This window comes from Sorex araneus, chromosome 4 (assembly GCF_027595985.1).
Source record: "Sorex araneus isolate mSorAra2 chromosome 4, mSorAra2.pri, whole genome shotgun sequence".
NCBI lineage: Eukaryota > Metazoa > Chordata > Mammalia > Eulipotyphla > Soricidae > Sorex > Sorex araneus.
In genome coordinates, this window is record NC_073305.1 from 183001350 (window position 1) to 183073438 (window position 72089).

Here is a 72089-nt window from a genome sequence, read left to right on the forward strand (position 1 = left end):
TCTCCATTTAGAAGTCTACTAAGTTCTCTAGCCCCATATTATATCACTTCATGCAAAACTGATTTAGTATGAATTACAAAGAATAATGTATATTTAAATATGAGCAAAATACTTTTGCTACAGTCATGGAGGTGCTGAACCAGTCAATCGTATTCCTTGTCAATGTTGTCAAGGATGGCATCTTCCCACATTGCTGCAATAGTGCCAAAGAGCTCCCAGTTGGTGGTCATTCTTGGAATTCTTTTCTTAAACTTAAACTTTGCAGACCTTTCTCCCCACTCTGTGAAGTAGAATTTTGCAAGAAGGAGATGGTGGTCCAATCCCGTTTGGAATTTTGGGACAAGAGCGACATCAGTCAGGCAAAACCTTCGATTGAATATGATGTAGTCAATTTCATTGTGGAACTGTCCATCGGGGGATTCCCATGTTTAGATTTGGCCTTCTGGAACTGCGAGTTACCATGTATGGTCTTGGTCGACATGATGAACTCAGACAGTCTCTCACCCTGATCGTTCCATTCTAGGCCGTAGGTCCCAATGTGGAGTTCTTCGGGCGACCTTCTCGGTCCTATCTTGGCATTAAAATCACCAACAATGATCTTGTAGAAGGTGTGGCCTTCTTTATAGAACCTCTCCAGTTCCATATAGAACTTCTCAATTTCTTCTTCATTGTAGTTGAATGTTGGTGGACGGTCCAAAGAGTGGCCTGGAACGTGGCAATGGCTGGGTAGTGGATGTAGTGGGGGTCGGTCGGTGAGGTATTTATCTGGCTTGGGTAGGGTGGGACATCTGGGTTTGACCTCCTCCCTAAGGTGCCAGAGATTGGAGGAGGCAGACAGAGGATCTTGTTTCCAGGTCTCGTTGAGCTTAGAGTCCAAGGTTGCAAAGTTCTGCTTTAGTGGGGCTTCACTCGTGCGTGAGGTTTGGCCCAAGCGTCCGGAAAGTGGCCTGGAGTGTGGCGGTCACTGGGTAGTTGAGGACAACAGGCAGATTGGGCAATAGTTGCCGATGTCGTGGATGTCTCCCTTCTTGTACAACAGAATGGTCCTGCTGGTTTTCCATTGGTACAGAACCTTGCATACGGACAGGTAGCGTGTGAAGAGCTGAGTCAGTATATTGACAAGTATTGGTGGCAGATTCTTCAGGTGTTCGGGTCAGCATGCAAATTCCTCTGGCTCTTTTTTCATATTTTGGTTCTTTGGTTTCATTGACTCAGGAACCAGTATGGTTTGTATATTTCATTGAAATGCAAAATAAATTACTCTAAAATCGCAATTATTTATTTCCTACTCAGATCACAAAAAGACTGGGGTAGGCTTGACTGACTCAACTCCACATATGTTCTTGTCACAAAACTGTAACTGCAGAACCAATAATTCTCTGGACATGTCGTTTCTAAAGAAGAGAGAAGAAGCAAAGCCAAACTATGTGTCAACCAAGATCAACCATGTATCCCTCAGTGAGAACATACATCCAGGAAGCTGTCATGGTGAGACTGTCATAGAGCATAGTTACTCCTCCCTTCAAGGTGTAACAGACTATATCCCTGAATTATATCTATGGGGAACTCTACTCTAAAGGTTGATTTCAATGCCACTATATGCCACATGTGCAACTGAAGCCTTCTACTTCAGTTGATTTACACGCAATCCTTGTCCACTGCTTCCACTCAAAATCTCTGGACTCAAATTCAACAGTTTTCTTCTGTTTATAGTTACGAGGAAGAAGGTATCTAACAAGGCTGTTACTGTTATTTTTTTCCAAATACTAATAGCCATTTAATTTAAATAGAGAAAATATATACACTTACTCATGCTCCATTAAACCTTGCCTTTTTTTAACTTGGAAGCACTATTCCAACTGCTTTTAGATTCATGTTAAAAATTCAAGCTCACATTTCTGCATTTTCTTAAAAAGGACACATAACTTTTTCAATATTTGTCATTTTGAAAAGTACATTGCACACCCAAAATGTCATCAAAGAAAAATAGCGGTTTAGACCATGAAACCCTTGAAGTAAGATTAAATTCAACTTGCAAGTCACATTAGTCTACTAATGTAAGGAGAACATACCTAGAAATATATCTAATGTGGAAAGTGATTTGCTATTGGTGTCTGAGATATCCATTTTCTCACAAAAATATACAATGTTACTGTGATTTACTGAAGATTGTGGAACCTAATAATAATAAATTATGATGTCATAAAGCTAAAGGTCGAAATATACTGATTCATATAAGGGAGGCCCATTGCTCTCAAACTCCACACCTCTTTGATTTAAAACTAAAGAATCAATACACACTATGGAAAAAAGTCTCTGTTTCAGGGAGCTCTCAGGACCCCTCCTTATCATGTGAGTCTATTTTTCCTGGAGTTCCACGGCAGGTTGATAAATGCCATGCAAATAAATTATGGCTACTTGGTGAAAATGCTGGATTTCCCCAGTTAACAGTTTTTTGGTCTTAGATCTTCTTGGATATTAATGTTCACTGAGCATATTCATCTCGAAGAGACTTAGTTCAGAGGTTCAGTTACAAACCTGAAGTGAGTCTGCTTCGTTATATTCCTAGGACCATGTGTCTCCCTGAGAGTCCTCCAGTTCAAACCTGGAGGTTCCGAACAATGCCAGGTAATCTCAGCACAGTATGACCCATCAGCCCCACAAACCTCAGATCCTTCCATTGTACCCCTGATCTCCTTGCCTGGGAATCCTTAGTGGTGCTTCCGGGGTCTCCTCAGGACCATTTGAAGGCACTTCTAGCCATACCCAAAACAAGATGAGTGTGTATACTTTACAAATGTGTTTTATCTACGATTGCACTCATTTGTGGGATATGAAAATAAAAACAAGGTAGGAGACTAATACCTAAGGACAGTAGAAACAGGGGCCAGGAAGATTGGTCTAGCATTGGAAGCTTGCTACAAGTGGTAGAGGGAAGAGGGTAATTAGGATAGAGAAGTTCACTATGACAGTGATAGCTAGAAATGATCACTTTGGACAAGACATCAGTGCTGAAAGTTGGTAAAGGGCTAACCATGATAACCTTTCAGTACCTGTATTGCAAGCCATAATGCCCAAAAGGAAAGAGAGAGCAAGAGAAGGAGAGAGGCTGACAGATAGACTGTCATCCCGTTGCTCATCGATTTGTTTGAGCGGGCACCAGTAACATCTCTCATTGTGAGACTTATTGTTACTGTTTTTGGCATATTGAATACGGCATGGGTAGCTTGCCAGGCTCTGCCGTGCGGGCAAGATACTCTCGGTAGCTTGCCAGGCTCTCCAAGAGAGGCGGAGGAATCGTACACGGGTCAGCTGCATGAAAGGCGAACACCCTACCACTGTGCTGTGGCTGCAGCCAGATAGACAGAGAAAAAGTGCCTGTCACAGAGGTAGCTGGGGGGTTTGGGGGGTGGGTGATGAGAGGGAAACTGGTGGTGGGAAATGATACACTGGTTAATGGACAGGTGTTAGACTATTGTACGTCTGAAGCACCACCATGAACAGCCTTGTAACTGTGTATCTCACAGTGATTCAATTTTTTTTCATTTTAAATTTTATTGAATCACCATGTGGAGGGTTACATAGTTCTCAGGATTATGTCAGTTATACAATACTCAAACACCCTTCTCTTCACCAGTGCCCATCTTCCATCACCAACGCCCCCAGTATACCTGCCGCCCCCTCCCACCTCCCCAGTCCCCACCCTTGTAAGTGATAAGTTTCACTTTGTTTACGCTTTATCTCGATTACATTCCATGTTTCAACACACAACTCACTACCGTTGTTGGGGTTTCCCCCAAAAAAGAAAAAGACAGTCCTATTGCCAAGGAAGCATTTGATAGTTCTCCATTGCTAAGAATATAGAGATATTAAGTCCCGCTGTTTGTTACATAACTTTTCTTTTTCCCCCTTGCCCCGCACCACCGAGTTCATGCCTGTTTAGTAATCGCTACACTGTCTGACAAAGGGAAAAAAACGAAAAGGATGGTTATTTCCCGTCATCAGCAGGCGTGGGGCTCTGGCTTGGTTGATAGTCTAGTAGAGTGTCTGCAAGCAGTTTCTGGAACCAAAGGTCTTGCGCTGGTATCGGCTCCGGCTCGAGATTCCACCAGCGTCCCACTGTTCCATGTACATAATTTTTCCCCTTATATCCCATTCCCATGCCACCAGGTCTGTTTGCTTAATGGACATCACACTATGGTTGACGCCACGCCGCGGTTCTTCCCGAGAAAGAAGAATATTTCTTCTCAGCCGGCGTGGGGATATAGCTTAGTTCAGTCTAGAGAGATGGCTACCACTTTGATTGCCTTCAATATTTCAGCAAAAAACTTACTATTCTTGTTAGGATCTCCCACAAAATTCCGACCCATTAAAAAGGAACCATTACATATTGCTGATGCTAAGATGACATTAGGTCACGCGGTTTCTGTATAAAGTCCAGGGAAAGTACAACCAGAGATAACATCACTACAAACTTTTACCCTTTTATGGTGCTCATAAGATGGAGAAATCTAGAGAGAGGCTCGGCGTCTCCATTTTGCGCTCAAGAAAGCCGTGGACCCTGCACTGTGCTCGGGAGGAAGGGGTTGAGAGAGAGAGGTTAAAAGAATTGGGGGATGCCCAGTTTCCACTGTCTCAGCCCGCCGTGGGTTCTCCGATCCCGTGCCGGAATTAGTTCAGTGGGCTGCTTGGAGTCCAAGGGCGCTCCCTTGGGCTCTTCCATCATGCTCGCTCCGCAGCAGGGTCCAAAGGCTCACAGTGATTCAATTTTAAAAAAAGAAAAAGAAATGTATCTGATCACAGAGTGGTGTTTTTCTCAGTAACCTCAGGAAATAAAATTCTAAGAAAAGTCTTTAGAAAATGCTACACTGTTCGGTGTAGTGTTTTTCCATCGTATGATGATTTGCATGACGAGTCCTAAGTATCTTCAATGAAAAACTCCTTGACCATGTTGTTATTGCCACCGTTGACCTGTCTGCACCACCTGACAGCTGCTCCAAGGACCCCTGATGCCCCAGACCTCATCAGATGTAAAATTCTGAATTAATTGGCAGGTGTGAGTCCCAGAACATAGACATTGCATCAGAACTCCTAAGGTGATTCTAATTGAGTCTGTTATTGAAAATCCCGACAGGAAAAAAAAAAACACATATCAATTTCTTCTGCATTTGTTTCCTGTTACTGATATGGCCGACTGTTGAGTTGCTGATTTTCCCTTCCCTGGGGATTCTGTGTCTGCGTGTCAGAAGATGGCCTTTACTGCTCTCAGCCATCATGCAAACCAAACCTCTTTAAGCCATATTCGTGCCCAGAACATAACTGCTTCTCAAACTGGCTGATCATCCGGATTAACTAGGGCAGTTTTATAAGCACATACTCCCCAGTGTCAGTACCAAACATGTTGATCCGTAATTTGGTGAAAGACACTAAGAAGTCTGCATTCCCTCATTCTCCACCCCCCACCCCTTTTTTTAGGGCATAGCTGGTTGGGCCACACCCAGTGGTGCTCAGGGGTTACTTCTGGCTTTATGGGTTCAGGGCACCCTATGTATTGCTGGGTATCAAACCCAGGTCGGCCACATGCAAGGCAAGTGCCACAGCAGGTGTTCTATTTCTCTAGTCCCTTCTCCCCCCTCCCCAAGTTTACAAGGATCACCACAATCAAGTCACTTTGGGAAATTTCTCTCCATTCCCCGATTAGCAGAGAGGGTGAACAGTGAATCCTGCCAAGTTCCCAAAGGAAAGTGCTTTCGGTTTGAACCAGTCTGTGGGCCTCAGGGCGGTGCTGCTGGAGCCCTGTGGGGCCAGAGATGATCCGATGATCCCAGACACCCCTGCAATGGTCAGTAGTCTCCGGGGCCCTTCGTGAAGCCACGAAGATTGAACAGGGGCTGATCCTGTGCGTCTTAATTATCACTCCCATTCCCATAAGTGCTTCTAAAATTCTTATGATTTTTCTTCCTGAATAGCATGTGTTGAGAGTGAATATTTGTGTGTAGGGCTTTATGATGACCATGGAAGTGGAAGACCAAATATTTTACTAAACTTGAGGGGGAAAAAGAGGGAAAAAAAATAGCTGTCATTCCATTAGCATATGTAGAAACTCGCTTGATGAAAGGGAAAACACACAGGCATCATCAATTGAGGTATGGAAAGGTAAAGGCACCCCTGCAAACCTGGGAGAATTGGGTCAGTCTTTGCTTCAATATTTCCAAAAAGGAAACAAAAAGGATACCCATCTGAATCGAGGTGATTATTAGATTAGATACTTCACATAAAACGCTTTAAGCCATCCTGTCACACTCAGCACTCAATCAAAGTTAGCGGGTGTGATGTGTTCGCATGTTATTAGAATAAGTGGAGGAAATGTAAATACCGAATCCAAATATCATTTTTAAGAACGTCTACTCCAAGTCTTCAAGGGCTGATGCTATTATAAAACAAAAGAACTAGGGTGCATTTGCTAGCTCACAGGGACAAGAAGACACATGATCTGTACAGTTTTGAGAAACCTAACTCTTTCTAAACAGACTGACATGCTTGTGTGAGCATTCGGAGCTGATTCATGGCAAGGAAATGACATCCGGAGCACTTCTGACCTCTGCCTAAAGAATGCAGGTGAGTGTGAGGAGGTACACCGGGGTCTTTTCCTTACCATTTGGGGGAGTTGGGGGACTTTGGGGGAGCCAGGACTATTTGTGCCCAGGTGGCAATTATCCCCTGCTACCCAGAGCCTGACAGTCACTGCTCCTGGGTAATCCAAGCTACTTCCTGCCGCCGGCTGCTTAATGCTGCAGAGGTGATGGAACCTGAAGGGAACCAGTGAACAGGTGGTAATTATGAGTGACACAATGACGGCCTGTGCAGACACGGAACCACGGAACAAAACACTGCAGTTAGCTAACAAGAGATCGACGTGAAGGGTTTTTTTTTTTTTTTTTGCTGGCACGGTGTCTCCTGTCTGACACTTCTGAAATTGGAGGGAGGGATGTTAGGCATTGGAAGCCTGGGGACTCGGAGGCATAATAGGCCAGCTGAGCTAACAGCAGAATACTTAACATTTGTTCCTTGAGCTGTGATTCGAGCAGCCACTGTTTTCATGTTGATTGTCCCCTGCGCTCTGTGCCAGGCAATTTTGCCTTTTGAAAATGTGTCCTTCGCAGGTTTTCTTTGATGTGGGACAGCTTTCTCACACCCAGCTCTCGGAGCAATTTTCACAGTATCCATGGATCGCGGCTATTGAAGTTTATAATACACAGAAAGGGTCTTGGTAATATAGAACTCGATTTCTCCCTCTGCCTTTGGGTTTCGATGGAGAGAATTTGGCCTTTTCTGAAGACAGGGGGAAAGCGATATTTGGGTGTGTCTTTCTATTGGTACTTGGGCTGATCCTTGCAAAGTTCGTGAACTTAATCCACAGGCCAATTCACAGCAGCCTCTGGGTAGGGGAATTAGAGCAACAAAATCTGTAATATCCAATATGCACATTTTAGGCTATTTTAACAGCTCTATCCCCCATCTGGTTCTCTTTCCTAAATGTATTGATCATGGTATTCTCCTGGGCCTGTTTATCTGATCTGGCCAATATTATGCCAAAAGACTTATTGGTCTTTTAGCTGTAAGACTGAATGCCTGATTCTAGTCCCATGGTGCCTTTCACAGAACATCCACATGCTGGCTGCCAAACAAAATGATTTTTGTTTCTTGTTTACTGAGCTAGACAAAACCCTGCCCACACTAAATCCATAGTGTGCAATCCATAGGCTTGAGCGAAGGATGCATGTGTCTTTATTAACATGTCTTTATTAACATTAATAGGGCAATAGTTTATTAACCCCTTTTGCCCTTCACTGAGAATAATCCAATAAGATTGCACCTGAAATAATTATTGCTCCTTCTTTTATCATTGCAAAAGTTAAGAAGTTAAAATATAAATTAATTATCTTCAAATTCAGTCTGGAACTTTTCATAGTAGATGCATCACAATAATATATTATTGTATATTATATGCATATAATATATATTTATATATGTGATATATGTGCATTATTTATCACTGTCGCTGTATCACTGTCATCCCATTGTTCATCAATTTCCTCAGACAGGTGCCAGTAACGTCTCTATTAGTCCCTGTTGTGTGCTATTGAGAGCTCTTTCAGAATCAGAGGAATGAGGACCGTCATTGTTACTGTTTTTTTGCATATCAAGTATGCCACGGGTAGCTTGCCAGCCTATGCCATGCGGGCGAGATACTCTCAGTAGCTTGCCCAGCTCTCCAAGAAGGATGGAGGCTTTGGGGTGGCCTATAATCGCCTTTACAGGTTTTCCCAGTCTATCAGGTGTAAGCTTTTGGTCAACTGGCATGTTGTAACGATCTGCACACTGACAAACACGCACCTGCTTGCATCTCTGGGCAGCACCTGGGACATCTGCAGCCTCAGGTTGATCTCCTTGAGGTTGATGGAGTGCGCCCGGAGGTTGTTGAGCAGCTGGCAGAGCAGAACCCTTGCTCAGAGGTTCTGTGCCAGGTTGAACACGTGCACCGACTCCCAGGTCATCTGGTGGTTGCCGGACAGCACCCCACAGTGGATGAGCCACTGTGCGCACTGCCGCCACGGCTCTATGTCCGAACGTGCTGCAGGTCGGCCCCGCTGTGGCCGCCGCCACAGTTTCTCCATGCCCCGTCGATATTATTATATCGATATTATTATTAATATATTATTATATTATTTATATATACATATAAAATATGGTATGTGCCTTTGTCAAATGACAGAAATTTAAGAGGTCACACTAAATCATAAGTACTAGCAGGACATTTGCAAACCCATCTAAATTCAATTTCTTACTTTGAAGCATAAACACCAGAAACTTTTGGTTTCTGCAAACATTGCTTGAGTTATGTTTTTCGTGAGGGATAGAACTTCTCTGAGCTCCTCTGTCCTGTTTGCTCTTCCTTTTACCCACCTGCCAACCCTCAGCTTATCCTCAGCTCTTTGTTAGTTTGTTTCCTTCTTGGTACATCAATTCTAGTATCAATCTGCTATAATTAATGTAAATATAATATGTAAAATGATCTTACATTGAATACACTAATGTCCTCTCAGATAAATAATTTTCCAGAACGTTCTTCTCGATATCCTAATTCTCCAAACAGAAATTAGTTCTGTCTATTGGTGCCATATTCCTTCCAGCTGTCAACCACTGACATTGTCTTTGATTCTTTATGTTACAAGTGTCTTATTTTTAGACATTTGCTGCATCAGATATTTGTAGTTTGAGAGACACTTAGGAATTGAGACCAATCTTCCATGACTGAAAAAAAACTGTAACCCAAACAAAGTAAATTATTAAAGAATGCACCAAACTCTCTATGAGCTGAACTGACACTTATATTTCAGGTAAAAAGTATTTCTCAAATATGAACAGTATGCCAGGAACTGAAGTGAGTGTCGTGAATACAAATTCCTCATGTTTGGGCGTGGAGGTTCTAGTTCGGGAGATGAGAACAAATCAAATAACTAAGCAATAATCTGTGAAGTGTGTGATGGAGCCGGCTGGCCTCCACGCAAGGATATTTACTGAGACCGAGAGGAGAAAAGGCTAAAGCCAAGAGAGGCAGAAATTCTCTGGTCTCTCACCCCTGGCTGCTCCCCCACTTGCACTGCTACACAAATCTTTCTAACACAGCAGTGTGACAGCTCTGAAAAGGTTCGGATAAAACAGGATATCTACAAATTTAACCAGGACTTTTCAATTGTATTTTGTTTTAAGTATCTAAAACTGTATTTTACATTTTACGTAACTAACTGCATTGAATAAGCATAATCCTGTAGGATTCTAACAGAGATTGATTTTATCATATTCATTACATTTCTTTCTTGTTCTTTGCTAACTCTTGACGAATGGAAGATTGCCTCTCTTTTTTTTTTTTTTTTGGTGGGGAGAGGAGGTCACACCCGGCAATGCACAGGGGTTACTCCTGACTCATGCACTCAGGAATTAGTCCTGGCGGTGCTAGAAGGACCATATGGGATACTGGGAATCGAACTCGGGTCAGCTGTGTGCAAGGCTTTGTCCTAATTGCTGTGCCATTGCTTCAGCCCCAGATTGTTCCTTTAAGGTTAAATTATTCCTTCCAGAGGCTGCCTGGGGTAGACACTGTCAGAGGACATGATTATCTCCTTCATTTGGGCCCTTGCCTTGTCGGAAGACAAGTCCCCTGCCTCTTAGTGTGTTTTGGCCTCTCTCTTCCTGCCAAGTCCAGTGTAACCTTCTTTTCACTATTTCCCAGTTTCCCACTCACCCCGCAAGGTGGACCCCTTGGCATGAAAAAAAACATTTATTTTTATATTGCTTGTTACAACAACATGGAAAATGAAATCATAAAAAAATAACTTAGTACAAGAAAATTTGTAAATTGTTTTATTCCACAATAGAGTTATTAAAGTCATTGAGTATTTACTGAGCTGTTTGTTGCTAGTTGAGCCTTCTGTGTTATTTGTTTGTTTGTTTAGCTTAGTTGGCTCTATGCTACTTTCGTCCAGTTTGCTGTGCTCCCTCTGGGCTGTAGGTATTGTGGAATTTGGAAGTATCATGCAGCCACATATGCAGCCGTATACTTCAGGGTCCCCAGGATCTGTAGAACTGGGACAATTCTCACTTGGCCCATTTCCGGAGGGGTCCCCAGTGTTTTCAGCCTAAAGACTGGTATACCCTTGAGTTTCATCTTTTCTGAGATTAGTCATGAACCTGTAAAATGGGGCTGCTGTTCACATGGTGGTAGCTGTGGGATGTGGGTGTGGCTGCCTGAACTACTGACATTAGCGGGGGAACCAAGTGAGGAGTTGCCGGCCAGTCCAATCAGAGAAGACCCCAAAGTTTTCATCCTGAAAACCAACATGCCTGGGAGTTTTATCTGCTTGGTGTCTCTGCAGAGATGAGATATGCAGCAGTGAAGCTGGACCTTTTGGGTGTAGCCATGGGGCTTTGGCAGGGTGGGGAGGCTTCTCTAATAAAGTTTTATTTATTTTTTAAAATAAATAAAAGTTCACGGGGAATAATTACAGTCCCCAGAGAGCCTCTTGCCCGCACGCCTGGCTGTCTTCCCCGGGGCCCCTAGAGGGGATGGGCTCCAGCTTCCCTCCCCACCCTGAGCAGAGCTCCCGTCCCCACGGCCGAAGACCACCAGAACCTAGCTACAGCCATGCTCGAGGCCCCTCTGTACACGTTTGGACAGGCCTCACACATGAAGGTACCGGCAGAGGAACCAGGTGTGTGTAATCCCATCAATGGCCAACATCCAGAGACTTAAAAGCAAGCTCCCAGAAGTGATATCTTGTAGACTACTTCTCCCTCTGGGAGAAACTGGCAATCTTCTGAGAGTTTCCTGCCCACATGGGACAGCCTTGCAAGCTTCCCATGGTGAATTCATATGCAAAATCCAGTAACAAGCTGGATCTCATCCCCCTGACCCTGAAAGAGCCTCCAGTGTGACATTGTTGGGAGGGCCGAGTTGAGAGAGACTTCTAAGATCTCAGGGAAAGGACGAATGGAGAGGTCACTGAGCCCGCTCGAGAATTCGATGATTAACGGGATTTTGTGATTTCATGATTTTGTGAAATAAAAGTTAAAAAAAAACTATTTAAAAATGTTTTATTTATTTTTTAAAAATTTACTGATTCCCCCTCCCCTCTTCTTTTGATGCTGAAATGATCAGATATCACACTCCTTAATGGCTCTCGCACATGTGTTGACTAGAATCACACGTTAGTGCTGGTCCTTAGTGCATTAAGGTAACAGTACTCACTGGGGCTGAGTACTCACACATGCTTCGCTATGGTGCACTGGATTTCCAATCACACACTTGTCACCGTAGCAAGGATTCCAAATTCCAGTACAGGTGAATAGCACTGGCCTTCAAACTCATGTGCTCAACCTGTGAGGCAGGTTTTTGGCACTGAGCTATCCCCAGGCCCCCTTAATCACAAGATTCTATGGTAAATTTCCCAAGTGTCCATACTGGTAACTTTCTAAATTCCTATGTACCTGTCAGGTCCTCAACTTCATAGCAAAGACTATTAATATTGTTAAATAATGTATTAAATGCTTTCTTCAAATCAGTGGTCACCATTAAGTTCACACTGGAGATGTGAACTTAAATAAGACTTTTATTGGATATTTCAGACCTAAGCTCGAAAAAGTGTTTATAAGAAAGTTTTTCAGGGCTCAAAATTTCAGCAGTGTCGAGATTCTAAAGCATAGTTAAAGTCTTGACAACAAGAATAGACAGCTAATTGATGCAATTAGATAGTTTTATTAGGTAAATAACACAATTACTATTAAAGGAAAAAAATTAAGGACAGATCAATGAGAGACCTAAGTCCCCATTTTCCCCTTAATGATTTTTGAGTAAGTGAAAAATTAGACCAGAAAGATGAATATCATTTAAATAAGGAACTATAGGTATAATTCTTAGCTTCAGATATACTTCTTTTAAACCTTAAACCACTAAGGAGAAGGGAATTAGTTGAAATAAATTAAAAAATTAAGTTCTGAGATTGAAGATAGGTATATAGGTAGACAAAGAGATATAATACATTACATGAAAAAACTGCAATAGACAGAGGTGCATATTTCAATTCGGGATTACTATAATAATTCTATGTAAATACATGGAACATTCTTGTAACCCAGGAGTATTTTCCTTCCCACCGGAATTTAAATTATAATGGCTTGTCCTTGCCCCCTTCACCAAGCTGTGGTTTCCATGACACCCCCTGCTCTCTCTCACCCTATGTTCCCATCTAAGACATGGCACTTCAAAGTGCCTTAAAGAATTTTGAAGTGTACATGTCAGAGTTAGAAGAGTTTCCCTTGTATCAAATGGACATTTCTTTCAACTCGGAGAATCATGTCCAAGTGATAACCCAAAGAAAGTTCCCTTTACTTCTTTTCTTTTTGAGGGAAGAGTTCCTTAGCAATGCTTCAGAAGACCACCCTCCTCCCCCCTCCCCGCCGCCCCAGGATGACTACCACAATTCTTGGCCAAGGGGCCAGTGGTCCAATATGTGGTCCTGAGGATATAGTGCTACTCAGACTCTACAGTGCTGGGGATAACATGGAGCAGCCCACTGGGGCTTGGGGGCTTTCAGGATTATACCTGGCAGTGCTCAGGGAGCAACCGGTGCTGAGGATCAAACCACATGCAATATATGGGCCTTTGCCCCTGAACTAACCTCTGTGGCCAAGGAGCTGCCCTTAAAAATGGAAACATTGCATGAAGAAATCAGTGACCTGTTTAACTCATCTTGTTTGGGTGGGGGTTGGGGGTGTATTCCCAGCTCCTGCATGCTGAGTCACCTTTCTCTCCTCACTTCCCTCCCATCCAACCTTATTGGAAATTGTATAAAATAATTGACCGTATATATTTATCTTATTAGTAATGAAATTTGTGTTTATATTTTGTCAAAAGTGAGGAAATAGCATTCTGTGAAGCAAGTAGTTAGTGGTGTTATCTCCACAGTTCTAGTGGAGGGAATATTTGAATTACAGGGAAATCACGACAAACCGGGCACAGAGAGGGCAGTAGGAGAAGTCTTGGAATGAGTTGCTTCATCTGCCACTTATTTATCTTCAGTTGAATCTGCCGAGAGTATGATGGCTAACCACTTTCATCTTCCTTAATTTCATCTACTCTAAGTAAAACAGCAACAATATCTATTGGCTGAGTTATATGAATTAAATATAATGATCTGGTTGTAACTCTGCCCTATCTATAGAGTTGTTTTATTTGGATTAGAATTCTTTTTTTTTTCTTTGCCAGATGTCTTATTCTCTTTGGAATGTTGCAACAAAATGCCTTAAACTGAGTGGCTTGCAAACCACACACATGGGTGTCTCAGATTTTGGTAATTCAAAGTTCAAGGTGTGGGGCATCAGGGTGGGGATATTCTAGGGGAGTTGTCAGCTGGGGCTGGAGACTGCCGACTTTCATTGTATGTTCACTTGGGAGAAGGGGCTAAGCATTCTTAGAAGCAAGTATTAATTCTAAATACTCACCAAATAACCTGCGTTTTCTAATGCCACCATGCTGTGTGTTTGGGATTTTAACACAGTGATTTTGAGTAGAGCCAAATTCCTATGTTAGCACCAAAAAAAAAAAAAAAATGATGGATGTAACTCTTAGCTCTATATCTGCCTAACCCAATGACTTTCAACCCCACGTTAGAATTGTCGGAGGGTGATTTATTTTGAGGGGAAGGACTGGGGACACACCTGGTGGGGCCCCGGGCTTACTCCTGGCTCTGTGTGCAGGGCTCACTCCTGGTGGTGCTCAGTGGATCACTGCCCAGAGCCTGGAAGTAAACCAGCGTTTATCACAGGCAAAATAAGAACCTTACATGCTGCAATATCTATCCTACCCCTGGGGCAAATTTCTTAAATATAATTTTTACATCTTCATTGACTTATCATTTGTTTACAATAATATGTAATGTTAGGGTTTTAAGGCTGGAGCGATAGCACAGTGGGTAGGGCATTTGCCTTGCATGTGGCTGACCCGGATTCGATTTCTCCACCCATTTCGGAGAGCCGAGCAAGCTACCAAGAGTATCTCACCTTCATGGCAGAGCCTGGCAAACTACCTGTGGCATATTCGATATGGCAAAGAGAGTAACAAGTCTCACAGTGGAGATGTTACTGGTGCCCGCTTGAGCAAATCGATGAGCGATGGGATAACAGGGGGGTAGGATCACAGTTCTGTGTTTATGTAATTCGAAATTTCCACTACCAAAGTTCTAGTACATCTGACAACCATGGCCATTCCTCTTTGGGATACCTGAATAGTGTTCTCGTCCTGTTTTCGTAGGGCCCAGGTTTCTGAGGCATATGTTAGTGCAGGAAGAACAGTGGAGTCGAAAAGATGTGCCCGGAGCTGGAGGCTCTTTTTCCTCTTAACAACTTCTTTGATGCTCTTGAAGGTGTTGCACGCTGCTTTCTTCCTCCTGTGCAGTTCAGATGCCAGGTCATTTGTCATGTTGAGTTCTCAACCTAGGTACACATAACTGCTGCATTCAAGATGTTCATTCCGTTGAGGGCAAATGGAACACTAGGAACTAGTCCATTTCTCATGAACATTGTCTTCATGAGATTCAGCTGCAGTCCCACCTTTCCACACTCACAGTCGAAGTCGGCTAGCATTCGTGCCTCTTGGCTGATATTTGGTGTTATGAGAAGGATGTCACCAGTGAAGCAAATGTGGTGTAGTTGCCAACCATCTATCTTCACTCCCATTCCTTCCCATTCCAGTTGTCGCATGATGTTCTCGAGGGTGGCACTGAAGAGTTTCAGTGAAATGGTGTCACCCTGCTGAACCCCTCTCTTTATGTCGATGATCACTTCTTTGTAGAATGATGAGATCCTGGTGGTAAATTTGTAATACAGCTCATGGAAGATCCTGATGTACTGAGTTTGGACACCATGTTTGGCTAAGGCTTCAATGACCACTTCAGTTTCAACAGGCCTTCTTTAAATCAATGAACGTTAGACAGAGTGGCATCTTGAACTCTTGCAAAACCTCAATGTGCTTTTTTATGGTCGATTGTGCTGGATCCTTTTCTGAACCCGGCTTGCTTGCATGGTTGTCCTTCGTCTAGTGTTCTGCCAATCCTATTCAGGATGACCTGAGTGAATAACTAGTAGACGATAGACAACAGGCAGATCGGGCAATAGTTGCTGACATCGTAGATGTTTCCCTTCTAGTACAACAGAACTGTCCTGCTGGTTTTCCATTGGGACGGAACCTTGCATTCAGACATGTAGCATGTGAAGAGCTGAGCTAGTGTATTGATGAGTACTGGCAGCAGATTCTTCAGGTGTTCAGGTCTGACCTTGTCTGGATGAGTGCTGTACGTTTCTTTACCAATGAAATGATATACCAGATTTCAGAAAGGGAGAATGCTGGGAACGACATATCCATCCTGTGAAATTTGGTATGTGGGCAGGTGGACGTGGCTATCAAAGAGATCCGAGTAGAAGTCGTGATAACCTTTTCCATTGCCCTTCTGGAAGGTGTGATTGATTCATCAGGACATGGAGGGCATTCATCTTGGTCTTATAGTTGGCGAAGGACAGGCGGGTGTTGCGAATACATTTCCCGGCTTCTGCCACATTGGCCAACACTGCTGCTCTTCTCTCTTTGAGGTCTTCCTTTATCACTTCTGTGCACAGCTTTTTGAGCTCGGACGTTAGCTTGTGATTGCCTGAGGCTCGCACCAGACCATGTTGGTGAATGAGAGTTTCCGAAGACAGGCGACTTTTTGTGGCTTTTTTTGTGGCTTATATGAAAATTATTTTAATTAATTGCTGTGTTGTTAAGTCCTTGTCTAAGAATTTACTAAGCTGTGTATTGTTAATTGAGCCTTCTGTGTTGCCGTTTTTGTTTGTTGAGTTTAGTTGGCTTCCATGTTTCTTTTCTGTTTCTTTACTATTTAATTTGCTGTGCTCCTACTGGAATTTGAATACTGAAGACTTAGGCGTGTTGCATGGCTGAGTATTTGACTGACCAATAGGGGGATTTCAGGATCTGTGGTCTGGGTCAGTGAGTTCCAATGCTGGCAGCTAGGGGTGGTGGGCCTGGCCCCTAGCTGCCAGGCTTCCCAAAGTATGGGGGACATAGAGGGAGGCTGCCTGCCCCACTTGGAGAAGACACCAGACTTCTTCACCTGGGCATCACAGGTACCTGAGATTATTCACAGTTTGGCATCTCTGCAGAGAATATTAGTTAAGTGGTGGGGTTGAGTCCTTGGTGTGTCCCCAGCGGCGGGGTGTGGCTGTAGCTGCCGGAGCTTTGGCAGGGTGGGGACTTGGCCAGCCCGCCTTTGAGAACTTCCAGAGTTTTCAGCCTCGGGGACCAGAACCAGTCTGTCCATGAATTTGGGCTGCTTGGCTTGAATCTTCCAAGATTCAGTCATGAATCGGTAAAGGAGAGTTGGTAGGGGAATCAACGTGGCCAGAATTTGTGTTTTGATATCCTGAGATAGGTGCTTGAGTGGGTTTTCTTTGGTGAATATTGCTGCAGACACCTGACCTCACACCGACTAAATGAGATTTTCCTGAAAGTGGGCCCCAAACACTGGTATGCTTGATAGGTTTCTCCAAGTGAGTCTGATACACAGAATCATCACCGACAATCTAAGCCCTTCCTTTGTAGTACAGTATATTACTCTTCACTTTCTAACACCGTAACCAATAACTACCTGTGGCTGTTCACGCTTGAAATAAGACTAGACTAAAGTGAGATGTGCCTGTAATATAGTAGGTAAATAATAACCAAACTCCAAAGGCTTGATGTGAAAGATAATATTTATAAAATATCAATAATTTTTCCATGGATTATGTTGAAACAAAAGTATTTTGAATATTTTGATTATATAAGATATTTACTTTAGTTACTATCAACGTTCCTATTATTTTATATGATTGCTGAGTAAAGACTCACATATTCCAAGAATATTTTAAATTACCTATGTGGCTCACATCATGTATCTATTAGACAGCAGATTAGACGGCCTATATTCAGTGGTCCCTAAAGTAGGATTCCTAAATTTGAGGTACCAAGGTCAGCTGGTAGCTTATTATAAAAGCAAATTGCTAGGCCATCCCAGACCTGTTTCACCTGATCCTCTCGTGGGTTCCAACCATCTGCTTTAATAAACTCATCAGGTAGTTCTGATAGGTGCTAAATTTGAGAGCCACTGCTCTAGATGAGGGTCAAAAACACATAAAACTTTTCACCAGCACCTCTCTGCTCTCTTCTAACTTATCTAAAATTTGTTTGGAAACAAAATGCCAAGTCATTCCCTTTAGGGAAGTTTTGAGAAACATTAAAGACAAGAGGTTTTTGAACAAAGAGATGAGGCTTCTTTTATGAGTAGAGGGGAAATTCATTGAACTAAAAAAAAAAAGTACAATTATATTTTGAATGTATATTACGATCCAAAAACCTTTTATCTTTTCATATTTTTATATTACCTTTCTAAACTTTGTTTTGAGTCTGTAAAGTATGAGTAACTTTGATGCAGAATACCACTTAAAAATGCATGCCGTGACATTTGCCTGGCACCAGGTACAATCATCAAAAAAGGTGGAGACTATTCTGTCCTGGAGATGGTGCCAGAGATGATGTCTTTGACATATTTATTTGCTCCTTGATCTGTATATTTATGCTGGTAAGCTCTCTTTGGTTTCACCGGAGCGTGTAAAATTTCATCTGTCAGCCCCTTTGTCAACTCTTCCTTCGAAAAGGAAAAAGAACATGATTCAAGGTCAAGCTGCTTCCTCGTCACATGCAGTTTAACCTAATTTGTCTACAGGATAGTTGAATTCTGGAAAAGAAGCCTACATTGGAAGCTAGTAAATTAAGCAGAGTCTGTGAAAAAGCTAGAGTAGTATCCTTGAGTCCAAAGACAAGGTGTTTCCGGCATCTGCTGGAGTTCTCCAGGGTAATGGGTAGTTATTGCAGTAAGTACTCTGTGTAAGTACTCTGTGTAAGTACTCTGTGTGCTGCTAAACCCAACCTGTGGTGGCGTACCTTTCCAGGGCTATGACAGTAGAAATAAAAAAAGTCGAAGCATTTGACTCTGATGGGGGTGGAGGTCATGGCATATTCAGTGAAAGTTCTCTAGAAGGGAGATCAAATTAAACTCACTACTTTTCATCTAAATTTGTGGAAATGCAATATTACACCAATATTAATAAAAATTAACAATCTGAAAACTCTTGATCACATTTTTATTTTTTGATTCTAGCCATATCAGACATAAACATAATAAAAACAGCCTAATGAGAGATTAAAAACCATTAAAAACCATTGCAGTTGTGAGTGGCCCTGGGTTCTATGCTGATTTATCAAAATCTAAAGGAGTTGTAAGTACAAAAGCACAGGCAGTGAAACCTCAGTCACATAAGAGCAAGCAAACATTACCCTAGTAAGATAAAGTTTAGAATAGCGTCTACGGTAAGTATCACAAGTCATTAACATTGCTTTATCTCTTTTAAATATAATTGTAGAATATCAGTGAAGCACTACTAAGTCAAATCCTCTATCTGGGATCTGAGACTGAGATTGAGATCTGCAATAGGGATAATCATGAAGTTAAATTCTCCAAAACTCAATTTTTGCTCTTCTAGGTAGAAAAATGATCTTGATGCCTTGTAGCCCAGGGACATGTTGAAAGGATTAAAAGTTATCATAGACTTTAGAGGCCAGAGTAGTAGCACAGAGGGTAGGGCATTTACCTTGCATGCCACCGATCCGGGTTTAATCACTGGCACCCTATATGGTTACCCTGTCCCACTAGCAGTTATCCTTGAACACAGGGCCTGCAGTAATCTCTGAGAATCACCAGGTGTGGCCCCCAAACAGACAAACAAAAATCGATGATAAATTTTAACTGCTTAATCTAGTACCCAGCATATAGGCGAGACCCAATAAGTGGTAAATTTTATTTTGATGACTCTTGCCATCAATATGATCCCTATTCTCATTTCCAAATAAAAAGGCTCACACATATCAAAGAGAAAACCAACATTCTAAAAATGTCAACTGTGAGTACTATACATATTACTCTGTCCTTTCAATATACCCAAAAGGTAGTTATTACCCTTTTCCTTTGACTATTGGGAAGAGAAGATGCTAAGATATTAAGCAACTTGCTAACAGCAGAGGTAGAAAAGGGTCCTGAATTATATACAAAGCAACTTGGTTCTAAATTCTCTTTCCACTGTGCCAGTCAGTCTGCTTGGAATTCTTATTAGTGAGGAAAAAAATTAAAACCATACAATAGCTTTTAGTAGGAAGGTGAAGCCTATATTTTATTTCTATGAATAGAAAATTGAATTTTAACCCACATTATTAGCAGGAATTAGTGGAGTTTTTTTCCAAAATTTTATTTAGGTACTGTGAGATTTATGGTCCTTAAACTCTTGGCTAATATTGGATTCTAGCCAATGCCAACAGGAAAACTGGTTCTCAAGAGATCTGATATATCAGAACAGATGCCCAGTTGCATATATGTTTAATTTTAACAAATAGTTTTCATAACTATAGGATTTTCTATATTTATTAAAAAAATCTGGCACATGAGAAAATATCAAATTGTGCTATTCCACCTCCATATGTGCCAGTTATCTATAAATATAGAAACGCAATAATTATCGCTAAAACTGTTACTTGTTAAATTTCTGAAAACAGATAAATTATGAATATGAATTTGAAAATTTTGTTGGAGGAGTTAAGAGGCAGATAAAGATCTCGAATCACTGGCCCTCTGTAAGAGGACCCTGAGACTACCTAGGCCAATCCTAATGGGAGGTGTTTGAATTTGTGTTACCAAGAGGTTCGTAAACATCTACTTAAAACAGCAGGATGACATCAGACTCCTGACCTGGAAAGGCTCTCATTTCCTGCGGGTCCCCCAGTTTGTTCATTCCTTGTGTCTCCACAGTCTGTTAATACTAACTGTATCCTGGATTAAAATCCTGGTCTGGATCAGGCATTTTATGAGTGCACTACAGAATCTTTAGCACCCACCTTCGGAGTCACTGGTATAGCCATGTTAAGACTCAATTCTTCATCAAGGCAACAAACTGGTACAGTTAACATGCAATCCAGTTCCCAGGTGTGGACCTGTGCACACTCCCCACTACATATCAGGGCTTTCAGAAGTCAGCCACCAAGTGTTGTTGGTACTAATCGGGTTACAAGGGTAACACAGGGCAAGTTCAGTCCTGCTACCACAGAATGTCTCCTCAACCACACAACTGACACTTGTCATGACTCAATATATATCCTCTCCTGTAGGTCTGTCTATCTGGCCCTTCATCATATTCTCTACATCCCCAATACTTTTGTTCTTCCCATGCCTGGGAACTCCACTTTGGACACATTCCAACTTGCCAATGTTCCTTTTCCGGCACCATAAGCAAATCCAGATATGAATGAAGAATGAACTGAAGCTGAAGAATAAACGTCCCTCAGGTCCTCACTCTGGACTCTAGTCCCAGATGCAACAGAATTCTGACCTTTATGATGACTCTGTACTACCATCAGTGCCTACCAACTCAGAGTAAACAAAATGCCCAGGAATTTCTTGTTTTAGACCCTCTCCTTAATACCCATTCTAGAAACATGCTAGAAACATTTTCTGTAGGATGAACATTTTGCAGCTTCCTTAACTATATAGAGCACATTACCAGGAGGATTTCTTGACAGAAAAATCAGAGTGAATCTTTCCCAGGATATTTTAGAGGTCTTCCGAACAGTGCTCATGAAGTCCGGGAGATGCTCCCTGGATTCTTAGTCAATCTCTCCTGACAGGCTAGTCAGGTCACAGCGAGGGGTCCAGCAGTGATGTTTTGTTTCTAGGGCAACATCACCAGGGCTATAGCCGTGGGTAGTGATGGTTGAGGCTTCGGTTTCTGGGATCAACTTAGATACTTTTCTCTCTATAAGATATGCACTTCTCACTCTGAAACTATCTTTCCAACCTGTGGGAGATTTTTAAAAACTAAATCCAGTTAATTATATCATTTCCTCTGGCCAAACTAGAAACACACATTTTGAATTATTGGATGCCAGAGGTTTTCCCCTGTAGAGAATATACAAGGAAAATAAGAAAGAAGACACATTGATACGTTACATACAGAAGTCAACTTCTGAAGGTCTCATAGCTCCATTTTAAGAATCAAAAATCTCCTTCTTTGATGTCCAAGACATAAAGTCTATGTCTCTGTAACTTACAATTACAGGAGTACTCATCAATTCATGGGTACTCTATCTCTGCTTGAAGAACTCATTGCCTTTTGGGGTTCAAGTGCTGACCCTGACACATCCAGTTAATATGATATTCAGACCTAAGCAATACTGTCGGGTCCCAAGTTTCTCATTCTTTCTTATAATTTTTAGCGTCTGTAAATTGATCATTTAGTTGGCATATATCTCATTTAAGTAATTGACAGAAATGGCAGGCACTGGCAACCAAACACAATCTCTCTTCTCTAGGATGAAGCATTTACATCATTGAAGAAACTTCCAGAATTGCAGAGAGTCATGGAAAGAAATGAACAAACATGACTTACTACTGTCAAATATTGAATGGTTATCGGAAAGAAGAAATTCAAGGCTTGGAGGAGGCTAGTTTTCATTTTGTAGATGGGAATACTGAGGTCAAAGGACTTGGCTATTGCCATTTAGTTAGCTAAGTGGTATATTTTTCTTTTCTCTTAAGTGACGAATGTGAAGAATTAAAATGCTTTTAAGCATCTATTGAAATAATAATATGATTTTCTTGATTCAGCTGTTAGCTTTTCGCATAAAAGTTCTTCAAGCTCATACCAATTTAGATAGTAGAGTACCTGGAAATAATGAAAGTAGAAAGGGGTACTGACAAGGGTACTGAAAGTGGAAAGAGGGTAACAGTAGTCACCCCCCCTTTTTCTTACTTTTGTCTTTTAATAATATAATATTCTGTTTATTTACTCATGTTGCTATAGTTTTCCTTCTATTATTATTATTATTAATGTGCTTAGACTGGAGCAATAGTATAGTGGGTAGGGCGTTTGCCTTGCATGTGGCTAACCCAGGTTCAATTCCTCCGTTCCTCTCGGAGAGCCCGGCAACCTACTGAGAGTATCCCGCCTACACAGCAGAGCCTGGCAAGCTACTCATGACGTATTTGAGAAGCCAAAAACAGTAACAAGTCTCACAATGGAGATGTAACTGGTGCCCACTCGAGCAAATCGATGAACAATGGGATGACAGTGCTACAGTGCTATTATTAATGATTCAAAAATATTGCATCGGGGCTGGAGTGATAGCACAGCAGGTAGGGCATTTGCCTTGCATGCGGGCGACCTGGGTTCGATTCCCAGCATTCCATATGGTTCCCTGAGCACTACCAGGAGTGATTCCTGAGTTCAAAGCCAGGAGTAACCCCTGAGCATCGCCGGGTGTGACCCAAAAAGAAAAAAATCAAAAATATTGCATCATATTTGAATATTTCCTCAAAATATTGTTTTATATATTTATATATTTAATTAAGAGATACACAGTTACAGAGCTGCTCAGATTAGGTTTCAGTCATACAATGCTCCAACACCCATCCCCCCAACAGTGTACATTTTCCATCACCAATATTCCCACCACCTCCCATTCCCAGCCTACCTCTATGGCAGGCGCTTTTCTTCTGTCTGTCTGTCTGTCTGTCTGTCTCTCACTCTCTCTCTCCCTGTCTCTCTCTTTCTCTCTCTCTGTCTCGGGCATTATGGTTTGCAATACATATACTGAGAGGTTATCCTGTTTGTTCCTTTATCAACTTTCATCGTGCAGTTCTTATCCAAAGGGATAGAGTGATTTCCAACTATCATTGCCATAGTGGTCCCTTCTCTAGCCCAACTGCCCTCTCCCTCAGTACCTGAGACAGGCTTCCAGCTGTAGACCAATCCACCTGGCCCATGTTTCTACAGCCCTTGGGCATTAGTCTCATACTATTTTTTTTTTATGTCCCACAAATGAGTGTGATCATTCTATGTCAGCCTCTATCTTTCTGGATAGTCATCCACCTTTATTCACAGTTTTGTTTCCTGCAATTTTAGCTATCCAAGTCATCTCTGGTCTGAAAATATTAGACATAGTTTAGATAAGGAAGGCTACATTGATAGAACTTTTATTGTAGTGCACAGTTGTACTTATATTATTTTATTATTAGTCAGTGTTGATAATCTCTTCCACTTCTAACTTATAAATTAACTTTATCACATGTACATATGTATGTGAAGAAACATAGTGTATGTAGGGTTCAGTACAATACGAGGTTTCAGGCAACTTCTGAAAGTCTTAGACTTTGTCACATGGAGATAAGGGAGGAATAACCAAGCATAAGCTCCACAAAATTCAAAAATTATAGGATTAGATCTCTGAGCTTTGCCTCCATACACAGCAAAGCAGACTAAGCTTAGAAAGCTTGGGGCATGGTCTGCTAGTACAAATTACTATACTTGCCTTATCCAAATGTGGATGTGATGGTAATTTCTCATTAAAATGCTTGTTTCTTTCCTTCATTTCTTCTCCTAATAATATATAAAAAACGTATTTTAAATCTGCCTTTATTTGGGAGAAAAAAATTTAAGTATATATGATAAATGTGCAGAGTCTCTTGCCCGAAAGCCTGGCTGTCTTCCCCAAGGCCCCTCAGAGGGGATGGGCTCTAGCTTCCCTCCCCACCCCGAGCAGAGCTCTCTGGTGGCCGAAGACCACGGGAACCTAGCCACAGCCATGCTCAAGGCCCCTCTCCACACGTTTGGACAAGCCTCACGCATGAAGGTATTAGCAGAGAAACCGAGGTGTGTGTAATCCCATCAACGGCCAACATCCAGAGACTTAAAAGCAAGCTCCCAGAAGATATCTTATAACCTACTTCTTCCTTTGGGAGAAACTAGCAAGCTACTGAGAGCTTCCTGCCCACATGGGACAGCCTCACAAGCTTCCCATGGTGTATCCATGTGCCAAAGCTAGTAACCAGCTGAATCTCATTCCCCTGACCCTGAAAGAGTCTCCAATGCGGCGTCATTGGGAAGGCGGAGAAGAGACAGGCTTCTAAAGTCTCAGGGATAGGACGAATGCAGAGGTTACTGAGACCGCTCAAGCAACTCGACAATCAACGGGATTTCGTGATCGTGATCGTGATGATAAATGTGTAAAACAAATGTTGTATATAAATATAATGAAATAGTGTTCAATATTAAAAATGAAGGAAATTTTGTCATATATTACAACATAAATAAACTTTGAAGACATTTGGTTCAGTTAAATAAGCAAGTCACACTAGATGAATACTTTATGATTCTACTAACGTGGGCGGACTGGAGTGATTGCACAGTGGGGAGGGCATTTGCCTTGCACGTGGCTGACCTGGGTTTGATTCCTCTGTCCCTCTCGGAGAGCCTGGCAAGCTACCAAGAGTATCCCGCCCACACAGCAGAGTCTTAACAAGTTACCCGTGGCATATTTTAGATGCCAAAAACAGTAACAACAAGTCTCACAATGAGAGATTACTGGTGCCCGCTCGAGAAAAACTGATGAACAATGGAATGACAGTGCTACAGTGCTACTAATGTGGGCACTGAGAGTAGCAAATTCATAAAAATAGGGTATAGAAGAGTGGTTACCAGGAGCTGATAAAATGGGGGGGCAGAAGCTGAGGTGAAGAATCTTGAAGAATCTGTGGGCATAGAACTTCAGTTTGAGAAGACAAAAGATTTTTGAGATGAATGGGGGTGATGTCTGTGCAGCCTTTCAAATGCAATTTATATTGTTAAACACTTAACAATGACAAAAAGGTGACTTCTGTGTTATCTATTTTCTATAACAATTTAAAACAAAACCACATTGAAAACATGTAAAATTTGTGGGATATTTTTAAAGTGTTGTCAATTTTAAAATGCAACCTGAAAATTTGCAATAATATCCCCCCAATAATATCAGTTTAGGTTCCAGCAGGAAGTTCTCTGGGCTGGGAACAAAGTAGAGGATGGACATTGCAAATTCACCCTTGAGGCAGGGTGAATTCAGTCAAGGAAGGAACCTGTGATTTCTCACAGCTCACACCGCCACTACTACTCTGAGTTCAGGGGTGCTGGTCCTTGAGGTTCTCAAAGCTTTTATTCCTTCTTCAGCCCTAACCCTGAGACTGACAGTGAAGGAGCAAGTTTGATTTTTTTTGTATTTTCTCCTTAAACTCACTTTAATATCACATGTGAACCATGATTGTTAAAACCATGTCAACTTACCATTTTAATATTAAGCAAAAATCTGACTAAACTGTTGTGTCTTGCAGCTGCTTTTGAATTTTGTGCTTAGTTTCTGAATTATTCAGTTGATCCTCAGTTCTTTGCGACATCCTTTTAGTTGCCTTTTATTTATCAGCACATCAGACTGGATGAATTTACTAATAAAATTTGACATCATTATTGACTTGGAGTTTATTACACATCCCTTGGCTATAGAAGAAAAATTTGTGTAGATTTTTTTCTTTTATTATGTAGCATATTTTTTGCGCATTTTTCTCCTTAAGTCTGCCTGATCTATATGGCATGTGAGGATGGATTTATTGAGCTATATAATTAATATGTATGCACTTAATTGAGTCTACATGCCACTTTTTATGGTTAATTGTTTGCATGATTACTACCTTTTAAGTTCTGGGTACTTTAGTAGCCTCTGTCTTTCACCTATCAGATACTCCATTTATGATGCAAAGTTCTATCATTAATGACACCCTCCTCCACAGTGGGTTTGGAGGGTTTATTAAAAAAAAAAAATCCAGGAATCCAAATTGCTTATACAAATGCTTTAAAGGCCATCTGCAGCTCTAAGGAATGACACATCTTTGATGGTCATGGTTCTGGGTTAGAGAGAAAAGCCACGAGCTCTTAAGAAGCAGCATCAGTGGGCAAGTATTTCCCTGATGTAAGCAAAGTTGAAAGGAGAATTTGGATCAGGAGAGGCTCTTCCCAGCAAACTGGAAGGACACTCTGTTCTGCACCACACATTGCCTTTGAATCTTTAAAGCGTTGGGCATCAAGTCAGGGGACAAGGCCCAAATTTTCTCTTATAAGAGAATTCTGCAGCCAAATTTAGTTGAGCATAAATTTGTTACAGGAATTCTGGGTCTCTGACCAGCAGGGGCTGAATGGTCTCCATCTCCTTAATTGAATGAGAAAATATCTGTAAATCTGAAATACTGCAGCAGTGCCTCCAAAAGTGGCTCCTCACTTAAAATTAGTCTTTATGGATTGCTCAGTGCCAATTCCAAGGCCTGACTAGATATGACCAGAACAATAAGAGCCGAGGGCAGAGTATTTGGTGATATTACTGACGCACTAGACTTTCTCATCTGCATCAATAGTCACTGTTAGATAAAAGCATTGAGTTGAAAAGATCCTTAAACATACAGACTGAAATGTCACAGGATCACTGAACAAGAAGCCATGTATCCCATTAATGCCTTTTCCTTGCGAGTAAAGCTGTGTCTCACTCCCATCTGTACATACTCTTTCCCCTCTCTGCTCTCTTTACTCAGCCCCTAGGAAGCAGCATTAGTATCCTCTGTATATGCATTTGTTTAACCAGAGATTTCCTTAAACACACCTGCGTAGTTAGGGCCAGATAAAAATGTTAAACACATTTGGGAATTGTGTTACCAACGATCATATATCTTATCTTCGTTTGACTTGCCTTCCCATTTAGGGGGTGGGGGCTGAGTTGAGGGTATTCTCTGTCTTTCTAGGAGGACTAAAACATCTCTTGCCACTCATAGATAAACTTCCCTTGGGTGGGAATACAAACAAACCCTTCCAATGCAAACCCTTGGGAGTCTCATGCTAACATGATCTGTGTGTATTTTGTCCTTATTAAATCTAATGCTACACAAAACAAAACAAAAAAAAACGGGAGGTGGGAATTCTTTAAAACATTTCACTATAATATCCCTCCTACAAAATGAAGTAAAGTATTGCTCCCAAGTTGAGCGTTGAACTCTATTCTCTAATTCTCTCTTAACTCTCTATGCCACCACAGCAGGAAACGGTCAGAAATATCGGTGCCACTTTGCTGACCCTAAGAAATAGTACAATACGGTTGGTTTGATTTTGTGTCCTCAAATGTATCCTGTTCTTGACTTTTATTTTTATTGGCCCAAGACTCCCAGACTTTTGTATCATTCTACCCCACAAAGAACTTATAAAATGATCCAAGTGGGATCAATTAATCATTGTTTATAGTTATTCCTACTCTAAATGGGTACTAATAGTTTGAGATGTTAGTTCCATTATGGGGTTATTTTGAATTTTAAAGGAGATTATAGAGAATGTTCATAGCTTCCACTTCTAACCCAAACGCTTTTCTATTGCTGAGCTCTCTCTAGATGAGGTATTCAGGAGAAAAAACAGGTATCCAATGAGACAATAACACCACTTGCAAACAGTATCCCTCTCTGAAATGTTGGGTGGAGGTTGAATTGTTAGTCTCTACAGAAAATAGAAAATAAATAAAACTGGACCAAAAACAACTTGAATAGAAAATGTCGGACCAAGAGATTCACAGAACTCAGCCCTTGACACATGCTGGGGTCCATCTGCAATAGATGCACAGCAGAATTTCAGAGCTAAAATTCCTGTAGTGTGCTTATTATCTCTTTGCAGGGAAATAACAAGAATAAACTGAAGCACATGAAGATAGCACTGGATCATGCAGCAATTCTGTTCCGACTTTGAAATCAGACAAGTTCAAGGCCTCTGGTCCTACCACAAACCTGACCAACACTGTTTATATAAGGTTTGAATTCATTACTTTGTCTTCTCTGCTTTCTGTAATTACAGAATGTGTGGAGTTTCAGAACATAAGTCAGGAGGGGAATTGCCAATTTGAATCTGCCTGATTTTGAACTCTCCAAGGGAAAAGAAGATTGCATATGTGATGGGCATGGTAACTTTATCTTTTGACCTGCCAGAAACGCTTCTTTTTGCTTTCAGCAAGACTGTCACATGCCAAGCTCCATACCTGATTCTGGGGATAATGAGTTCAGTTTTTGACAGCTTGCATTTGATATATCAGAAAGCAACTAGAGTGACCAGAGGGGTGTAGAGACAGGAAGTCAGGATTGGAAAAGCTATTATTTTAAAGTCACCCATGGAGAAGACATAGTTGAAAACACAGGAGTGGATAAAACTATCTAGAGAGACACTCAAATGAAAAGAGAATTAGATGAAGGTGGTACCAAGGGGAGAATTGACATTTAAGCCAAGCATAAAAGGAAAGGAACCGAGTGAGGATAAGATGAGTATCAAAGAAGCAGGAAGAAAATCAGGAGAAGAGCTTCAAGGAGGAAAAGTAGACACAGGTATCAGGCTACAGAGAGGCCAAATAAAAGGAAGATGAAAGCAAGGTGAATTGATTTGATTTCACAATTAGGAGTTGATCATTGTTGACCTTTCTTAGAGCAGTTGCTATGGAAAAAGCTTGGGGGTAGAGGCAATGCAGAACTGAGCTGTGTTGATGAGTCAAATGTAGGTCAAAAAATAGAGGCATTTGTTTTAAAGGGTGTGTGAAGAGGGTAATAGTTGAGGGAGACACAGAAGTTTTTGTAGGATATGTTTTTCTCCTAAGATAAAGGAGATCTAAGTATGTTTGTAGCCAGAGGCAGAAGAAGCAGGAAGGAGCTGGTGTAGAGAGAGAATAATTGAAGATTTAAGAAAAAGAGGAAATAATTGATGTAGCAGAGACTTTGGGGAAACAGAACGGGAAAGGATTAAGAGTCCACAAGTGCTAGGGCTCGCTTACAAAAATGGGGTAGGAAGGAACAAAAATAGAAACCCAAGCTTGAAAAATCATGTGCAAGAAGCTGGGGCAACTGCTTCCTATGGTCTTAGGATGGTAGGGAAGAGCAGTAAAGAAAGACCTGCTCTATTGCTCACACCTTCCTTGAACTCCTAGCTGGAATGAAAACCTGGAGTAAGGGAGGATTTCAGAGAGAAAGTCTGAATTTTGAGAGGATGGGTCTGGCATACACCAGAACTTCCACCAATCCTCTGGGGAGCCCAAAGTCATGATGGACAATGAATAAGGAGGAAATAAATGGTTTGCGGTTGAGTTAAAAAGAAAGTAGGAAAGTAGGAAATTTATTGGACATTACTAGATGACATTACTAGGAAGCTTTGTGGCCACTCGCCATCTCGTAGCCTAGTTCTGCCTCTAGAAGAACCTTGCAAGCTACTGAGCGTTTCCTGCCCACAAGGGAGAGCCTCGAAAACTCCCCATGGCGTATTCATATGCCAAAACCAGTAACAATGATGGGTCTCATTCCCCTGACCCTGAAAGAGCCTCCAATGCAGCACCATTGGAAAAGATGAGTAAAGAGAGGCTTCTAAAATCTCAGGGCTAGGATGAATGGAGATGTTACTGAGACTACTTGAGAAATTCAATGATCAACGGGGTGATGATGATGATGATGATGATGATGATGATGATGATGATGATGATGATGATGATGATTACTAGATGGATGCACATGATCTACTTCTGTTTGTCCAACCTGAGGATGAACAGTGATGTTGATTTAGTGAGAGTCTAGATTAAATGTCATAGTCTCAGAACACCGGTGAGCTCTCCCATGAAGTCACTGCATGTTACTTGTACTTCCTGGACAGTGCTGTCGAGACACTTCACCATTTCTGGATATGTATTTGAAGATTTATGTGAATTTCTGTCCTCTTCTATTTTTTATTCCATTTTAATATTTTTCCCTTAAGAATGTTTTAGTGTAACTTTATCAACTTTAAAAGCCATAAACTCTAGGTCAGTGGTTGAAAATTAGCAGACTTAGGATTTTTAAAAGAGAAAAAGAGAATAAGGGGAAAGTCTTTTAGTCTAGGTGTTGCTTCTTGGTGCCACATTATCTCTTGACACTTTTTCCCTACTGGTGGTCCTAACACACCAGGATTGAGGGAAGCAGTCAGTAAGGGTTTTATGGAAAACTGTTTCCCCCACTCATTCTTTCTCATCATCTGTTTTCCCCACTCATCATCCTCCATATTAGGAGATATGAACTCTCTTTAGGGAAATGAAAGTTAAAAAAAAAGGAAGTGATTACAGTGAGTTTATGGATAAACCCTTCTACTTACTATCTTAATTGCCACTAGGATTAAGGACACTGGCACTGGCTTGTAAAATACGAATCGCCACCATTTCTTCAAGTCAACATGAATCAGCTGAATTGGTTAACCTACCCCCAAGGTCTTACCAATGTGGAAGGATCAACTTGGGCATGGCAGATGCATCCTGCTCAGCGTTGGAGCTGCTCAGACAGAGACTGACGTCATATCTCTTCCTGGTCTGCACATTTTCTTCTGTAGGGTTGTCAATTTAGGTCTCTTGTGACAACTAAATTTACTGGGGAAAAAAAAATCAAAATTCTTTCGGCAGCAGCCAGCTTCTGAAATTTTCCAAATGTGCTTTTTTAGTTCTCTATTTCCCTTAAGCCATATGATGTCATTTGCTTCTCGATGCCTGGGTGCCAAAAAAACTCTACTTTCCTATCTTTGAAACTTGCCAAACTATAAAAAAAATAAATAAATAAACCTCATATCTCAGTTTGTTTTTTTTAAAATTCCCTCACCAAAAAAGACAAAAATTACTTTCTACACTTTTCAAAGTAAGAGTATCAATCACACATAAATAAAAACCAACAAAAATCTCAGTTCGTTCCCAAATTGATTCAATCTTGACCATGTTTCCCCTTATTTCTTTCAATGGGCTGTCCTCATTTTATTCAGAATTTTCATTCCAGTAGCTTGTCAGATGCAGTTTCAGGATACAAGGGAGAGTCTTAACGTTCTGGGATTGACAGGTAACCAAGAACATGATTTCTACAGGAAGTACATTGCTTGCGGATCTATTCATTAGTGATTTTTGAAGTAACATATTTTAACTAGTTTGGAACTTTTGTACATTCTTGTTATATATTTACAGAAGCTTTTTAGTTCACCTGAGAGACGGGGAAAGCCTTCATTCTGTTTCCCTTTCTAATTACAGCGCCATTTCCTTAGCAAGGCCTTGAAAAAAGAACTGCCCACGTCTCTAATCATCTCTCTAGTCATAATCTTCATAATTGTGTCCCTTCCAGGTTCCTTCCTGGCATACACAGCCCAGAGACTGATTTGCTCCATGTGGTTAAAAACCTTTCATTTTATGCCAGTTAGGACTTGTTTTCACGGCTTGCCTTCTTGAGCATTAATGCTACATTGGATTAGATTGATCACTGCAGGCTCCTGTTCATCCCCAATAGTGACTGTAGTCCTTGTTCCATTATCTTATTTCAGGGGCAGTATAGATTCTGTCTGAAAGGATTAGAACTCTGGGGTTCCACTACATTTCCACCTGCATTGGGTTTCCTTTTTCACCCTTTTAGTTGATCAGAGCAATAGAAATACATTATAAAGAGAAATATTCTGAGGCTATACCAAAATTAAAATAAGCCGGGTTTGATGAAGTCAGTCTTATTGCCCTGGAGAGTTTTTATTATGACAACAAGAAGGGGAGGTGTTTCTACTGACCTCTGGTGGGTAGAGAGCAGGGATAGTACTTGACATATTGAAATTATCAGAACATCCAGCAACAATAAAAAAAAAATCATCTGGGGGTTAGAGATTGTTTTGAATGTGGAAAACCTGGGTTTCATCCTTGGCATCACGTGATCCTTTGAGCCCTACGTGGTCTCTTGAGTACCTCCAGGTGTGACCCAAAAACACAAAGGCCAAAGAAAGCAAATCAAAGAATTGGGAATTAACCACATATTAATAAGGAGAAAGTGGAACCAGAACCCACCCAGTACAACGAACTCATTCAATTGTTTCTTAATAGTTCTGTATTCACATTTCTATGAAGTAGAATAATTGTTTGCTAGTGAGCCTGCTTAAAGAATTATTTTTCATAGGCATTCTAATATTAGTATTTTTGAATAATTAGTACTCTTCAATGTTACAGTCTAACCAGAACTATTCTCACTGAAGTTAGACCCGTTCTTCTTTTTTCTGCTCTTATTAATGAGGAAGTACATATTTTACCCGCTTCTGTAGAATATATTCTAAGCCTTGACACCCACCATTTGAATCCTAGTATATAGAGTCTGGCCATGGTAGGGTGGGAGGTTCTTATTTTTCTAGAGAATCTTAATTCAGTTGGTGTAGTATGTCTAGATACTTTGGGACTACATGGAAAAAGACATTTGTTAAGAGGGAGTACTGACTATTCACAATAACCAGAATCTGGAAACAACCCAATTGTCTGAGAACAGATGATTGGACAAAGAAACTATGGTACATGTGCACAATGGAATACTATGCAACTATCAGAAAGAAATGAAATCATGAAATTTGTTTATTCATGGATGGACATGGAAAGTATCATGCTGAGAGAAATGATTCAGAGGAAAAGGGACAGACATAGAATGATTTTGCTCCTTTGTGGGATGTACAAAATATAGTATGATAATAATGCCCAGAGAAAATGGAAAAATAATACCCAAAGGAAATGAGAAAAAGGGGTAGGAAGGGGGTCCATGGTAGGAAGCTTGCTACAAGGAGAAAGGGGGGTTAGTTAGGACATAGAGGAGACCACCATGACAATGAGAGCAATGATCACGCTGAATGAGAGCTGAGTGCTGAGAGGAGGTAAAGGGATATACACAATAACCTTTCAGTACCTGGATTGCAAATCATAATGCCCAAATGAGAGAGAGACAGAGACAGAGATAGTGACAGAGAGACAGAGACAGACAGAACTGTCTAACATACAGGAGACTGGCAAAGGCAGGACAGGGACATAGGAGAAGGGAAACTAGGAACACTTGTGGCAGGAAATATACATGTGTAAAGGGGATGGGTGTATGGGTGTTGGAGCATTGTATGACTGAAATGCAATCATGAGCCACTTTGTATCTCATGGTGATTCAATAAAAATAAAAGAGGATGGCAGAGTGTTGTATGTATCCTAAATGCCGAGAAGGGTTCACAGAAGGCAAAAACATCCTTAGCTTCGAAAAACAGGAACATTATTATGGACAAAGGCCTAGACTGACAGCTCCCTGGAAGACCCTGCTCAGCCAGGCCCTGGGATATATAAACTAAAAAAAAAGGCTTTGACACTGGAAGCATGAGCTGAAGGGCAAGAGTGACAGGAAAAGCCAACAACAAACAGAATTGGTGATAACTGGAGTCAGGCTATGAGTGGCAAATTGGGCAAACCAGAATGAGGTGCAGGTGTGGGACAGAAGCCAAAGGCAGAGTCTTGGTAGAGGACAGAGGGGGTTGCACTTGGAGCCTTTCACAGCCTGCTAAAGTTTTGGATTCCAAACAACACCAGGAGTGCTCTCAGGAAGCAGGCTGGGGCCCAATGCCCAGGGAACACTGCTCTTGAATGACTATCCTTCTATTCTGACACTCCTGTGTCACGAAATATGTAGGCTGGAGAGTACAATGGGCAAGGTGCTTGCTTTGCATGCATCTGTCCTGAGTTTGATCCCTGGCATCCCTTATGGTTCCCAAAGATCCACCAGGAATAATCACTGAGTGAAGAGCCAGGGGGAAGCCCTGAGCACCACCAAAGGTAGTCCCAAAAGCTGAAAAAAATTATGAAACTATTTATTACCTAAAATTTAAGGACTTAAATTTATTTTGAGGCCTATGATTGCTAAACTTGTCATTTTTCTCCTCTTTGACCCACTTATTATTTCTTATCTCCCCTAAGACTTAAGGCTGAGAGCTATAGTTTCTCATCTTAGCAGTAGATTACATATATGTCTTTTATTATATATGTATGTATGTATGCTGAACATGGGTTGTGTACCAAACAGTTTAGCAGAACAGAAGCTAGATAACTTGGTTAGTCCATTTGGGTGCCGTATTCTTTTATAAACACTGCTCACATCCTAAAGAAGTGTAATAAATATGTATCATGAAACAGACTAATGGTAAACTTCTAAACAGACTAATGCGGCTTCTCTCTACTTCTGTTGCAACAATTCATCTGGAGTGAATTCATATTTATATTGCTGATCTTTGTAGCAGATTTCATTGTGGGTTGAGGAATTTGGAGAAATTTTATGTTCTTGGTCTCAGACTCTTCTCTCTCCTTCTTTACCTTTTCTCTCTAACTTTTCCCCTCCCTTCCTCCTGTTCTATCAAACTGCCTTTAATTCCAGCCTGAAACTCTGGTGATCACTATTTTCTGCCTCCCTCTCACCCCACCTGCTACTTTTTACAAGGTCATTTGCAGGCTCTTAACCTGTGGTGATAGTGGGATAATCTTGGTTCCAACTTTGTCAAGTCAAATTAATGAGGCAGCTGATGACACTTCTGGGGCAGAAAGTGATGCCTTTGTCTGTTTCATCCCTACTTCTGGCACATGGGTCCTAGTAGGTCTTAGTCTGAACAGGTACCATTGTCGAATCTACCAATGAGGCAGGAAAACTGGGAAGGAGTGGTACTGTCCTAGGGTTTCAGGAGCACGTTTCAATGTTATTTCTCACAGAAATGGAACTTGTAACTACCAGTCCCCTCTTCTGGCTACCGGAGTCACGGGCCAACTCCACTTAGCATCTTAAATTACTAATATCTTTTAAACCTAATTTTATTTCCTATGTTCCATTAAATAAAGGTATATATGTATACATTTATACATTTATATGTGTGTATCCCCCAATTTTTATGTTTTATAATATTTATTTATTTGTTTGTGAGGGACTCTACCTAGTGGTAGTCAAGACTTACAGTTGGCTTTGTACTCAGGAGTCACTCCTGGCAGGGCTCAGGGGACCATATGGGGTGCTGGAGATGATAACAGGGTCAGCTGATTGCAAGACAGATGCCTTACCCACTATACCATCACCTCAGCCCCAATGTTTTATATTTCTAAAGTGTTGAAAAAAAGCTTAACCTTCAAAAAACTATGTATTTTCTGTTTATGTATTTTCAGATGGATGTGTATGTGTGTGTTTTCAGATTAATAAACAATTATTACTTTAATCTTACTAAACATATGTAAATTTTCTATGCCCACCCCTCTTCACCATGATCTCACCATGGTTTCACTTTCTCGTGGTAAAATGAATTTGTAAATATTATGGAAAATAAGATAATTTTTAAAAGAACATGAATTTACATAACTTCATTGCAGTATAGTGTTACAATTACTCTCCTTTATTATTAGTTGTTGGGAATATCTTACTGGCCTAAATTATAAATTAAACTTTATCAAAGGTTTGGAGGCTGGAGCAAAAGCACAGCGGGTAAGGCATTTGCCTTGTACGCGGCCAACTCAGGTTCGATTCTCAGCATCCTATATGGTCCCCTGAACACCGCCAGGAGTAATCCTGAGTGCATGAGCCAGGAGTAACCCCTGTGCATCACTGGGTATGACCCAAAAAGCAAAAAAAAAAAAAAAAAAAAACACCAAAAAACTTTATCATAGGTTTGTATGTATAAGAAAAGTCTTAGAAAGTCTGGTGCTAGGAATGACAAGATACAACAGGTGGGGTACTTAAAAGTAAGTACCATGTAGTAAGCCTGGGGTCTCTTTCCAGCACCACATATGGTCCCCCAAGTTCTGCCAGAAGTGATCTCTGAGCACAGAACCAAGAGTAAACCCAGAACACTGCTTGGTGTGGCCCCAAATCCTCCACCTTCCCGCCAAAAGTCTGGCATTATTCGGTGTTGGGTATCTATTTTATCCTTTAAAATGATACCTTACTGATAAAGTTGGACTGGAGTAAAAGCACAGTGGGTAGGGTATTTGCTTGCATGCTGTTGATCTGGCTTCAATTCCTCCGTCCCTCCCGGAGAGCCCAGCAAGCTGCAGAGAGTATCCCGCCCGCACGGCAGAGCCTGGCAAGCTACCTGTGTCGTATTTGATATGCCATAAACAGTAACAACAAGTCTCACAATGAAGACCTTACTAGTGCCCCCTGGAGCAAATCAATGAACAATGGAGCGACAGTGCTACAATGCTACTGATAAAGTTGGTTTAACAGTTGTATTTTTCTTAAAGGAATCTTAAAATATTCTGTTAAAAGCTTCCAGAGAAAACAGACTGGTTCTAAAGTTTTTTTATTGATATATTTATTCAAGGTGACTCTGAAAAGATCATTTTCATAATTAATTGAAACCAATATCAAAATCAAAGCACTTTTATGGTTAGATGGTTTGGTCTTAATCTATTTTGTTAGATAATACTTCTGGCTCTATACTTTCTTTTGTTGCTTCCCAGACAACTATTTGACATGTGTTAAACTTTTACATTTTTTGTTGGTTCTTTATGGAGAAATTATTCTTCTAAGCAAGTTATAGTGAAACATTTTTCCTTTGATTCTTGTTCCCTATTTATTGTCATATGTAATACATGTGAACTTAATTTTAGCATTTTTATCCTTTTTATATTATGTTCCTTGTAGATTTTTATGTTGCTCAGTTTTATTTTTGCTGCTTACATAACACATGACACTTTGCTGCCTTTTTCCTCTTTCATAATTTGATAAATACATATTTCAAGTATGATTCTATTAATGGTTCGATTTATGTTTTCAAAAACACAGTTTGGGATTGGGTTGAGTTACCTGAAATAGAAAAGCATCTAGTCTGGGACTTGCTGTTCTCACACAACAGGAAGTCAGAAATTAGGGGTGCATGGCTGTACAGCTGTTCCCCCAGAGTCTTCCAGGCACCTCCCTACTCTGCTGTGTCGTCCCAAGCATAAAGCTGTCATCCCACAGGGACCTCAGTGACCCAGATGATGTCCCTGTCTTTGGCCCTTCATCCCTGGCCCAAACAGAAAGGACAAAAAAGGAAGGAGTGTTGGTGGAGAGGGGGAGGAGGAAGAACCAAGATGTCTCTTAACTCTACAAGAAACTGAGAAGAGAGTAGGATGCAGATTCACAGAGGTGACGGGAAGGTTGTGAAGACAGAGAAACAGTTTAGAAGGATGCAGCTACAGTGAGCTGTGAAAGGATGAGGAACAGAAGAGGAGGAGGAGATAATGAGAAGGTGAGGAAGAGGAGGAGCGGGAGAGAAAGAAAATAGGTAAAGAGGAAGAAAGGAAAGAAGAAGCAGTTACTAAGAACTGTAGTGGGGGCTGGAGTGATAGCACAGTGAGTAGGGCATTTGCCTTGCATGCTGCTGACCCAGGTTCGATTCCCAGCATCCCACATGGTCCCCCAAGTCCAGCCAGGAGTAATTCCTGAGTGCAGAGCCAGGAGTAACCTCTGAGCATCGCTGGGTGTTACCCAAAAAGCTAAAAACAAAAAACAAAAAAAAAAGAAAGAAAGAATTAGAGTGAAACTCAACCCAGAACCTCCGAACACCTAAAACTTACGCCACCCAGGCAAGGATTACATTTCCTGGCTACCTTTACCTATAAGAAAACAAATTTTTTCTGCATAGGTTGCCACTCCAAGCAAAACTGGGTTTTTCTTTTTCTTGTAAGGAAGAAGGGAGAATATATTTTAGAAAAACAATTAGAAATTGCTTACCCATTGTTTCTAAGGTTGTCAAAGTCAGTCAGAAGTGAAACAGTGTTTTATCTACCTGTTCCGCTTGCCCCCGGCCCCCACCCACAGCCGAACCGGGGCGCAGCCTGTTTCTACTTTGGGGATTCATAAATTTAAACATATATTTTAACTCATTTTTCCCCAACCAAATGATAATCCTACATTACATAATTTCTGTTTCAAAAGTTTCAAAATCACTCGGACATTTTTAAACATTTTCAGACAGAGATCCTTAAATTTAGAATTATTGAGTTCAACTCATTTTTTTACAATACGGCATGCCCTTCTTGTTACAGGTTAGACTTTGGTGTTTTTCTCAAACCATCTAAATATGTGTACAACTTGAAAATGTGTATTTATGAGCGGTATAGTCTCTGCACTAGTGTCAAAGGGGAATTATCTTCCAAACTCAAACCATCAGTGTTCAACTTGGGCATCAACATTTTAAGAACAGTAGTTGTAGAAGTGACCTGCACTCAGTAGGATACTGAGAATTTTTAACCACGGAGTGAGTCACTTACTCTTTCTTAAGACCAACCTCATTATTCTTTTTTAATTCCAAAAATGAAACAAGACGGAAGTGTAATCCTGAAAGCTTGGAAGAGCCACAGGAAACATAACTGAAAGTTTCTTGTAACATGGAGCCAGGAGCCACATTGCCCACCATCAGGAAGACATCTAAAAATGTAGTTTCTCCCTATATATATATTTTGCTTTCCTTAAAACGTTACCCTTTATTGCAGGTCATAACTCATTTCATCTTTGATCCTCTAGCACGTGCTTGCTATATCCTCCAAATTCTGGTCATACACCATTCATTTTGTATTAGCTATTTTGAGTATGCATTTTATGGATTTCTAACAATGTATAGTGATTTTCTGTAACCGTCATAAAATTTTACCCGAATAGTAAAAAGAAAATCTTTCTCCCGGATTTCCTTTCCTAGAGAAATCATTGACCTGTTGAGTTTATCAATTTGTTTTTTCAATATCATATACATGGAATCATATGCTAAGTAGAAATTTAACTTGGATTTTTAAGTATCACAATACACTTCAGATCCATCTACAACTTTGTGTAAAACAGTTCCTGGGGGGGCGGGGGGGGGCTAGAGCAATAGTACAGGGGTAGGGTGTTTGCCTTGAATGTGCCAGCCGGGACTCAATCCCTAGCATCCCATGTGGTCCCCCAAGCACAGCCAGGACTAACTCCAGAATGCAGAGCCAGGGGTAACCCCTGAGCATCACTGGGTGTGACCCAAAAAGAAGAAGAAAAAAAGAACAGTTCTTTGTTCTTTTTGCCTTATGAGGAGCATTTCTTTGGATAGATATTAACAACCAATTGCTAATAGACCTTAGAAACATATAGACAGCAACACAATAGTAGTAAAAGACTTTAACAAAAATCTATCATTTCTGTAGATAACCTAAAAACACTCAGGCAGGAGACATTGGCTTGAAGAAAGAAACTAAAGTCTTAAGAGACATATATAGGACTGTTCATCCCCAGATATTAAGTACATATTCTTTTCTATAGGACCACATATGGATTACAAAACAGCTCAATAGTATCAAGGAAATAGAATTCACATAACTGCCTTCTTTGGTCATAATTTTTTCAAAATAGAAATTAATTACAAAGAGAGGTGGTGAAAAAACCCTAAAAATGTTTGGAAATTAATCAATACACTACTGAACAACAAAAGAGGAAATAATAAAAGAAATAAAAAGACTAGAAACAAATGAGAATGAGGAGATGAGCTACAAGAACTGATGGGACACAGCATAAGTTTTGTTAAGAGGAAAATTCATAGCAATGCAAGCACTTAATGAGAGGCATGATAGAGACCACATAAATAATCTGGAAGGTTCCACCTTTATAGTTCCACAACAATATGGAGAAACAGTGAAAATCCCCACTACAAGGAAAGGATGAAGAAAAGATTCCAGAAGCCCCAACAGGGATTACCCACAAATACAATCTCTCAGATAAAGGATTCAGAGATGAAATGTTTAAGATGTTCAACAAACTCAAAGGCTACAAACAGAAATGACACGAATAGGGGCTGGAGCGATAGCACAGCGGGTAGGGCGTTTGCCTTGCATGCAGCTGGCCTGGGTTTGATCCCCAGCATCCCAAATGGTCCCCTGAGCACTGCCAGGAGTAATTCCTGAGTGCAGAGAGAGCCAGGAATAACCCCTGTGCATCGCCGGGTAAGACCCAAAAAGAAAAAAAAAAAAAAGATGTGGCACGAATAAAGGAACTGGTAGATGAAATAAAAAACTCAGTAGGTGCCCTAAACAGTAGGATGGCTACAGACGAAGACAGAATCAGTGAGCTTGAAGATGAACTCCAGGAAGCATACAGGCAACAAACAATGGCAAAAAGACCTCAAAACAGCTCTTAGGGCGAATCAGAGTCCTAGGGGATGACCTCAAGTGGAACAACATAAGAATCATCAGAGTACCAGAAGGACAGGGAGGTAGCCCCAATGAAAAAACACAGTTAAAGACATCTCTGCTATGAAGGTCCCAGAGCTGGAGAATGCAGCATCCAGATCCACAGAGCCCAAAGGGTGCCAGCTAAAAGAGACGCTAATAAAAAGTCTCCAAAACATATCATAGTCAGAATGATGAATGCCACATCTCCGTCGGGCGGGGTGGGGCTGGGAGAGTCCCACACACCTGTTTGGGGAAGCGGTAGAGCTAAGGCCTAATACCTTTTTCTTGCCTAACCGCTATTGAAAGTTCTCAGAGAACCTGGCAAGGTACCGAGAGCATCCTGCCTGCATGGCAGAGCCTGGCAAGCTCTCCATGGCATATTCGCTATGCCAAATACAGTAACAATGATGGGTCTCATTCCCCTTACCTTGTAAAAGCCTTCAATGCGGCACTGCTGGGAAGAACGAGTAAAGAGAGGCTGCTTAAATCTCAGGGCTAGGATGAATGGAGATGTTACTAGTGTCCGCTCGAGCAAATTGATGATCAACGGGATGACAGTGATACAGTGATATATACAATGTAATATTGGTTTAACATATGCAAGTGAAACAATACAGTACACCATATCAACACAATGAAAAAGAAAAAGCATGTGATCATATCAATAGACTCACAAACAGCCTTGACAAATTCTAATACCCATTCACTATAAAAATGCTCAATAAGATAGGGTTTGAAGGATCTTTCTTGAACATAGTTAAAACCATTTATCACATGCCCACAGAAAACATCACTCTCAACATGAAAAACTGAAACCTTTCTCTCTTAGATCAGGTATAAGAGAAAGTTTCCCACTCTCTCAACTACTATTCAATAAAACACTAGACATTCTTGGCATAGAAATCAAGCAAGAAAGAAATACTAAGGGCATCCAGATCAGAAAAGAAGTCAAATTCTCACAATTCACAGATGACATACTATAGCCAGAAAACCCTGGAGACTCTACAAAGAAACTTCTAGAAACAATAGACCTGTATAGTAAAGAGGCACCCTATAAAATCAATGCACATGAATCCATGGCTCTTTTATGTGTAAATAATGAAATAGAAGAGAGAGTGAGAGAAAAAGCAAACAGCTCATTCACAATTGTGGCTCAGAAAATCAAGTACCCAGAAAAAAACTTTACCAAAAGAGGTAAAAAAAATTGTACAAAGAAAAGAATTAAAAATTCTAAAGTAAAAAAGGGCATAAGAAACAGAAACATATATCCTATAAAAGGAATGAAAAGATTAATATTGTCAAAATGACAGTCCTGCCCAAAGCATTATATAAATTCAATACAGTCTCATGACATTTTTCAAAGACCTAAGCCAAACATTGTTATAATTTATATGGGGTAATAAACCCCTGAAAATCCTCCAGGCTTTCTCAGAACTGGAATGGACTACCTTCCCCCACTTCCCTACACTCCCGAGCCTTGGCAGTCACCCCCATGAACCAACTCCTGCACCATCATGCAAGCTCTTTTACCGATCTTGCTTCAAAGACCCATAAATAAATTTTGCAAAGAGATTAAAAGCCACAGTGAATCTGAGACACCCGCAATGCTGAACTACCCAGAGCATATCAGAGGGAGTGGGCTAGCCTTGTGCCTGCCCAAACAGAACCCCCAGCAGCTGCTGGCTCTCACACTCTAAAATTGCCACCATGCTCAGGTTCAGATTCCACCATCCCAGGACGGATCTCACCAAGATATTAATCTGCTGAAAATTCAGATATGTAGGTTTTGTGACTGAAATCTCCCAGCTTTCTTGAGATTGGGATGAGCTACCTTTTCCCGCATCCCTGTACTTCCAAAAGCCCTGGCAGTCACATCCACACCCCAAACCCACCACACAGTTAAAAAAAGAGAACAAAACTACCTTCAGCTTTACCTTTCCAGTAAAAATGCTGAACACCCTGAACAAACATAGTGACTTCTTAGTACCTATATTGCAAACCATAATACACAAAAGGAGAGAGAGAGAGAAGAAAGGTACTGCCATAGAAGCAGGAGGGGGTGAGAGGCGAGAGGGGGTGGGAGATAAACTGGGGACATTGGTGGTGAGAAATGTACACTGGTGAAGGGATGGGTGTTGGAACATTGTATGACTGAGTCCCAATCATGAGTAACTTTGCAATGGTCTATCTCACAGTGATTCAATAAAAAAGTAAAAATATAAATAAATTTTAAAACATCCCAAAGAAAAAGTCAAATCAATCCTTGGAAAAAAATAATAGGTGGCCCTTTTACTACCCAATTTCAAACTATGCTATAAATCTATAGTTATCAAAACAGTATGGTACTTGAAGAGGATAAGCTATCAGACCAATCAAATAAAACAGAGGCCAGAGACATGGAGAATTAGTCTTTTACAAAGGAAGGAAAAGTATGAAATGGAGTAAATAAAGTACTTCAACAATAGTACAGGGAAAGCTGTTTGCTCATATGCAAAAAAGTGAACCAAAATCCTGTCCTAATACCATGCACACAGAATCAATTTTTTTGAGCATTTTTTAAAACATTTTTTTTGAACCATCATGAGAACAGTTACAAAGCTCTCAGGTTTAAGTCTCAGTCATACAATGATCAAACACCCATCCCTTCACCAGTGTACATGTTCCACCACCAAGAACCCCAGTATACCCCCCCATCCCACACCTCACCCTGCCTGTGTGGCAGATGATTTTCACTTTTTTATCTTTTTTTAAAAATTAATTAATTTATTTTTATTGAATCGCCATGTGGAAATTTACAAAGCTTTTAGGCTTAATTCTCAGTTACACAATGCTCGAACACCCATCCCTTCACCAGTGCACATATTCCACCACCAAGAACCACAGTAAACCTCCCCCTCATCCCCCCACCCTGCCTGTGTGTGTAGCTGATAAATTTAACTTCGCTTTCTCTTTACTTTGATTACTTTACTCTCTCTTTACTTTGATTACATTCAATGTTTTGACAGGAAATCCACTATTATTATTATTATTAGGAATTTTCCCCCAACAATCGGACCTGCCGAAAAGGCATCATTTAATAATTTGTTTTCTATTGCTGATAATGAAGAGCTTATGATTTCGAATTTCTGATATTTTATTAGTTAAGTCCAGAGTGATTTCTGCCAGAAGTCGCTGGATTCCGAAATTGGTTTGTGTGCCTCTGGGATCATGGCCATTCAGGAGCCGGGGAGCCTTTTGTGGGCAGCCGCTTGGGGTCTTGTTGGGCAGGGGACAGCGCTGGTACTGCCCCCCATCCAATATTTCCTGCACACCCTGTCACTGCAAACTCATACCTCCGTCCAGTAGGCTCTGAATGATGGTGGTCGCCATGCCTCCGCCACCAGAAGGAAAGGCCAAGGGACAAAAACCTTTCCCTCCCCGGGCGGCACGGGGCCATAGCTTAGTTCACAGTCTAGAATCATTTCTGCAAGAAGGCGCTGGGCTCCAAAATTGGTTTGTGTGCCTCTGGGGCTCTCTCCATAGTTTTGGGCATTAGATTTTTCTTGGATATTCAACACCACCATTAGAGCCTGCCTTCTAGGGGCAGATGCTAGATCACCTATTTTCCATGCTCAGTTTGTATATCAAGAAAAGTTGCGTGGCCACATAAGTGGCCATGTGGCTTGTAGAAGCTCATGGTCACCAGGATTCCATCTGGAGAAGGTGGGGAGTCTCCACCTCCTCCATCTGGGGCACCCTGGTGATATCAGCTCGGTTTGGGGCCCGGAGCATTCTCCGATGTTGCGTTCCCTGCCAGCCACGAATCTCCACTGATAAGTGCCACAAACAATCAATTTAAAACAGATTTAAGCCCAGATATCAGACCTGAATTCACACATTATATTGATAAAAACATGGCAGAACACTTTTTGATATTCATCTAGAAGTATCTTCAATGATTCAATGCCATTGACCAAATAAACAGAAGCAGAAATAAAGAGATGGTACAATCTAACCAAGAAAGTTCTACACTTCAAAAGAAACAATGACCAGAATAAAAAGACACCCACAAACTCTGATAGGATATTTGTGCAATAATCATCAGATAAAGGCTTAATAACCAAGATACGTAAGTACTTCACAAGAAAAAAGCAACCAGCCCCATAAAAAAGTATGGGGGAGAGATGAAAAAAAAAAAGCTATATATCACTTATTAGAGAAATGCAAATTAAAACAATAATGATATATTATTAACACACATCACAAAGAACAAAATCAACTACATCAGTGTGCATGTGGGGGAAAATGCAGGCTCATTCCCTGCTGATGGGAATGTTGACTGGACCAACTTTTTTAAGAAAACAAGATGGATACTTCCAAAAAACTAAATATTGAACCTCCTTATGAACCAGCAATCCATCTCTTGGCACATACCTCAAAGGCGCCAAAAACTTACTCACAAGGGACACTGGCACCGATACCTCAATAGCAATACTCTTCACAACAGGCAAAATATAGGAGCAAACAATGTCCAAAAATAGATAACTGGATAAAGAAACTATGTATATATGTACATTGGAATAATACTCAGCTATAAGAAAAGATGAAATCATGCAATTTGAGCTGCTTGGATGGAGTTGAAGAACATCATGCCGAGGGAAGTTAGCCAAAAGGAGAAGAGTAGACACTAAATCATCTTCTCGTGTTTGGGATATAAAGAAACTTGTTAAGAGGAAAACAGACATGCAAGGGAAACAGAAGTTGATAACTTGTTTACAGTAGCAACCTCACCACAGGAGCTAAGGTCAGGGAGCACAGGTAACACTGAGACATGGTAAAGGGAGGTAAACACTCTGGTGAAGAGTATCCTGCTGGAGTTTTTATGTATGAAACCATTACAGTAACATTTTTGAAAATCGCGTGGCTTAAAATGTAAAAATACAATCTTATCATATTTAATATCAATAGGCAATTATTATAAATTTGTATTTTTAATCATATCCCTCTGTTCCTGATTTTTGATCATTTACACTTTCATTTCTTTTTCCTGTCTGGCAGGGGGTTTATTGTTACTTTTTTCTCAAAGTTTCATTCAGTTTTCCATTTATTATTCTATTTTCTTTATTATGCTTTATTGTTCTTTTATTATAGTCAATTTGCTCTTTTACTTTTTTAGTTTATAAAAGTGGTTTCTTGGATTATTTATTTTAGATCTTTTTCTTTCTCTCTCCCTCTTTCTTCTTTCCCTCCTTCTTTCTTTCTTTCTTTCTCTTTCCTTCTTTCCTTCGTTCTCTCTCTTTCTTTCTTTCTCTTTCCTTCTTTCTTTCCTTCCCTCTCTTTCTCTCTTTCTTTCTCTCTCTCTTTCTTTCCCTCTTTCTTTCTTTCTTTCTTTCTTTCTTTCTTTCTTTCTTTCTTTCTTTCTTTCTTCCTTTCTTCCTTCCTTTCTTCCTTCTTTCTCTTTCTTTCTTTCTTTCTTTCTTTCTTTCTTTCTTTCTTTCTTTCTTTCTTTCTTTCTTTCTTTCTTTCTTTCTTTCTTTCTTTCTTTCTTTCTTTCTTTCTTTCTCTCTCTCTTTCTTTCTTTCTTTCTCTCTTTCTTCCTTTCTTTCTTTCTTCTTTTCTTTCTTTCTCTTTCTTTCTTTCTTTCTTTCTTTCTTTCTTTCTTTCTTTCTTTCTTTCTTTCTTTCTTTCTTTCTTTCTTTCTTTCTTTCTCTCTTTCTTTCTTCTTTTCTTTCTTTCTCTCTTTCTTTCTTGTTTATTGTTTTTCAAGCCACACCTGGTGATATCTAGGGCCTAGTCTTGGCTTGGTGCTGGGGGCTATTCATGAGTTTTAGGGAGCACATGGTGTACTGGGAGTGAAACCCAGGGCTTCTCCATGCAAAACCTGCACTCTATCTCTCCACTAAACGTGGTTTTTAATTTCTTTCCTTTTCTTCTGGTGCTTTTTTTTTGGGGGGGGGGCACACCCAGTGATATTCAAAACTTACTCCTTGCTCTGCATTCAGAAATTACTCCTGACAATGTTTGGGGGACCATATGGGATACTGGGGATGGAACCCCGGTTGGTCACATGCATGGCAAACTTCTTATCAGCTTCACAATATCTCCAGCACCTGTTTTTAAATTTTTAATATAAATATTTAATAATAAACACTTATTAAGAATTTTGCTTTAAGTTTTACTTTAACACATCTCACAAATTTTGATATGCTGTTTCTCCATTTTGATTTAGTTTGACATATTTCTTAATTTCTCTTAAGTTTCTTTCTTCAAAGTAGGGGACCCTCACTACCCTGTAAGTTGTAATGAGAGATTGTAAGCTGTTATATTATTTGCAAGCATCTTAGACTATGCCAGTTATTCTTATCTCATTAGTATCTATTTTTAATTGCTTTATCAGTGGAGAATACCTTCACTTGCTCTTACTTTAACAGATTCTAAGGTTTATTTATCATAACATGGTCTATGTTGATAAATGTTTCAGACATATTGAAGAAATTTTTATTATGTGATTAGGAAGTTACTTTAGGAATTTATCAATTTGGTAACTTCCTTTTGTTAGCTTTTATTTTTTGTTGATTGCATATCTATCTGTTTTTCAATTACTAAAAGGAAACTTTCAAAAGGTTTTCACTATAAATATGGATTTGCCACATTATCAGTTTTTGTTTCATATATATTAAACTTTCTTGCTAAATATGCACACGTTTAGAATTACTAAGTCATTTTGATAAAATATTCCTTTTTATTATTGCATAATTTTTATCATTATTTTAAGTAAGTAATGATGTAAGTACTTTTTTGCTTTAAGTCCACATAATCCAATATTAATTAATCCATATACCCCCTGTTCCTTCTATTAGTTTCTCAATGACATAAAAATATTGTACCTTTTAAACTGCTAAATATCTTTTAAGATTACACATGACTTTGTTATAGACCATAATTTGCGTTTTTAAATTGGTATATTGAAAACGCAAATTTATATTTGCTGAAATTATTGCTTTATTCTTATTCAAATTCATATTTTCTGTTTTTCTTTAGTGCTCTTTGGTAATTTTTGCTTGGCTTAGATCTGACATTTTTGTGTAATTTGAATGTTTTTAAATATTTCCTCTTAATTCATTTTTGGGAACCTTTACTACATATATTTTAATGGGCATGAGTACTATTTTTTTAAAAAAAATTTTAGTGAATCACCGTGAGGTACAATTACAAACTTAATAAACTTTTATGTTTGCATTTCAGTCATACAGTGATTGTTTACCCATCCCTGCACCAGTGCCCATTCTCCTCCACCAATGTCCCCAGTATCCCTCCCACCACCCCCACCCCCTCCCCCACCACCCCACCCTGCCTCTGTGGCAGGTCATTCCCTTTTGCTCTCTCTCCTTTTGGGTGTTGTAGTTTGCAATAGAGGTATTGAGTGGCCTTCCTGTTCAGTCTCTGATCAACTTTCGGCACACATCTTTCAACCCAAATGGATCCTCCTAACATCCTAGAGGTTGGTGTTCCCTTCTCTACCTCAGCTGCATTTTCCCCCAGCTTGTGAGGCCAGTTTCCAAGCAGTGGGGCAGACCTCCTAGTCCTTATCTTTACTACTCTTGGGTGTTAGACTCCCACTCTGTTACTTTATATTCCACAGATGAGTGTGATCTTTCTATGTCTGTCACATGAGTACTATTTAAAAATTATTTTGCTGATTCCAATATCTGATTCCTTTCTTCTTTGGATCCATTAAGTCCCTTGAGAGTTGGTTATATTTTCTTTCGTGCTTTCCTATATGTAGAGTGATATTGTATTATGTTCTGAAAATATTAAATATAATATGCAAAAGTTGGGTCCGTATTAAAATCTTCTGAAAATATTCATTTTATTTGCTTTATTTCAGAAGCAATAGAATCAGTGAAGTTCTAGTCATAAGTTTTGTCTTATGTTCCATTGATGATATTTCCAATCATTGTCTCAATCATTTGCTTAGTTTCACAGCCTTTACTATACTTGTTTTGATTTGTTTTGCACATAGAGTTCAGGGCTAAATCTGGGAATTGCATTCGTTATGGTCTTTTAAGTAGAAAATGTATATCCAACGATTTTCTCTCAAAGATTCCCCCAACCTGATTTCTGCCCAAAGCTCTATTTTGTCAGTTCATTTGGTCAGGGAAAAAAATATGTAAGTGATGTGTTGTTTCGTGCAGTGGGAGGGGTACCATGGGATGATAGCATAGAAGTAAAAGAGAAAAAAAATGTTTAGAAATTCGGGACCATTTTCTCAATTCCTCAGATCCTAGACACAGGTTATCTCTAGGTGATGAACTACCCATCCTCATCCTATCTAGCGAATGCAACACCATGAATGCGATAGTTAAGGCATAGCCAGAAAATGAGAGAAACAGGTGTTACATCCCATTTTCTCTGACTTTTAGGTGTCTCCTTTACTGATTGGTAGCCTATAAAGATAACTTTACTCTTGGATTTCATTGTTCACATTTGTGCAGTTTCACCTCTAAGACTGCTAGCCTTTTGTGAATCAAAATTAAGACACAAAGGGGGAGATACAGGCAACTTACCATTACTGACAGTTCTTTGATATTTTACTTTGCCTTTTAGCTGTATACTGTTATTCTTTTTTTTTTACTAACATGCATTTTTATTTTTATTTATTTATTTATTTATTTTTTTATTAGTGAATCACCGTGAGACAAAGTTACAGACTCACATGTTTTCATGCTTACATTTCAGTCATACAACGATCGAGTACCCATCCCTCCACCAGTGCCCATTTTCCACCATCAATGGTCCCAGCATCCCTCACCCCACCCCCACCCTATCCCCTTCACCCCACTCTGCCTCTGTGGCAGGGCATTCCCATTTGCTTGCTCTCTCTTTTTGGGTGTTGTGGTTTGCTACAGAGGTATTAAGTAGGCATCATGTTCAGTCTATAATCTATTTTCAGCCCGTATCTCCCATCCCTACTGGGCCCGCCTAGCGCCCTTTAATCTTACCTTTATGAGCTTTCAAATAGTTTGTTTTTCTTATTTCTCCTGAGATTTATGTTTATGTCAACATGATAGATAAAGAAGTGAGCTCACCTTAATACCAAAAGCCTAGCATTATATTTAATATGTAAAACATTTTTTCTCTTGTTATATTTTGTATCCTATATTCATCATTAAAAAGTTATATCCAGAGTACTCTTGGTTACTAAAGCAAGGGTAAAGTAGCACACCTTCAAGGTGATTTAGATTAATAATTTAATGGTAAAATAGCTTAATGTTCAAGGATATGAACTTGAGAGTAAGTGATATTTGTATTTCGATTATGGCTTCATTCTGCCTTCCATAGAAGAATGTGGGCAAAGCAAGGAATAGGAATATTTTAATATTTAACCTGCATTTATTAGAAATGATGAGAATGGAATTTTTAAAAAGAACTAGATTTACTTGTACACAAAAACCATTTTTAATTTTGGTTCTTTTATAGAAGATCTTTCATGAAAATCTTTACTTAGTCAAAGTAATAGAATCTTTGTTGTATATGTCCACCACTCAACTTGCTGATAAAGGTACACTAACTCATCAGAATACCACTGGAACTTCAAAACTTTAAATCAGTGATCGTCTAAGTTAGATTGTTGTTTAGTACAGCTAGAGGATGGGTAGTCTGTAATAACATTTCTCTTCCTCTCCCATGAGAATCTGATTAGAAAGGCACCATATGGTAGCAGTCTGTGTTTTCTATATAAATGGGGCAAGGGAAGGAGGGGGAGTGAGAGAAAAGGAAATGGAGGTAATTTTGATTGTTAACCAAGTGTAGTCGGAAAAATCAAGATAAATCCTATTTATGCAACAAATAGAATACCTACTATTTAAGAAAGGCTGCCTGTGATATGCTGAGGAGTTTTTTTATATATATAAATATAGAAGACAAGTTTCACTGTTTTCTAGAACTTGGGTCCAACAGGTAATTTCTACACCAGTATCTCATACTAAATTGAAGCATGTTTATGCCAAACTTATTTGTGCAAAGTATTATGTGTATTTGAGATGGAAGGGAGAAGAACATGATCATTAGCTAAGTCTTCAGACAGAGAAAAAAACAAAATCCTTAAGGGATATATGTTTGGGAAAGTACAGTGAATGGGGTGTCGGTGGGATTCATTGACAGTAGAATAGGGTAAAGCAAGCAGAAAAATATAAAGCAAATAAAGGAAATATCATGAATTTGGTTTTTCGCAGAGTGGTATAAGAAAACTTATAAGTAGACAATAACAAGATAATCTAGAGTATTAAAGGTGAAGTCAATTTTTTTTTTTGCCTTAATCATTCATGAAGAGCCATGATCTAAGATCGTTGAGCAGGTAGAGTAGCTGAATCGGAGCTTCGATGTTAGAAGACCTATCCAGAGTGTGTGAGTTATGACAATGTTTGAGTGAAGAGGAGCATGGAGCAAGGAATATTGACTTCATTACTACAGTGATCTAACTGCAGCTATCACAGACTAAGCAGGGGGACGGAAGGAAATGAAGATGGATTAAAGACATAATTGCAATGACCCCAAATGTCTTGAAAATCAATAGCACCAGGCAATGATAAGTTGGGGGGAAAGGCAAACCAGTGCAGTTAGAATGTGAGTTTGAGTTGCCCAAAAGATAACTTGCTAGAGCTGTTTATCAGGCAGACAGTAAAGAAGGGCCCCAAAACACAAGAAAAGAGTCAATTCTGAAAACGGGAAGACCAATAATGAGATCAGAAGTGTGAAACGAATTGCCAGGGGAGTGAGAATAAACAACAGAGAGGAAAACATAAGAAGCAGACAATTATGTTGGCATGGAGGGGGTGGGGGGGCGGGGAATTAAATAAAGATGAAAGAAACATTTTTTAAGGGGAGAGGTATTTGTTAAAAATAACAATATTTCCAGGAATTTAGGAGAGAGAGAACTCTGAGACACCTCCCAAATGAAAAACTAATGATGATTTTTATTGACGCAGTTTCAGTAGAAGAACATAGGCAGAATTTAGTAAGGAAATGGCTGTGATTCAGAAGAAAGCAGACAGTGAGTACATCTCACTTGAAGAAGTTTAGCAAAAAGGACCAGGGTTCCATGCACAGACCTAAGATGTATTTGGCCTCGAATAGATAAACCAAACAAATGAAAATGGGTACCAACAACTGGACAAAGGCCAGTGCCCATGAGGCCAGATGGTTTTGATCATTAAGACAAAGACTACTGGGGGGGAAAAATGAAATGATGGAGTCAGGAAAATCAAGGTCTTTCTCCTGCAGAGCGATTTGGATTTTCTCGTCTTCAAAGACGTATCTTATCTTCTTTCAGGAAAAGCTGTGTCCCTGTCAACCTTTGTCTGTATTGGTTTTATTTAACCACAAGAAGACAAGAGAATGAAGTCAAATTCCGATATGCAGAATGCAAGGAAAGAACACCCCCTTTCTGAGCAGCTGGGTGCAGGGGGTAGGGGGAGAGAAAAAAATCAAAGCTATGATCAGGGAAGCTTTGATGGCAGGCAGATGTACAGCTTTGGTCTGAAGTTCAAATTTGAAGTCAAACTATTGCTGCAACATTCTTTCTGCTTGGGAATTTCCAGTGGGAACTGAGCTGTCTCGTTCTTCACCCCTGCATTTCATACCCCAATTTGTTTTGATATCAGCACCTCTTCCTAGTTTTCCACTCTGACAGCCTCTACAGCTTCCATAACAGCGAGGAATGTGGCAGAAAAAGCAAGAGTGTGGCAAAGAACTGGAAAAAAAAAAAGGGAACTCTTCCCAGCTCAGCTATTTGCTGGAAAATACAGATCTCAGCAGCAGCTCTTTGATCCTGGGGAGTTAGGAAGTTTCCTTATGTCTTTTCTTTCTCTAAGACTTTAAGATGACAAAGGAAGGCATGGAGGATGTTGGGACAGACACTGCATTGCATTTGGGGGAACCTCCCTGGATTTCACTCTGGAATGGCTTGAGTTGGAATTTTAAGGAGATGCTAGAGACCCATTTAAAAGATCCTTTTGAGAGCAATTGTAAAATCAAAATTAAGTGGAAGTGAGTTAAAAATGACATCGGCCCCAGTTTGGTGCCTCTCACCCCAAATTTCTCAACCTCAATCTCTCTCAAAAAGGCATTTTTTAGGAAGACATGTAAATTTATCCCCACCAGAGCTGACAACTGTTACTTTCAGTAGGACATCCTAAATCTAAGAATTGTTAAGAAACAAGTTCTTATGGGAAACGGACTATCACGATGGTTGGAACCTAGCTCTCTTTTCCTCCGTCCTTCCTCCCCTCATCCTCTCTCCTTTTCCCACCCTCCCCTAGAATTCTACTATATTAATATGCTTTCAAAAGAACACTTGAACATCCATGCTGAAAACGGGTAAAAATCTGTTAACCCAACCTTCTCCATCTCTCCTTCTCTCATCCCCTCCTCACATCCTCTCCTTCCTCTTCACTTTCCTCTCATCTCTTTTTTCTCTTCTCTAAAATGTGCAGGAACATTTTAGATGATGAGAATTCTTGCCAGGAATGCTTTCCCCCCAACACTATGCCTTTGACTATGGAGAGGTCCAGAGAGCAGTGGGGGGAGAAGAGGGATGAACGGAATCAGTGTAGAGAAGATTAGGATGCCAGTGGCTCATGACCGACTCTTCCTAAACTGAAAACAAAGTAAAATGGTCCATTTCACTTGTCCAGACAAAGAGGTTAGGAATTGGAGACAGAGAGAATGTGAAATACTTAAATGATTGGATCTAATCAACTCTCTCTTTTCTTCCATAGAAGGCCCTCAGAAACCCTAGGGAGGGTTGGCAGGTGGGTAGAATGTCCACAATACCCGGGTCAGAGCCCTAGTGACTCTCTCACAGGGTGGAGCCATTTGATCCATTCCAAGAACACCGGAAGGGAGGTTGGAGGAGACACAAGAAATGCAGAGAGTCCGTCATCATGTGCCTGGTCTCTCAGTTATGAGGGAACAGGGGTGGATAAGGAATGAGGAGCTCACAGACTCCTTGTCAATGATGTCGCAGGGCTGTATTCCTGCAGACTAGGAGGGCGTCCCAGGGAGGCCTCACTGCCGCTGCTCACAGGCCTCCTGTGACTGACTGAGGACCCACGGCCCAGTCCTGCTGTCAGGGGCACTCCGCAGGCTGCTGAAGAGACCCCAACTGCCTAACGTTTTATACTGAGGAAAGCCCGAAAGGACATAAATAATGTGCTATTAGACATCCCTATGCTAATAGCACAGCTTGGTATTAATCACATGCTCCACCAGGAGCCCAGGCCTTTATCCAGGGGACCAGAGCACTTGATCTTAACACCTTCGAACAGATGGAAACTGCACGAATGGGGGAAGCAGGAATAGAAAAGCAAACTATACCTCTTATGTGCTAACCTTGGCCCAGAAAGGACATAATGTGTAAAGGGGAACCGTCAAGAGGAAAATCACAATCTCTTCCGAAGTCAATGTACCTTTAATTTCAAAAGTACAACTGAGTACCATTTTCTAGACAGATGATTCCCCACTTCATATCTCTTGCAGTTCTTTGGATAGCTTCTGTTATTTCTCCTCCATCTGTTATTTTCATTTATTTCAGTTAGATTTTTCCAAATTGGAGAATCTTATTTTGGGAACCATGTATTCCAGAGACGTTACCCCATTTAAAAAGAATGATAGTTGGATTTTTTTTTTCAACTTGAAGGAGCAATTTCTGGGTCTGGGAGTCAAGTCTATTTTCTAGGATCACGAATTAAATCTTCTCTTCTGAGTAGTGCTGCCAGAGCACCTCGGTCAGCACCAGAAAGAGCAGGTATTTGGTCTTACTTGCCCTGCCCCAGGGCAAGGATCTCGCATGGGACATTCATCCCAGAGCATTAAATACCCCCTGAAGAAAGACATCCATCCATCAGCCCGAACACTTCCTTCTGGGTTTCAGCAGACAAAGACACTGAACTAGAAATAAGTGTGTAACTGCTGCATGTTAGAACCCAGCATTTTAAAGAAAGACCAGAAAATCAGAGAGCAGAAAAGGGGGAGAAATGGTCAGAACCTAGTTGATAACTTCTGACGAGAGGTTGGAAAGATATGAACACAGAGGACAGCAGGAAAGAGATTCTGCGAGGTCACTTAGAAATCCAAGATGCAGGAATCAGCTACGAGGGGAACCTACTTTCTGTCACAGGGTTGGGTTTTCATTTGGAAACTCTCTCTGAAGGTTAAAGCTCCAACTCTGTGAAATTTTCTAGGTGACACTTCTGTCAAGTTTCTTTCTTAAACCTCCTCTTGCTTCCACTCTCAATGTACTCTTGGCTCTACCCACGAGGGAGGGCTAGAGATTCCAAATGTGCCGATTGCTTTCCCATACACATGCTTTTGTATGTGATGAATCTGCCGGCATGCCATTTGCTCTTTTCTGTGTCTGGCAAATCCCACTCTCCTCCGTGCAAGCTGAAATGTCACCTTCTCTAGGAAGCCTTCTCGGTCTCCCAGAATTGCTGTGTTCCCCGAGCTGTGTCCTATGACTCAACTCAGATCTTGCAACACTTGGGACATTTTATGTTAGATGTTGACCCCCACATTGAGCACCAGAAGGTGTGTTCCGTCCATTCCATTGCTCTGTTGCATTGGGGAGAATTAAAACACAGAGGTATATGGTGGTGGATAATGTGCCTTTCATGTAAGGGCCAGAAGCAAGGTGACTTCATCAGCTTCCACACATCTTCACTTAATGTCTCTGTAACTTAATGGGAAAATTGCAAGAGCCACACTTAGGAATACCAACCCTAATATTGCTTCTGTCATTAATTGTTTGAGTGATCTCCTCAATTCTATTTACTGGAGTTCCTCGACTATTAAAGCCCTTTACCTGTTCTCACATATCTTGAGTCCTTAAAAACAAACAAACCAAACCCCCACAAGTTAATAGGCTGGAAAGACAGATTAAGAGGCTAAGTATATGCTCAGATGACCCAGTTTTGATCCTTGGGACTGCCTGGTCCCCTGAGTGCAATTAGGAATGACCCTGGATCATAGGCTGGGAGAAGTCACTGAGTCCTGCTATGGGTGACCCAAAAACCAGTAAGAAGAAGGAGGAGGAGGAGGAGGAGAAGAAGAAGCTGGAGAAGGAGGAAAGAATTAAGTAAATGAACTAACAGATGTGAAGTTAGTTCATTTCATGTTTAAGTGGCCATATAGAAAAACAATAGTTGAATTTCACTTCCTTGAACTTTGCCTCCTTTTCTTATCCTACTCATTTTCTCCTGTATATTTTCCAGCAATAAGATACTAATCATGGCAACAATGATAATATTAATAATATTTTTAATATTTTATTGTAGCTCAAAAGCTCTTGCTTTTGTTTTTCATTTGTGTGTTGCAGCATAAAGGACTCTCATAATGCAGCCTTTAAGAAAGGGCATATTAGCATATGAAACACTATTACACTAATGTGTGCTTTTATAAGAATACTTGAACATCATTGTTGGAAACTGTTAGAAATCCGCTAAGTATCCTGTATTTAAAAAAAAAATGTGGTCACCTGTCTTATGTGAATCATGGGTAAAGCAAATTCAAACCCAGATGGCCCATAATGAGATGCTAAAGTGTCCCAGGAAAAGGGCGGAGGGTCCTGGGCTTATCGGGCATACAGACTCTCATCCATGCTTCCACCCCCACATCCAACCACACTAGCCTCCATACTGATCACATTGTCTTCATCTCTGCCAGAAACACATGCTTGGTCAGTCTTTGTCCATGGCCCTAACCTCCATGCATTCTCTGCTTCCAGGCCATCTTCTCCTAGGGAAGGTCTTGGGCCCTTTCTAAGTAGAGCTTTACATTAAAAAGAGGTTAAATTAAAGACAGTCCTGCAACACTGTCTTCACCTCCTTCAGTGTTCTTTTCCCACCATGTACTTTCTTTGTTATCTGGCTCTCTTTACTCCCAAGTAAGCCCCATGACATCAGGGACATTAGGATATCTGGTTTAGAGTCACTAACTCCTGTGACTTAAATGATGTATGGAGTTAACTCAAAAGTACCTACTGAGTGAATGAATAAATGATGGATTATCAGTGGGAGAAATCACCCCTGAGAGCGGTGGGAGGGAGCATATTATTTCTCATTGTCTTCCTTATAGCTAAGTACTATGTCACTAAATACCTAGAAGATTCCCCTGTTTTCACAATGGATATTTAAATCAAAACTGAGAGGGGGCTGGAGCAATAGCACAGCAGGTGGGGCGTTTGCCTTGCATGCGGCCGACCTGGGTTCAATTCTCAGCACCCCATATGGTCCCCTGAGCACCGCCAGGGGTAATTCCTGAGTGCAGAGCCAGGAGTAACCCCTGTGCATTGCTGGGTGTGACCCCAAAAGAAAGAAAAACAAAAAAAAAAAACCAAAAAACTGAGGGTTCACTTATATGTAGCAAGGAGAACCTCTTTCAGAAAGTTGCCTCCATTTGCTATTATCTGATCAGAGATAATCTTAAGATTAATCAAAAGATCCATTGAGGGTTAGAGTACTTTAAATATTCCTGGATATAAGATCATTACTTGGTAACTTAGGTGAGCTAAAGCATAAAATAGGTCTCTAAAGACAAAGATATTGGTAACAATTTGAACTAACAGCTTATTATTACATATTACTTCATCACTGGTGTCAACTCATCCACCAGCCATTGATGGGATGGCTTGCTTGGATATGCAGAGGGCCAGCTTCTAAGGTCTCAGGATTGGGGTGATGAACCAGAATTTACCAACTCAAAATTCATTGCCAGTACTTACAGCCACAAAAATACAGAGTAGGTTGAGAGCATAGATGAAATAGTTTCATTTCTAGTTCTAGTAGTTGTAAAAGTTTTAGTAGATTTCAGAGTCTCAGTTCTAGTTTGAGAAGATCTCAGTAGAGATATGACAAACAAATGAGAGCTGTTTGCACCGAGACATTGTCAAAGCAGAAACGTGTATGAGCCCAGGTGCGTGCAGTTCATTGGCGAAATCCAGAATTCAGGGATTTGTTACATAGAACCTCCTAAGAGGGCCCTGGGTAAGCTTTCTTGATCCGAAGATGAATCTTTATAGGGACTACGTTGAGCCAAAGATAAGAAGGCAATCAGCAATGTAGGCAGGGCTGACAAACTTGCTGTGGCTTGTCTGGAAGCTTCATGGTCTAGTCACTAAGATTCCCAGGAAAACCTAGAAAGTTCAGGTTTCTGAGGGTTGCACTGCATGGATATGAAGCAGAGGTGGTACCCCTTTAGTGGACTACATGTTAGACAAATAAGAAAAGTGAAGCAGCTGAAAGAAAAGGATTGGAAGGACCTAATGTATACAATACCGCTCTAAACCCTTTGCAGAGCTTAGCCACTCTGTATCCTTTAGAAAGGGAAGAATGATTCATCAGAATTTCATGTCCTGGGTTGGTCCTCAGAGTTCTTGCTTCACCTGGTGCAGGAAGCATTCAGTCTTCTTTTGTTCACTGTAGCAACTCAGCACATTAGTGCTTCCTAAATAACCTCTTTGTTCTGAAACCATCCCCCCAGGCTTTTCAGCATTCCAAACTCACAAAAAAAAAGCATTGGAAATGGCTTTACTGCTAAGAAAAAGGTCAATAAACTATTTCTCCTTTCCTTCAATCACAACAAATTAAAACTGAAAAAATAGATCTGTTATGCTTCAGATGTTTTAATACTAACCATGTTGCCCACACATAATGGACGTACATTGGAGGTTATTTTTCTAAGAGTGATGATGGCTTAGTCCTCCACTAATAATTTTCAATTCATGTTATTAGTCAGCAGCAGAATCCTTTTGTTCAAACAGATTACATAGCAGTCTAACAGATAAGATTTGATTTTCAGGTAGGAAGGTCAGGAATCCATCTTATAATTTTTGGCACAATATGTGTGTGAACCCTGAAAAACCTAAGTGCATAGTTATCTGTATCAAAGAATTCATTCTCATTTGTCCAGACCATAGCAAAAACCAGCAATACATGCAGAAAGCTATGAATCAACTTAGAGTCCAGGAACACCAGGAAACAAAATCAGGTCTACTGAGTATCATAATAAGAAACACATAAATTTTCAAGTTCTTAGTCATGGAAACCCATTAAAGATGCATTCACTATAAAATAAGGCAAAAGACAAATTGGATTTGCTTGAGTGGGCACCAGTAATGTCTCCATTATGAGACTTGTTGTTACAAGTCTCTTCAGGAAACAAAATAAGTGATTAATTCTACTAATCACTTTTATTGATTATAATAATATATTATATAATAAAATGATTTTATTATCATTTTATTAATGATAATTCTATTATTAATAAAATTCAATCAGTGTGAAATGGTAATACTAACTGCTAATACCAGCATCGCACAGCTGGTGTTAGCCTGGCAAGCTCCCCCTGGCGTATTCGATATGCCAAATACAGTAACAATAACAGATCTCATTCCCCTGACCCTGAAAAGAGCCTCCAATTGTTGGGGAAAAACGAGTAAGGAGAGGCTGCTAAAATCTCAGGGCTGGGACGAATGGAGAGGTTGCTGGCTCCCGCTCGAATAAATCGATGAACAACAGGATGACAGTGACTCAGAGATATTAGAGTCTTACTGGTTCAGGCTTTGTATATCTTAAACTTTCAAAAAAATTCTAACTGTATTTCTATTAGTCAGATTATATTTAATTGTTCTGTGTAATTACCTTTCATCTTGTGGGTGAAAAAAGTTTAGGTACACATAAAACAAACAGACGATTTTTTTATGCTCATTATTTGTCACTGGAGTAAATCATAATGTGTCCTCCTGGAAGGAGAAACAAGACCTGTATGAATCAACATTAAAGAAAACTAATTTTAAGGACTGATTTTCACTTGGTCTTAGTAAATATAGTTAAATAACCATTTTTCCTCTGACTGCTCTCAACTATTAGTATCTTTTATTCACAATAATTTCTAAATGCAATGTTAAGTACAAAAAATGAGAACTACTTGTGAAACTTATTACTCAGAGAAGGGCAAAGCTTTCTATCAATATGATAAGTCAATTTTGTCCAGACTTCAAAAAAGCTTGAATGCCAAAGATAAGGAAGGAAAATGTAACGGACTCACATTATAGCCACAGTTTTCCTTGTTTCTGGATTCTTCCATAGTGCTTTCACATATTCATGCTTCAAATCTCATTAGCTGAATGGAGCAGAGTAAAATACAATGCACTGATGTGTGGCAATCTCAATAAACAAATGAAAATATAGATGGACAATGTCAGCCCAGAAAGAAATTAAAAATCCTTCCAAATTAGGACTTTAATTGCCAGCTAAATCTGAATTATTTAGGATTAGGCTTGACTGTGTATGTCAAAATATAAATCAATATATAAAAGAAGCTTTAATAAAGAGAAAGTTTGGGGCCATGGGTATAGTGCAGGAGTCAAGGTGTTTTTCTTGAATACAGCAGACCTTGGTGCGATCCTCAGCACCCTTTATGGTTCCCCAAGCACCACCAGGAGTGATCCCTGAGCTAAAGCCAGTAGTAAACCTCAACCACCAGAGGGTGTGACCCAAACCTCATCCCCAAAACAGAAAGCTAAAGATGCTTAATTTGCTTCACTCATGCAAATGAAGTCCAAGTGTAAACTGTAACATCTGTCCTTGCCCCAAAGTCCTTTTAATTCAGAGCCTTATGCCTCACTCCCAGAATCCAAGATGGTGGCCTTCTTTCCAAGAGACAGAATGCACTGGAGCACTGGAGCACTGTCATCCCATTGTTCATGGATTTGCTTAAGTGGGCGTCAGTAATGTCTCCATTGTGAGACTTATTGTTACTGGTTTTGGCATATCAAATACACCACAGGTAGCTTGCCAGGCTCTGTCACCCACGGGTGGGATACTCTCGTTGCTTGACGGGCTCTCTGAGAGGGACAGAGGAATCGAACCTGGGTCGGCTGTGTGCAAGGCAAACGCCCTGCCCAAAAGTAACAGAATAGAAAAAGATAAAGAAGCTGAGAGGTCTTTTAAGCATATTTCCCAGATCTTGCCATGGATACGAATACGATGGCTTTCATGCCATTGATCATAACTCAAAATCTGATTAATAAGATGTGCTCTGTATCACTGTATTACTGTCATCCTGTTCTTCGTTGATTTACTCAAGCGGGCACCAGTAACATCTCTATTCCTCCTAGCCCTGAGATTTTAGCAGCATCACCTTACTTGTCTTTCCCAACGATAGGAGGCTCTTTCACGGTCAGGGGAATGAGACCTATCACTACTGTTTTTGGCATATAGAATACAACACAGGTAGCTTGCCAGGTTCTGCTCATGCGGGTGGGATACTCTCGTATAGCTTGCCAGGCTCTCCGTGAGTCATGTATGTACATGTGTATGTATATTATATATGTACATATATATGTATGTACATATATGTATATTACTCTCTATGATTTGTTGCCTACTCCATCAAATATGGTGTGGTAATCATGAAAAATGGGTAGGAAGTGTCCTTATAATATGTCTGGGGCACCCCAAGTGAAAACAGGTTGGCACAGAGTCAGGTGTGCTCTAGACCTGGAAATATTACATACATAAGAAAATCTTTTAAATATCTTTGGAACTTATGTTTCCTGAGAAGGGAAGGTGGAGCAGTTCTAACACACTTTTATTTAAAATCCTCATGTTGGAAGATAATATCATGACTAAGACTATCTCTTTTCTTGCAATTGTAAATCTTTCTACTCTTCCTTCTAAGTATAAATGATGATAATATATTTGAAGTGGTAAACTTTTAAATTATTTCTTTAAAATATTATCATTTAGGGAGGGGTAGGCCACATCTGGTAGTGCTCAGGGGCTATTTCTAGCTCTGTGCTCAGAAATGACCTTTTGAAATCTTTTTTATTAGATCACCATGAATTGCAGAATTAGGCATACAAATTTCCAACACCAGTCCTTTCATCAGGGTCCTCTTCCCTCCACCAATGCCCCAGTTTCCTTTCCTTTCCATACTCCTCTATGGCAGGTACTTTTCCCCTTCCTCATTTTCCTGATGTTCCCTTCTTAGCAATGACCTTTTGCTGTGTTTTGGAACTAAATGTGGTTCTGGAGATTAAATCAGGGAAGCTCTATGCAAGACAAACCCCTTAGTCCCTCATACTATCTCTCTAGTCCACTAGAATATTTTAGACCAGCACTTCCCAAATGTGACTAGACTTCACTGATAGTCACTGCTATCAATGAGTATGATCAAAATCTGTAATTAGTCAGACGGTATGATGTCAGCAATTGACCATGAATTCCCTAGAAGGTCTGAAAATGTGATTCCAAAAAGCATATCTTTCTTTGCATTGCTTTTCATTCCTCTCCTTTCCTAGTTTCTTCTTTTCTTTTCTCTTCTCTTATTTTTGGGGGATGGGGGCACTGGAGGCCTTTGGGGCCATCCATGGCTTACTCCTAGCTCTGTTCTCAAGGATTCACTCCTAGTGTGGCTTGGGAGACTTCATGGAGTTGTAGGGATGCAGTCTGAACTGGCCGCATGTAAGGCTCTCCCAACCCACTGCACTAACTCTCCAGCCCCGGAAAGCACAGTTTCTTAGAAAGAACTGGGGATGTGAAAGAAGATTGCCCTGCGGTTCCTGTGGGGATACTTAAGAGATTTCTTTCACTTACGACAAATTATAGCAAGAATTCTTTCCTGGATAGGGAACTGAGATGTCAATGGAGAGTTAAATTTTTATAATGCCCCCAGTGGTGATCATGGTTTTTACTTAGAGAGAAAACAAGGCTCACTGAGAAGGTGCTGTTTCCAGCATCCAATTTGAAGAATTTTGTTTCTTGCTTTGCAAGGGCTCCTGTAGGCTGCGTGTAAGCTTCGTGTAGGCTGATTGTACATCTTCCAGGAGCATCCCTCAGCCCAGGAATTCCACTCTGAAGTTGTGGAGTATGACCAATATGATGAAAATCCAGAAGAGAATTGCATGCCAAATGGCAGCACCCCTGGTCAGTGACAATATGGAGGTTTTGAGGCACGTTAAAGACCTTTTCAGAGATCCTAGAAACATTTATAGAAGCTCTTTGTAAATGTTAGTCTGGACAATGTCAGCTCAGAAAGAAACTAAAAATCCTCCCAAATTAAGACTTTGCTGAGATGGGAAGAAATATGAAAATACCGGAATATCCAGCAAAGATGAAAACTGGGTCTACAATTTGACTACATCTGATGCACCAGTTGGTGAATGTGTCCTTCTATCTACACACAAGAGATCATTTGCAAACAAAACCATAGAAAGAATCAGGTTTTCAACCTGATCCTCACAGCCCTGGCTGATCTCTGGAAGGGTGTGGGGGGGAGACAGAGGAAGACTGTCCCCATTGGTCACAGGACTTAGAGAGACAATGTCTAGAAAGTACAACTGAAGTCTTTGAAGCTTCACAGGCCCGGACACAGCACGCAGAACCAAGGAAAAGTCTTCACCAGAGGGGGCATGTTCCCAGACAGGGGGCACACCCTGCACAGGTCCAAGACCTGTCAGAAATGCCACCACCCTCCGATGTCATCCTGAGAAATGAGCATCACTGCTGTGTGCAAGGCCTCATCTCAAACTCAGCAAAGGTTAGGGAAAGTGGAGCTGGAAGATTCTGTGCAATGGAGTCTCGAAGTGGAGAAGCTTGTGAATCTTTCCTGAACATCACGGAAGGTCCAGTGAACTGTTGGCTATACGATAGAGCGAAAAAAAACCTGAAAGTTCAGGTGAAAGGAAAACCAGAAAGATGTCCCTACTTCCTACACAGCTCGGTGAAGAAGACAGGGGACTGACAGAGCCCGGAAGTATCTGATAGGAGATCCCTGTGACAGGCCTGGAGTGTCTATTGTAAGGACTCTCCATGGTTACCATCACCAGCGAGAGCCACAGCTGCTGCAACTGTGTCCTGGAAACACCCAAGCACCCTGGCAGCTCAGAAACCCATTTCAAAGCACTGCTGAGAGATGGGCCTGGAGCTAGAGTATTCCCCTTAGAGAAACATTTCCTCAATTATTCCATCTCCCACCGTCCCCTTTTTCTGGAAACTTTCTACACTAAGTCCTTAAAAACATTGTTTTTCTCAAAGAGCTGATGTGAACAGTCTGTTCTAACAGTTGAATGTTTTCTTAAAGGGTTGGATTCGGACAGGAGGGGAAGCGCACGGCTCCGTCCTGTGTACAGATCTTCCTACAGATTAAGCTTTCTGTTGAAAGAGCATTTAAAGAAGCTAAAGTTCGCAGGGAGGGAGAGCCTTGGTTTGACAGTTTTGTATTTCCTATGGGCCCTCCTGAGTCATCAACTGACTTCTTCCAGCTGCTCGATTTTATTATTAATTCAAAAAAAATAATCCTTGATAACAATGGAGTTAGAATGAGGTGCATGTTTTGCTCTCTTTCCTCCCATTGCATAATTTTCTCGTTTTGCCCACATTTTGGCAGTTATTCTCACTATCCCGGCAACAATGAGAAACATTCTTTTGAAAATATTTCCAACCCCCTCATATTCACATGAGATTGTTTCCATTCTAACTCTACTGCCATTCTTATATAAGATCCATGGCTCTCTAATATTAGATCATGGCAAGAAATAGGACTTTCTCCTAATGCCTGGTGAGAGTTTGAAAAAATTCTGATTTTAGATCTTCTCTAAAGTCAGGAGAGGCATTTTGAAATATTAACAACATAACACTCTACAACTTAATTCTGTGCTAAATGCCCGTCTCTTTTGTGAAGTTAAAATCTAATCACTTTGAAAAGAAACATTTTTATTATAACTATACGTATAAGTGGATGATGAATGGATATATATGAATACATGCAATAAATTTACAAGTATGATGATCTGATTAATGCTGACTAATCTGGAAAACTGAGACAAAAAGTTCTATTTCACCTAACATATGCCTCAGGGCTGAACTTTGGGAGAACCTAAGGGATGTAGGGGCCATAATTTAGCCATAGAAATATTGCTACTGGAGTGATACTTTTTTTTCTGAGCATTCAGAATTTGGGTGAAAACTCTCTGGAGTTTCTAGTCAGTCACTGACCACTGACTACAGTACTGAAGTCAAACATGCGAATTAATCTTTGTCACTAGTCCTGGTCATGGTGAAGCAAGTCTGAAATATTACATTTAGGTTGGAAGTTAACTTGGAGCTGAGATCATCACTTTAAGAAAGTAGGTATTATTTAGTTATTTTACTCCATTTTGCCACTCTGTGTATTACATGGTACATTTAGACCCTTAATATTGAGAGATTATTGTCATGGGGTTTTGTGACTTCTTTCTACAGAAATTTCTTGAGTTTGTGGGGTTTGTCTTGCCTTAACAACTTTGTAAATGTGTGTCTTAGTGTGATTCAATAAAATACATATTTTTAAGAAAAGAAATTAAGCATTACTGTTTTTCAATGTTGTAAAGAAAATACATGAGTTGCAGAAAGATGGAGCCCATGGTGAGAAGGAAGAGCTAAAGACCTTTCCTCATTGGGTTATGTTCCATGTAACCTGCGCTCAGCTGATGCTAAGATTTCTTCCTGGCAACCAGCCTTTTCCTTCTTTTCTATTATGTGTTCGTGAAGGTAACATTCACTTATAACACTCAAAAGCACAGTACTGTAATTGCCCTTCTGAAAACCCTGCATAGTAGTCACCACCATACCCTTGATCCCCCTTGCCCATGTGTGGTCTTCGTACAACTTGCAAGCCTGTTGTTCAGAGGTATAGCTTCTCAATTTGCAGAGAAGACCTTTTGCCCTTGTGGTCAGACGAAGCCACCTTTCTCTGTGACAGTGCAGCAGACCTTCAAAAAATGTGGGTTTCTCTGCCATGGATTTCTACCCAATCCCAATTTATTCCTCCAGGGCTTTGCCACCTCTTCAGCCTTTCTGCTCCTACTGAGAAAGATCGCCTTTTAGCTCTCACTGTGGACTGAGTCTGGTGATAGTGGGAGGGTAGACGGGGCAGGATACAAAGAGAAACTTTGATATAAAATCTTGGAAAAGATGAGGCAAAATAACTTCATGCTTAGACCTCGACTGAGAGAGAATTTCGATGAGCACAGAATGAAAGCTTTTGCCAGCTCAAGTATTTGGTACTCAAAATCTGGGCAGAATCTCAGAGGTTGTGAGGAACTAGGGAACAGGACTTGGAAAATAACACCGTAATGTTAGACAGGCACTAAATCGCTAGAGAAAATGTTTGTTTTTTCTAATAAAAAAACAGTTTTTGAATAATCTGGCCAGAGTGAGAAAATCACATCCCCAATAATTGAAGATTATTGAATTCTTTAATAATTCATAACATTCTAAGGAAGCAAATCAAAATCTCAATAACCTCTTTGAAAAACATTACTGACTATCTAGCCACCAACACATTATAAAAGGAAGTGAATTCATGAGTCACTTTTGTTATTGTGTATTTGTCACCTGGGTAGGGAATTGAGGCTTCAGGCACTTAGGACCCAGGGTCTGCACTTTCTATCGGTTACTATGCCAGATAGACCAGATTTTTCTTCCGAGCACTGTCTATATTCTAGGAGGAACCATTTCTACTGAGCTTTTCATCCACTCGAGATAAATGGTGGTTCTTTTAGTTCTGTCTTTGTGTAGGACTTAGCATTCTTCTCCTGCAAATCTTCCTGCAGACACTCGCATATTCCTCATCTAGAATTTGGGAGAGAAGCAACAGCTCTGTCTATTTTAAAAATTCTTCTACTTTTAACTTGGGCTGGAGCAATAGCACAGTGGTAGGGCGTTCACCTTTCACGCAGCCGACCCAAGTTTGATTCCTCCGCCCCTCTCGTAGAGCCTGGCAAGCTACAGAGCGTATCGAGCCCCTTCAGCAGAGCCTGACAAGCTATCCATGCATATTGGATATGCCAAAAACAGTAACAATAAGTCTCTCAATGAGAGACGTTACTGGTGCCCGCTCAAACAAATCGATGAGCAACGGGATGACAGTGACAGTGATACTTTTTAACTTATTTTTTATTATGGCACTGTGATTTAGAAATTCATTCGTAGTAGGGTTTCAGGCATGTGATGTCCCGACACCAGTCCTACAAGCTTTGTCAACTTCCCTTGACCAATATCTCCAGGTCTCCTTTTATCAGCCTCCTTGTCAGCCTCCCCGTTAAGTCTGGTTGTAGTTTGGGTCTCGTGTGTCTAGTGTTACTGGCTCTGTTTATACCAGCTCCTGTTACCTCCCATCTGCTTCCTCTTACAGTTCCACATATTTCTTTTCTTCCCTGTTCTAGGGTGAAGGAGGACTCTAGCAAGCCGCCCTTTAATTCTGTATTCCCTTGTCCTGTTACTCTATAAACCACAGTTATTAACCAAATCAACTCTACCAAAGGAACATGCTTATTTATTACTAGTTACTATCATCTTCATCTGGCACCTTCAACAAATCTCTGGCTACAACTGTCACTGTCACTGTCATCTCCTTGCTCATCGATTTGTTTGAGCGGGCACCAGTAATGTCTCGCATTGAGAGACTTATTGTTACTGTTTTTGGCATATCCAATATTCACGGGTAGCTTGCCAGGCTCTGCCGCGCGGGCTCGATACTCTAGGTAGCTCTCCGAGAGGCTAACTAGAAACAAGGTAATAATTATTTCCAGTAATCAGATGAAGCAGCTGAAATTTCAAGAAGTTGGGAATTGCCTACAATGATAAAGGTAGAGAATGAAACAAAGCTCAATATTCAGTATGTTTCAAAACCCTAGGTTTCCCTCCTATGCCTAATGGTTAATGATGTGATTTATACAAATACAAACGAAAGGAAATGTTGGGCACCTCAATAATGAATCTGTGTGCATACTTAATCTCCACATAATGTAGCTCAGTTTCTTTTTTCTGTGTGTTTTTCTCCTTGCATCAATAATTGATGTCTTTGAACTTTAAGACAAGAGCTCCCGGGAAAGTATGACAAGCTTAAGGATATCGGGAAACTTTGTACAAAAGTCCCTTTGGCATCTCATCTGGCTTTGAATTTCTCTTCCAACAGGGCAATCTTTTATTGCCTATTAGGTGAAAAAAGACAAATGAATGCATTTAGTCTTAATAGCATTCCTTTTCAACTAGAATGCCCTTGCTATTTCTTTGCTCCTTTTTGTTTTACCATCAAAATGAAACATTCATCCATTTATTCAGAAAAACATTTTGAGTGCATTTCATTTGCCTGGCACTAGAGGATGTGTAGATCAGGAGGCAGTGAAAGCAGTTGTAAGCTTTGCTGTATTTTAAACAAGAGAATGGGTGAGTTCAGCGGGCCAGATGTGAATCCTACTTTAAGGTGTAATGATGACCAATACTCTGAGAGTCTTCCTGGGGGAAATGTCAGGAAGATGTTCCAGCTGAGGTCAAAGTCCATTTATCACAGAAATCTACATGAAAACCTATTGCTCTAGAGCCCCAAATCTAGAGTTGAAACCCAGCAATACAGAAGAAGAAATATCAGAGAAGTGAGATGAGAGTCTCCAAAAGCAGTTTGTCCAGGAGAGGGGCCATGGTGACCAAAACAGTCCCATGTGGTTAAGGGTATGTGTCATCAGATAGCTGTGAGGGCCTCACAGCTGTGAGGACCGACTCTTTAGGCAACGACCGAGGGGAGAGTATGACCTCCAACAGAGACTTTCTTAGTGGAAAAGATCTTTTAGTGAAATGAATTTGAAGGGCTGGGAAGATAGTACAGTGAATAGTGTGTTTGTCTTGCATGCAGCCAACCAAGTTTGATTCCTGGCATAAAACTCTACCGGGGTGATCGCTGAGTGCCAAACCAAGAGTAAGCACTGAGCACAGCCACCTACACCCCCCCACACACACACACCACCACCATACACACGGGCACAAAAGAATCTGAGCAGTGGCTGGAGTGATAGCACAGCGGGTAGGGCGTTTACTTTGCACGTGGCTGACCTGGGTTTGATTCCCACCATCCCACATGATCCCCTGAGCACGCCAGGAGTAACCCCTGAGTGCATGAGCCAGGAGTAACCCCTATGCAATGCCATGTGTGACCCAAAAGGGAAAATAACGAGTCTGAGTAAAGGGAAAAGCAACCTGCACAATGGTCAATAAAAGCAAGGTTTATTTCTCATGAAATAGGGTATCTTCCTGCCTCTGCTCCATTCCTTGTGCTCATATCAACACCGACAGTCAACACAGCCCCATGATTTACCAAGGACTTGGAAAGATTAAAACGAAGAGTAATGTTGTAAAGCAACATCTTGAAATATTTGGTGTTTCTTGGCTTTTTTGTGTGCTCCGCCTGGCAGGGGCTACCCCAGCTCAGTGCCCAGGAGTTACTTCCTGCATTACACAGGAGACCATGTGATGCCAGAGATCAAACTCTGGACCTCTGTGTGCAAAGGTTTTCAGCCCTTTGAACTTCCCCAGTCCATTCCCTGAGTGTTTTATTTCTTCTCATTGCCTCACTAATAAAATTGTTTTCCACTGGCTTAATTTCATTTCAGACTTCCAGAAAGTTCTTTTCATCACTATCTGCCACCCCCTGCCATTCTCCAGTACTGATTCATCCCATACTCATGGAGTTGTGCTCATTTATCATGCAGAGACTTCCTCTATCTCTTAGCTTCACTCTCTCTTTCCAAAGCACAGAAAGTTCAACCAACATACTCCATTTAAATAATAGAATATCTAGTCTAAGAACAGTTGTGCTGCTCTTGCTCCTTGCCGTGTTAAAGCTGTTCTTGCATATCTTTTAGTTACATTTTTTTGCTTTGTTTTCTATTACAAATACTTGGCTCTTGGAATAGAGAAGGGATAACTAAGAAAATGATGGCTGAGGAATCAGTCAGGATGGGAGATGTGTGCCAAAAGTAGATAATGGACCAAACATGATGACCTCTCAGTGTCTGTGTTGCAAGCCATAAGAGAGAGAAAGTATTGGGAATATTGTCTGCCATTGAGGCGGGTGTGGGGGGTGTTGGAAAGGACGGCATACCGGGGATATTGGTGGGGGGGAATATGCACTGGTGCAGGGATGGGTGTTTGATCATTGTGTGATTGTAACCCAAACATGAAAGCTTGTAACTATCTCACAGTGATTCAATAATTTTTTTTAAAAAGAATTGAAAAAGAAGGACCAGAGAGATAGTAGAGTGGGTATGGCACTTCCTTGCACATGACCAACCAGGCTCCTATCCCCAGTGCCTTATGTAGTCCCCTGAGCACTGCCAGGTGTGATCCCTGAACACAGAGTCAAGAGTAAGCCTTCAGCTCTGCAAGGTGTGGCCCAAAATATAAAGTGCAAATATAAGATAAAAAATTGAATATGTGTACATAAAGACATAAATGACATGACCTCAACAGAAAATGAACTGCAAGTTAACAATTTCAATGTGTGTGCATAAAGACATAAATGAAATTATCTCATAGAACAGGAGGCCTGATACTTGGCTTTCTAGTGTGATTCTGGGGTCAGCAGCCGGGGAGCAGAATCAAGACATGTGACTGGCTGAATTCAACAGATGGAGCTTGAGGTCACTGTCTTCTTTGTCTGTAGTACTGAATGGCAATGGTAAACTTGAGTGGAAGTCCAGAAGGAGGCTGCTGTTATATAAATGTAGGATTGAGTTCCAAAACGGACCCTGAGCTTGGAGCCAACTCCATGGTTGTTTTAAAACAGAAGAACTGGAAAATTTGAATTGCAGTGTAATTGCATGAGTAAACAAAATCCCCCTTTCTGTTTGTCCTCAACAAAGCACCCTTGAATTCATTTATAATAAATAACTGATGTAAAGTAGATCTGATTGAAAGGGCCCATTAATGAAGTTATATATTTTTGAAATATACCATGTCTCTTTTAATCATACTTGAACCTTAAATGCACACATTTCAGGAATCTGAAATAAAGGTAAATCCCCAATCAATGTGCGTTACTATACATTGAAAAGCTCTAATGCAATTTGATAAACTTGCAAATTAATTTGGCAGTAGTCATTTTGCAGAAGTGAGTGATAAGCTGGTAATTTTATTTACTAAAGCTAATTTAAGCAGATACTTATGAATCCATTAAGGGGTGAATCATCTTCCATTCAAGTTTATAGTAAGTACTTAGGACATATGTTTACAATGGTAAATTAGAGGGAAAACACCACCAAGTATAGTAGACACTTAAATAGTTATTTAATTGAAATAAGAAAGTGTGTATACTGTTTTATTTTCTAAAAAACTTGTAATTCTGTTAATAAGACAAGTATATTCAGTTTTTAATTTTATCTATTTTAATCAGAATTTGGAAATGCGAACATTCTGAGCAAAAATTAAATTATTGCAGTCATGTCAACTCAGGAAACTTAAAATATTGGATTATGCAACTAATTCAATCTAACTTCCTTCACATGTGTTTTTAACAACTGTGAAAGAAAGATAAGCTGTCCTGTTTTTTTCAGTTCCAAGATAAGTTTAATGTTTAGAAGAAATGCATTTTAAAAGTATTCAGCCATGCTAATTATGAAGTTAAAATTAAAATAACTAAAGACCATTTAAAGCAAATTTTTCAATGATAAGTTCAACGATAACAATATTGTGGTAACTCTGGTTAATTTCTGGTACTTATATCAACCAGTAGGTCATTGTTATACTAAATTATTGCATTTTTTGAAAACTCCCTCTCACAGAATTACCTAAATCAAGAGTACTCATGCAAATATTTTCAGTAGGAAAGCAAAGGAAAAAAATGGAACCAACTTTGCCCAAATATTACAATGATTAAAATTTTGTTCTTCAATTTGGTGAAATATTTTGATTCTGATCTTTATTTATAATATAATAAACTATAGCAATAACCAAAGTCTTTATGATAGGATATAGAAACCAATGATATGGAGAGTATCAGCTACATTTTCCCTCCCATATTATTGTTATAACTACTATGAACAGATAATAAAAATATCAGGTTAAGTAAGAAGAATTAGATTTGCTATTTTAAAAATTCATTGGGAAAGCTTTCCCAGCCTGATCCCCAGATCTCTGTAGTTTGTCACTATGGGGAAAACATTTGTTGGTGCAGTAGATGTTATTTGAGAAAGGAAGGAGAAATATGCATTTGTGTTAAAGAAAAAAGTAAGGCATTACATGGGGAAAATATTGTCTTAGTTTATGGTCCAAATTAGAACAGAGGGCATTATATGAGCTAAGCACATCTGTATATTGCTATGAGTGCAATTGTATCTCCCACAATGGCGTTAAGGTCTAATTCCTCAGTACCAGTGAATGTGAAATTTTAGGTAGAGTCTTTGAAAATGTAATCAGGTAAAATAAGGTCATACTAGATTAGTCTGGGCCTAAATCCAATGATCAGTGTCCTTAATAAGAAGATGAAAATGTGAATACAAACGTTAAATTCTGCTTCATATGACAAAAGATGCATCCAGAAGTCAAATAAATGCCAAAGCTTGTTGACAGCCAGCAGAAGCTGAGTGGAGAATAGAACAATCAGAGAGAGCCCAATTCTGTGGTACTGTGACTCAGTACTATGA